Genomic DNA, 72,089 nt, shown 5'->3' with positions numbered 1-72,089 from the left:
GAGATTTTCCAACCCGATCGCGAACATTCTTCTTTGGATTATGCTTCTGCTCAGGAGCCTTCTGTTCCTTAGTGGAGGTTTTATTGTCTCCTTGGCGCGCATCTAAGATCTCCATGACTTCGGCCTGCTTCTGGCATCTCTGTACCAACTCAGCATAAGTTGCAGGCATATCCTGTAGTAATAACTCCAGGAGTTTTTGGTTGGTGAGTCCAGTGAATAGAGCAGTTTTGGCTACTTGCTCATCCAAATTTTCTATCTCCATCGTTACTTTGTTGAATCTTTTCAGAAACTCTCTGATCGATTCGCTCTTTCCTTGTCTGACGGTAAACAAGGTTTCTTCCGTTTTCTTGACCTGTATTCCACTCTGGAATCGCCCTATGAATTTGCGTGCCAGCTCATCAAAGTTTACGATCCTTCTAGATGGGAGGTTCAAAAACCACTTTTGTGCTGCTCCAGTTAAAGATGAACCAAAAACCCTGCATAGAATTTCATCAGAATTACCTGAAATAGCCATGGTCTGTTGGTAATAGCCAATGTGGGCCGTTGGGTCTCCGGAGCCATCGAATGTACAAAAGGTAGGCAAATGGAAGTTGTGGGGAAACTGATATCCCGCAATTGGCTCGGCAAAGGGGGTTCTCTGAATAACTGAGTAAATATCATCCGTTATCCTTCCCTTAGCCAATTGCCCTAATTTCTGATTGATGTTGGCCAATTCCTGACCAATCTGAGTCGGGTGATCTTCAGCAATATGATCACAACCTCGAAAAACACGATCTTCACGAGCTATTCGATCATGAAGAACAACCCGTCCATCACGAACATTCCGCTCATCGCGAACTGCTCGATCATCACGAACGGTTCTTCTGACAGTTGGTGAGTGAGTCCTCACCCCCGTATCCAACCTTGTATTTGAATCGGTTGTACTTTCCTGTGGTCTATCGAACCGATCGTCCTGCCTAGGTTGATCGTCAATTCGCCTAGGCCCTAGGTCACGTTCACGAAAGTTCTGACCGATATTCCGATCTTCAGCCAACCTTTGATCACGTGGCAATGTACGCCTCTCTGAATCGCGATGATCAGGTTCTTGTGGTAATACCACTCGTCTGGTGAGCACGCAGAGTCCTTGACTCACCTCCAAGAGTTGAATCTTCACCTGATTCAATTGATATTGGAGTGTATCTAGAGGATTATGTCCTCCCTGACCACCATCTACTTCAAGAGGATGCTGGCTTCCCTGGGGAATGTCTGGATTATTCACTCAAGGGATTTGAACACCGGAATCGTGTTGTGCAACAGCTGTTGCTGATTTAGTCACCATGGCTTTACAAGTCGATTCCCACAGACGGCGCCAAATGATGCGTCCAAAATCATCTCAGCCCTTAGATCTCCTCGTGATAACCTGCAAAACGAAAGCTTCAGACGTGGCCCTACCGCTGGGGTCGGGAGTCCACCTCCGAAGGCTAAGTCAGTTGATGAACTTAATCACACACGGCTCTGCTAGAAGCATAGAGCTAAGGAATGAAAGACTGGGAAAGGTGATCTAGATCGTAAGCTTCTGATAGTTTACGTCTACCAGTGTGTATGTGAATCTGAGTCCCTCACCTTGTATGGCAGTGAGGTTTATATAGAGTGTACCTTTGAATCTCCTTCGTTGGATATACTCGAGCCTTCTTCGGGTAGTCGTTGGATCTTAACAGTTAGATCCGTTGAGCGATAGACTTCTATTAGTTTGGACTAGTAGAGGACTCCTGAGATAACCTTTAGGTTATGTGATGATTATCCCCGTGATAATGATAAGCAACAGCCGTCAATTTGTGCCTGCCATCATTAGGGCAATTAACCTAATCCATAAGTTGGATTAGGGCATGCTTGTAGCTGAATTAGTTTTCTTCCTCAGCAAGCTATCTTCTGGATCCGGCTTGCTCGGGAGCCAGTCGATTCCTTCCGTCTCAACCGGGGTCGAGGGTCAAACCAAGTATGAACCCGGTTCAATCATATTTTCTCCATATCAGTTATACCCAAGATGTCCCTGTAGGATGGGCTATTACCATTTTACACTGCTAGCAACTGCGCTAGGAATGTTTCTCAATTCCATAATTTGAAGAAACCGACACCTAGAATTGAATAATCCCAAGACCGTTCTATAGAAAAGATAAATCTTTTACCCAAAAAAAATAAAATAAATTAGTGAGGATAATTCTCCTCTCGAGTTTTTGTCGGAGTTTTATTATTGTGAAGGAGTTGCTGACTCAGCAAAACAATAGTTTACAGTCAACAAACATCTAACTATAGTTTACATTAGTCTTTGTAAATCTCTATAAATACCTATACTCTACTGCTTATCAAATACATAAAAATACTTAGTCTAACATGGTATCAAGTATTTTTTTAGTGGGCCACTGCCATGTACCTTTCTTGAAGATTATGGGTTCTTCTGTTTGACGATTTTTTGGTCTCTGTTTCACGGTTCCTAAGTTTCATTTCTGCGTCTCTGTTTTCTGGTTTCAGCTGATTTCCCAATCTAGTTTCAGAAAAGTGGTTTGCAGATCTTAAACCAAAAAGCTTTTCAAGTTCTGGTTTGAGAGGTTTTTAGATTTGGCTTCTTCGTTTCAAGCTCTAGATTCAAGATCTGGTTTCAGAGGTTTCAAGATCTGATTTTTGGTTTCTGCATTTTTGTGTTTCAAGATCGGTTTCATCAAAGAGGTGATGTGGTTTGAAGTTCTTGTGATGAGCTCTTGATTATGGCGACACCATCATCTTCTTCTCTTATTGAGCTTCCAAATCTCGCTGCAGCTCTTCCCGTGAAGCTCAATGGTTCCAATTTTCCTCTTTGGCGGGCTCAGTTTTTGCCGTTCCTTTGTGGCTACAACCTGCTTAGTTACGTAGATGGTTCTTTTCCCTGTCCATCTCTTCCTACTGTTGATGATGTATCGCCTGAAATTGTGGCATCTCTTTCATCTCAGATTTCTCTCTGGCATCGTCAAGATCAACTTTTTTTAGGCTGGTTAATTGCTTCTGATGCGTCCAAAATCTGCTCAGCCCTTAGATCTCCTTGGAATGACCTGCAAAATGAAAGCGTCAGATGTGGCCCGACCGCTGGGGTTGGGAGTCCACCTCCGAAGGCTAAGTCAGTTGATGAACTTAATCACAAATGGCTTTGTTAGACACACAAAGCTAAGGAATGAATAACTGGAATATGATCTAGATCGTAAGCATATGAGTGTTTACGTCCAAAGGTGTGTGTATGGATCTGGTGTCCTCCTTACCTCGTAGGTAAGTAAGGTTTATATAGAGTGCACCTTCGAATCTTCTTCGTTGGATGCATTTGAGCCTTCTTCGGATAGTCGTTGGATTCTAATAGTTAGATCCGTTGAGCGATAGATTTCTACTAGTTTGAACTAATAGAGGACTCCTGAGATAACCTCACGGTTATCCGATGATTATCCCTTCAATAACGATAAGTGACAGCCGCTAAGTTGTGTCTGCCATCACTAAGGTAATTAACCTAATCCATAAGTCGGATTAGGGCGTGCTTGTGGCTGATTTAGTTTTCTTCCTCAGCAAGCTATCTCCTGGACCCGGCTCGCATGGAAGTGAGTCGATTCCCTCTGTCTCGACCGAGGTCGAGGGTCAAACCAAGTATGAACCAGGTTCGATCACATTTCCTCCATATCAGCTTCTTTGTCTGAATCATCTTTACCACTTATAGTTTCTTCGAGAACTTCCTTTGAAGACTAGGAATCACTAACCAAGATTTATGCATCAAGCTCTGCATCGAGAATTCTTGATTTAAAGGATCGTCTCTTTTGTGTGCAACGAGGTACTTCCTCTATTTCAGATTACCTAATTCAGATCGGAGTTCTTGCTGATGCTCTCGCTGCTGCAAATTCTCCTGTACCTGATGTTGTTTTGTTGCTTACAACACTTAGAGGACTCGGTGCATCATTTCAAGATTTCTCAACGTCTGTGAGGCTCAAAGCTGATCCAGTCTCTTTCTCTGATTTTTATGGTTTGTTATCTGACTTGCGAAATGGAATTGGACAATTTCAATCACGATCTTCTGGTGGTCGTAGCAGTGGTCAAGTCAATGATGGGCGGTTTGGTAGAGGTCATAGACCTTGGGTTCGCCGGCCATATGGAAGAGCATTTGGTAGAGAATTTTCTGGTAATAGGATGAATGGAAGGTATGGAACTTCTTCATCTCATAGTTTTAATTCTCCTTTTGGTGAGTCTCGATCTAGGGATTTTGTGCCTCCTTCATTCATGAATGAGGGTAGATCAGTATGCCAATTATGTAGAACTCCAGGGCATTTGTGTGCACAATGTCCTCAACGGTTTAATCATGCTTTTCTAGGTGAGTTTTCTTGTGCATCTGCTGTGTGCTCTTCTCAATTTTTGGATTCTAAGTCATCCTCTTCTCTATGGATCTTGGATTCTGGGTCTAACAGTCACTTGACTGCAGATATTGCTCAGTTAGCCATTCATGAACCATACACAGGATTTGAAAGTGTGTATGTAGGTAATGGTTGCTCTCTTTCCATTACTCACATTGGTAGTTCTACAATTAAGGTTTCTGGTCATCAGTTTCTTCTCTCTCATGTACTCTGTGTGCTAGATGTGAAGTATAATTTGCATTCTGTTGCTCGGTTTGCTTTGGACAATAATGTATGCTTTGAATTTCTTCATGATTCTTTTGTTATCAAGGATCAGAGGACTCGTTCGGTTCTGTTGGAGGGGAAGGCTTTTAATGATTTGTACTGTCTGCGATTTTTAGACTTTGTTCAAATTCATACTAGGAATGTTGTTTCTCCAACTGTTGTTTCACAACATTGTTCTTCTTCTAAACAATGTCTTGCTGATGTTTTTAAATCATCTACGGATTGGTTGTTTCTTGTGTTGATTGGCATCGGAGATTAGGTCATCCAGCCCCTCAGAGAACTAGACATGTTCTTCATCAACTTGGTCATTCTACTTCAGCACTTGCTGCTTGTCATGCTTGCAAAATTTCACAGAGTCATCGCCAACCATTTTTGATATCATAGACTAGTAGTAGACGACCATTAGATATTATACATACAGATTTATGGGAACCTGCCCCTACTGTTTCATTTGATGGATTTCGCTATTATGTTGTTTTCATTGATGAGTTCACTAGGTATACTTGGTTGTATACATTGAAGAATAAATTTGACTTGTTTGATGTATTTTTGCGCTTTAAAGCTTTGGTAGAAAATTATTTTTCTTTGAAGATTTGTTCTCTACAATGTGATGGTGGTACTGAGTTTAAAAGCTTGTCTAAAGAATTGGCTGCTAATGGGGTTGCTCTACGGGTTTCTTGTCCTTATACTCCACCTCAAAATGGTTTAGCTGAGCGTAAGCATCAACATGTGCTTGAATCTGGGTTAGCATTGTTATTTCAAGCTCAAATGCCCAAATTGTTTTGGTCTTTTGCTGTTAAGGCTGCTGTATATTTGATAAATCGTTTGCCATTATCACTGTTGGGAGACAAATCGCCTACAGGGGCTTTATTTGGTGCCCAACCTGATTATTTTTCACTTAGGGTGTTTGGCTGTCTTTGCTATCCTTGGCTAAGACCATATGCTTCTTCCAAACTTGATCCTAGATCTAAAGCTTGTATATTTCTTGGATATCCACAATCTTATAAGGGGTACTTATGTTTTGATCCTTGTGCTAGCAAAATTTATGTCTCATGTCATATGGAGTTTATTGAGCAGCGCTTTCCCTATATGGAGCTTATGTCATCTTCTTCATTACCAGTTGCTTCAGAATGGCTTTCTGTGATGCCTACACTACCTTTGTCATGCAATAGTTCAAGTGATGGGTCTTGTAATAATTCTGGTAGTAATGGGCTTTGTTATGTTTTTAATTCCAATAGCTCACAAGGATGTAATTTGGGTTCTGGGCTAGGATCAAATTTATGTAATCCAATTGTAAACCCAACCCCTTCAAATATTAGTGAAAATACCCAACCCCAAAGAATAGTTACTAGGCTCCAACAGAATATTGGGCTGCCATCTACCCATTATTCTACTGCTATTAATCAGCCCATGCCTAATGATCTGTTAGAAAATGGATCTATTGCTCCTATTACAGAACCATTGATTTTTCGTCATCCTATGACGACAAAAATCTAAAACATGATCTTTAAAGCCTGCTGAGAAACTCAACTTAAGTGCTTCAGTTGAAGATTTAGATGTTCCAACTAGTTATTCACGGGCTGCTCTTTCACCTCATTGGCGCAATGCTATGCAAGAACAGTTTAATGCCCTTGTTCAAAATGGAACATGGATATTGGTTCCTCCACATCTGATCAAAATATAATTGGATGTAAATGGGTGTTTCGCGTCAAAAGGAAAGCTGGTGGGACAATCGATTGCTATAACGCTCGTTTGGTTGCAAAAGGATATCATCAAAGACATGGTTATGAGTTTGGTGATACGTTTAGTCCTATGGTTAAACCTACCACCATTCGCATTATTCTCTCTATTGCTATTCAGCAACATTGGCCCGTTCGCCAATTAGATGTTTCTAACGCATTTTTGCATGGAAATCTTGATGAGATTGTTTTTATGGAACAACCTTCGGGCTTTGTTGATTCAGCTTTTCCTGCACATGTTTGTCACCTCAAGAAATCGTTATATGGACTCAAGCAGGCACCTAGAGCTTGGTATAATAGGTTGACTGCTTTTATTATTTCACATGGGTTTCAAGGGAGTAAAACGGATTCCTCTTTGTTTTTCTACAAAGATGCTTCAGTGACTCTCTACTTTCTCATCTATGTTGATGATATCTTGGTAACTAGTAATAGTTTGCCGGCAATTTCTTCTTTACTAAAGGCTTTGTCAACCGAGTTTGCAATTAAAGACTTGGGTGATCTACATTATTTTCTTGGCATTGAAGTTGTACACTCATCTGTGGGGATCTTCTTATCTCAATGCAAATACATTATTGATCTCTTAGCTCATACAAATATGAGTTCTGCAAAACCGGTTTCCACTCCTTTTGCTTCTGGTACACATTTGTCTCTTCATGATGGCTCTCCTTTATCTGATGGCACTGAGTATAGGCGTACCGTGGGGGCTTTACAATATCTTGCAAATACTAGACCTGATATTGGTTTTGCTGTTAATTGGGTTGCTCAGTTTATGCATGCCCCAACGGATGTTCATTGGAGTGTTGTCAAACGCATCCTTCGTTATTTGAGAGGAACTTATACTGTGGGATTATTCTTCTCTGTATCCTCTTCTATGACTCTGACTGCTTATTCAGATGCTGATTGGGTTGTCCAGAGGATCATCGGTCCACCACTGGTTTTTCTATCTTTCTTGGAAATCATCTTATCTCTTGGACTTCTAAGAAACAACGTACCGTTTCTCGATCTTCTACTGAGGCAAAGTATCGAGCGATTGCTATGTCTATTACTGAGTTAATTTGGATTCGCTCTCTTCGTGGTGAGATTGGCAGTTATTTGTCTTCCGCACCTCATGTTTGGTGTGATAATATTGGGGCAACATATTTGACTGCCAATCGAATCTTTCATGCTCGTACCAAGCATGTTGAGATTGATTTTCACTTTGTACGTGATTTGGTCTTGATATGGAGAGTTTATGATCAGACCGGGTTCATACCTGGTCCAACCCTCGACCCCGGTCGAGACGGAGAAAACCGAATCGCTCCCGAGCGAACCAGATCCGGAAGATGGCTTGCTGAAGAAGAAAGCTTATTCGGCTATAAGCGTGCCCTAATCTTACTTATGGATTAGGGTAATCACCCTGATGACAACAGACTCAAACTGACGGCTGCGGATAATCATCATCAAAGGGATAACTATCCAAACTGACGGCTGCGGATAATCATCATCAAAGGAATAACTATCGCATAACCTAACGGTTATCTCAGGAGTCCTCTACTAGCCCAAACTAGTAGACGTCTATCGCTCAACGGATCTCATTGATAAGATCCAACGACTACCCGAAGAAGGCTCGAGTGCATCCAACGAAGGAGATTCGAAGGTACACTCTATATAAACCTCACTACCTTACAAGGTGAGGGACGGATCAATCGATCAAAAAGAATACTATCTGAGACTCAGGTTCAGATACATACTGATAGATCCAAACTATCAACGTCCTGCTATCTAGATCACCTTTCCCGTTTCTTCAATCATTAGCTCTGTGCTTCTAGAAGAGCCATTTGTGATTAAGTTCATCAACTGACTTAGCCTTCGGAGGTGGACTCCCGACCCCAGCGGTCGGGCCACATCCGACGCTTTCGTTTGCAGGGACATCACGTGGAGATTCAAGGGCTGAGCAGATTTTGGACGCATCATTTGGCGCCGTCTGTGGGAAAGACTTGAAAAAGCCATGGTGACTAGATCAGCAGCCGCAGCTGCACAACGCAATTCCGGTGTTCGGATACCCGGGGTGAATAATCCAGATATTCCCCAGGAAAGCCAAAATCCTATCGAGGTGGATGATGGCCAGGGAGGACGTAATCTTCCTCCCGATACAATCCAAGATCAATTGGATCAAGTAAAGATTCAACTCTTGGAGGTGAGCCAAGCACTCCGCGTGCTCACCAAACGAGTGGTTTTACCACAAGAACCCGATCAACACGATTCAGGGAGATGTGCATTGCCACGTGACCAAAGAATGGCTGAAGACCGGAATGTTGATCAGAATTTCCGTGAAGGAGACCGAGGACTTCGGAGGATTGATGATCCACCAAGGCGAGGCGATCGGTTCGACAGACCGCAAGAGAGTACAACTGATTCAAATGCAAGGTTGGATACGGGGTAAGAACTCACTCACCCATCGTCGAAGAACCGTTCGTGATGATCGAGCGATTCGTGACGAGAGAAACGTTTGTGAAGGACGGGCTGTTCGTGATGATCGAGTAGCACGTGATGATCGTGTTAATCGAGGTCGTGATCGTATTGTTGAAGATCACCCGACCCAGATTGGTCAAGAATTGGCCAACATCAATGAGAAGATAGGGCGATTGGCTAAGGGAAGAATAACCGAGGATATTTACTCGGTCATTCGAGAAGACTCCTTTTGCTTGAGCCAATTGCGGGATATCGGTTTCCCCATAACTTCCGTTTGCCTACCTTCTCAACATTCGATGGCTCCGGAGATCCAACAGCTCACATCGGCTATTACCAACGAGACCATGGCGGTTTCGAGTAATTCGATGAAATTTTATGCGGGGTTTTCGGTTATCTCTAACTGGAGTGGCACAAAAGTGGTTTTCTAACCTCCCCTCGGGAAGGATCGTAAACTTTGATGAATTGGCATGCAAATTCATAGGGCGATTCCAGAGTGGGATACAAGTCAAGAAAACGGAAGAAACCTTGTTTATTGTCAAACAAGGAAAGAACGAATCGATCGGGAGAGTTTCCGAAAAGATTCAACAAAGTGACGATGGATATAGAAAACTTGGATGAACAAGTAGCCGAACCGCTCTATTCACAGGACTCACAAATCGGAAACTCCTGGAGTTATTACTACGGGATATACCCACGACTTATGTTGAGTTGGTACGGAGATGCCGAAAGCGAGGTTGAAGTCATGGAGATTCTAGATGCGCGCCAAGGAGATAATAAAGTCTCCAATAAGGAACAAAAGGCTCTGACGAAAGGTAGAAGCCAAAGAAGAATGTTCGCGATCGGGTTGGAAAATCCCAACCTTGGCGCCAAAGATCCCCCGGTAGAAGTGAGTACACTCCATTGAATGCTCCTCGGGCCGATATTTTGAATATCCTTAAAAGAAAAAATATTCTGAAGTGGCCGCCTAAAATTCTTTTGAAACCCGGAGAGCAGCAGGATCGGGAAAAGTATTGCCGATTCCACAAGGACTATGGTCATTACACTAATGACTGTCGTCATCCGAAGGCGAGATATTGAGAGATTGATATCTCGGGGACATCTGTCCGGTTTTGTTAGCGGGAGAAGGGAGGAGCCACGTGGGCCACGTGCGGCTGCTCCTAAAAGGGATCGTTCGGTTAGTTCAGAACGATCGAGGGAGGCCCCGAAGTCTAAAAAAGGCAAGGAGGTGATTGAAGCTGCTCCTCGGTCACCCATCCTTACCATCTTCGGGGGACCAGAGCTCGAATCATTCCGGAGTTTGAAAACAAAATCCAAATTTGTTGGATTCGGAGAGGCGCAGAAGCGGAAGAAGCTGAATGGTGAAGATTCTATCACCTTTAGCGAAGAAGATGAAAGAGATGTTTGTTTACCTCATGATGATGCTATAGTCATCAAGGTAGAGATTGCACGGCCGGAAGTGCATAGAGTATTGATTGATACAGGGTCTGCAGCTGACCTAATTTCTTACAAAGTGTATCAAAAATTGAAGGTGGATCAGGACTTGATGAAACCTTCATCTACACACCTATATGGCTTTGCAGGGTCATCTGCAGTAGAGGAAGGATCAGTTCAGTTGGATCTTTCCATTGGAGGTTTTCCTAAAGAAACAACTGTCCGAATCAATTTTTTGGTGGTTTGAGAACTACCAGTCTATAATATGTTTCTCAGGCGACCGTCTTTATCCAAGATAGGTGATTTTGTTTCGACAAAGCACCTGAAGATAAAATTCCCGATCGATATGGGAATCGGTCAAGTCTCCTCCGACCCGGAAGATCTCTCGGCGGTGTTATGTTGCCTATTTAAAGGACAAGGAGGGTCCGAGGAAGGTTACTGCCCTCCCCATAGAAGTTTCGAGATGATCGGGAAGAGACAGAGATGCAAAGGCCCGCCGACCAGTGGAGAAACTTGAGCAAATCCAGCTGTGTACCGAGGATGAGAAAAAGATTACTTATATCGGGTCTGAACAACTGGAAGAGTTTAAAGATGAGTTTAAGTTATTTCTTCAACAGAATAAAGATGTATTCGCATGGTCTACTGAGGACATGCCTGGGATCGATCGGGCCATTGCAGAGCACAAACTCGGATAGACCCTAAGGCGAAACCAGTGGATACGAGAAAAAGAAGAAATTTCTTTATTGAAAAGTATGAAGCCGTTTGGAACGAAGTTGAAAAACTCAAGAATTCTGGTTTCATAGAACCAATCGAGTGCCCAACTTGGTTGGCAAACGTGGTGATGGTGAAAAAGGCGAATGGGAAGTGGAGGATGTGTACAGACTACACGGATCTAAACAAAGCTTGCCCAAAAGATTGCTACCCGTTGCCTCGGATTGACCTCTTGATAGATGCTATCACAGGATATGAAACTTTAAGTTTCATGGATGCCTACTCAAGGTATAATCAGATCCTTATGAATAAGGAGGATGAGAAGTATACGGCTTTCATGACTGATCGTGAAAGCTATTATTACAAGGTCATGCCTTTTGGCCTGAAGAATGCAGGAGCAACATATCAGAGGGCCGTCAACAAGATTTTCAAAGAGCTGATAGGAAAGAATGTTGAAGCATATGTTGACGACATGCTAGTGAAAAGCTTTACAAAAGCAAATCACATTGCAGATTTGACTCGAGGTTTTCTCGATTGAGGAAACATCAAATGAAGTTGAACCCCGAAAAATGTGCCTTTGGAGTCTCCTCGGGCAAATTCTTGGGTTTCATGGTATCACAGAGGGGAATTGAGGCTAATCCCGGCAAAATACAAGCTCGATTGATATGGAGGCTCCCAAAACCGTTCGGGATGTACAATGTTTGACAGGGAGAGTTGCTGCCTTAAATCGATTTATCTCCAAGTCTGGAGAAAAATGTTTGCCTTTCTTCAAGGCACTTAAAGACCTGAAGGGCAGTAAACAAGCACTTGGACAACCACCGATCCCGTCCCGGACCGCAGAAGGGGGAAATATTACAGCTATATCTAGCGACATCCCTTTCGGCGGTCGGTGCAAGACTTGTTCGGGAGAAAGATAAGAAACAAGTGGCCGATTTACTATGTAAGCCACATGTTGCTAGATGCGGAGACGAGATATTCGCAGATTGAGAAGCGTGCTCTGCTCTCATGATGGCCGCCAGGAAGCTAAGACCATATTTTCAGGCTCATCCAATTGAGGTATTTACAACTTTTCCTCTTAGTAAAGTTCTTAACAAACCTGATTTGTCCGGAAGGATGGTATCCCGGTCGGTTGAGCTAAGTGAGTTCCAAGTGAGCTTTAAGCCCGAACCGCAATCAAGGCTCGGGCATTAGCCGACTTTGTAGTAGAAACTACTGCACCGGTGGAACCCACCATTGGGGATCCCATTATACCAACCACTTGGGAGGTATATGTGGATGGTTCGAGTAATAAAGATGGAGCAAAGCGCTGGAATTCTATTAAAAAGTCCAGCAGGATTTATTATTCGATATGCTTTGAGATTCGCATTTGATGCAAGTAATAACGAAGCGGAATATGAGGCCCCGATAGCGGGACTACGGTTGTCAAAGGCATTAGCTATTGCAGATGTTACTATTTATAGTGACTCTCGGCTTATAGTCAACCAAGTCCAAGGGGAGTATGGCATTAGAGAACCACGCTTGCAAAAATATCGGGAGATAGTGCAGGCATTTCAGAACTAATTTCGGAATTTGAAGATATCTCAGATTTCGAGGAATGAAAATTCAGTGGTAGATGAGCTATCCCGACTAGCCAATGCCAAGGAAAAGAATCTAGACCCTTCAGTTTACATTGAAGAGGTAACTTTTCCAAGTTATCATGAGAAAGAAATTTCTTATATTGAAGCGAATGTTGCTTGGATGGATCCAATAATCGAATATCTAAGAGATGACAAGTTACCCGAGGATCTAGTAGAGGCAAGGTTGATCAAGATTCGATCAGCTAGATTTGTCATTCAGAATGGAAGACTATACAAAAGATCTTATGCTGGACCCCTTATGAGATGTATAGGCCCCGAAGGAGCAAAATCAGCTTTGGCTGAGGTTCATGAAGGAATTTGTGGCGCTCACATGGGTGGCAGAGCCCTGGCCCACAAAATTCTAAGACTTGGGTTATATTGGCCTAAGATCCAAGAGGCTGCTATGGACTACGTTCGTCGATGTAGTAACTGTCAAATTCATGCTACGATTCGAAGCGCCCGGCGGAAATTATGACTTCAATTCTAAATCCCATTCCCTTTGCAATGTGGGGAATTGATATCATGGGCAAATTCACCAAGGCATCAAAGCGGACGGGAATATCTAATAGTAGCAATTGATTACTTCACAAAATGGGTAGAAGCCGAGTACACGGCGACAATTACCGAGAAAAAAGTGGAGAAATTTGTGCTTGAATCAATCATATATCGCTTTGGGATTCCAAAGATAATTGTCACCGACCATGGTACTCGGTTTGACTCCATCCACAATTTGAGCAATTCTGTGGAACATATATGATCGAGCATCGTATGTCCTCGGTGGCATACCCCCAAAGCAATGGCCAGGTAGAGGTTACTAACCGAACGCTACCGGAAGGAATAAAGAGAAGACTCGAAGTCGACAAAGCTTCTTGGGTCGAAGAACTACATAATGTATTGTGGGCTTATAGAACTACGGTTCGAACACCTACAAGAGAAACTCCATTCAGGTTGGCATATGGATCCGAAGCATTGGCACCTGTGGAGATAATGGCGGGGACGTTACGGGATCGTGAGTTCGAGGAAAAACCAAATGAACAAGGACTGCTTGATAGTCTTGATTTGTTGGACGAAGTTCGGGCAAAGGCAATAGCACGAACTCAACATTATCAAAGAAGGATAGCGTCTCATTATAATACTCGAGTGAAGAATCGTCGGTACTTAGCCGGAGATTTGGTGTTGAGAAACACCCTAGCTTCCGACCCGCGTCACCAAAGAAAGTTGGACCCTTCCTGGGAAGGACCCTATATGGTTGTGAAACCGGTCGGTTTAGGAGCTTATAGGCTGAAGAACATAGATTCCCAGAAAGAGTTGGATCGTTCGTGGAATGCTAGTGATGCGTCCAAAATCTGCTCAGCCCTTGGATCTCCACGTAGTGTCCTGCAAAACAAAAGCGTCAGATGTGGCCCGACCGCTGGGGTCGGGAGTCCACCTCCGAAGGCTAAGTCAGTTGATGAACTTAATCACAAACGGCTCTGTAGAAGCACAAAGCTAATGAATGAAGAAACGGGAAAGGTGATCTAGATAGCAGGGCGCTGATAGTTGAGGTCTATCAGTATGTATCTGAACCTGAGTCTCAGATAGTATTCTCCTTGATCAATTGATCCGTCCCTCACCTTGTATAATAGTGAGGTTTATATAGAGTGTACCTTCGAATCTCCTTCGTTGGATGCACTCGAGCCTTCTTCGGGTAGTCGTTGGATCTTATCAATAAGATCCGTTGAGCGATAGACTTCTACTAGTTTGGGCTAGTAGAGGACTCCTGAGATAACCGTTAGGTTATGCGATAGGTATCCCTTTGATGATGATTATCCGCAGCCGTCAGTTTGAGTCTGTCATCATCGGGGTGATTACCCTAATCCATAAGTAAGATTAGGGCACGCTTGCAGCAGAATAATCTTTCTTCTTCAAAGAAGCCGTCTTCTGATCCGGTTCGCTCGGGAGCGATTCGGTTTTCTCCTTCTCGACCGGGGTCGAGGGTCGGACCAGCTATGAACCCGGTCTGATCATAAACTCTCCATATCACGAGCCCCCCAGACCAAGCGTTCGGTCGATCCCGAGGGCTTTGTTTTTAACTGGGTTCGTCGTCAAGTGATGATCTCTGCGTGCTTCATTAAATGTCATATCACATTTAATGCGGTGGTCACTTTTCCTCGAGCGTTGTGAGTGTAAGGCCACATGTCTCCGTTGCAGTTGATCTGTCGTGGCTCACGTCATCCAAGCGACGGTTTCCGAACGCCTATTTCGGATTCGTGAGTTCAAACTTTCAAAACGTCTTTGAATCTTGATCATCAATTTTGCATCAATCTCGATCGTTCAGATTCCCGAACACTCGTGCGGGAGTTTTAAAAGCGGTTCGTTGTCTTCGTAGGTTTCATTCTTCCTGTCTAGAATTTGAACCTTTGTCGTCTACTTCGCGCCTTCCTGCTCTCAAGCTTTCGTCTCACTGAATCAGTAAGTTTACTGGTCTTTTCTTTTTGTAGTTTACTGAAACGAGTAATGGCGGACGATAGGGCTTCTTTAGTACCCCATTTTGGTGATAGCAGTGATGCTTTTGCTTCTCCCCGCCCCGAACAATCGGATAGTGATAACAAAACCCTAACCGTCCTCTGCGGGAGTTCGCTGAAGTTTCTCAAAAAGGTTTTGAAAGAAAAACCGAAACTTCTCCCCGTCCTTGTCGAGTCCGGATCTTCCAAGATCGTTGATTCCTCTAGGCAACCTCAAACCTCCGGGTCCAATAGTGGGCCCGGCTCGTTCCCTCCATTTATAATGGTGAAACTCTTCTTTCCGCTGTCCAAGATTTTGACCTTCCTTCCTCCTATCAGGTTAGGGCTCCCCACCCTGATGAGAGGGTTGATTCATCCCTTTCGGGTGAATTTTCTCTCGTACATAGATACACCGGAAAGCGGGGTTCGCTTCCCCTTTTTTAATCCTTTATTTTCCGCAGCTTTGAATCACTGGAACATTTGTCCCGGAATGCTCCTCCCCAATAGCCGGCGTCTCATCGTCGGCTTCTGGGTTTGTGTTTTGAGCTTGGCATCACACCATCTCTTTCTCTTTTTGTACATTTTCATGTTCTTTCTATCTCCCATCCTCCCGGATGGGTTTTTCTTTCCAAACGCAATAGGGCTGAACTTGATTGGAGGGGCAGCATCCTCGCCAAAGGAACTTGCCCTTCTAACCACAAAAGATGGCGCGAACGATATTTTTTCTGTCGAGCGCCTCCATCAGATCTTAACTTCCCGACCACCTGGAGGAGGTTTACTTCTTCGTCCGAAAGTAACCGGGGCCTTCCCTTATCCAAAGAAGACGAGGCGGCCATCTCGAAGATCAAATCCATTCCGTGGTATCAAGAGATACATGGATATGAAATGGAGTATAACTCCATCCTTCAGTACTGGGGCTTGGCTCATTGTGAGCTTCTAACCATCATCCTTTGATTTGACTCAAGTGAAATGTCTTGAATTCCGATTCTTGTCCTTCTTCTTTGCAAGTGCCTCCCCGAACGAACCCCGAAAGCCTGCGGGTAAAGGCCGCTAAAGCCGTTGTGACAGCCGAACAACGATCGCCCGTGGTCTTGATCGCAGATCAAGAGGCTTCTCTTCCCTCTCCCGACCCCTCTTACAGGGGTATCAGGAATATCAGGCCTGTAGCTGATGCTTCGGGTAAAGGGAAGAAACCAATGGTGGAGAGGGCTACCGTCTCCTCCTCCGTCCGAACCAAGAGGAGGCATGACACAATTGATGCTCCCTCCAACAAAAAATCCAAAGCTTCAACGGATGGTGAGGAAGTCTTCCTTCCCCAGTGGACCCTGAAGATGACCGACAGAGTCACTCGGGATCCCGAGAAAGCTGCAGAGTGGAGCTCTCTCGCCTTGCTCCTTCCGATCGCCAGGAGTTTGAAACCCCGGGATGACACCTCCCTTGTGAGTCAATCTACAAGGTAACGGTCTTCTTGCTTATTTATGTTTTCATAATTTCTTATGACTTCTTCTGATATCTTCTGTCTTCCCAAGAATGCTGTGTTGAGCTTTTATCAACACATGGAAGCATTGAGCCGTGTTGGTCTCACCAGCTCCTTGCTGCAAACTTGTGAAGAGAAATTGGCCAAGGCCAATTCTGAAATAGACCAGCTGACTGCAGCTACTGTAGAGCTGCAGAAAAAGCATGAGGAAGAAGTGACCTCCCTCAAGGAAGCCCTTGAAGCTTCAAGAATTCGTGTCTCTGCTGCCGAGCGCGAGGCCAGGAAGCAAAAGGCAGCTGCCACGTTGTTTGGTGACCGCCTTGAAATTAAGAGTAGGGATCTCGAAGAACATCCGAAGTTGGCAATCCCTAGCAAGCCCGAGCATATCAAGCCAAACCTTCGGAAGGAGTGCATCCGGAAATACCCGGACAGCGTACCTTTCTCCGAATTGCTAGGTTTCTACAACATTCAAGCTTACCGCATGGGGGCGTAACGACGTTTGGGAGCAGATCCTTGGAACGATCCCCGACTTCGACACTGCTCCTTTTCGTGAGGTATGCCACCCGCAGGTCTTCGGGAAAGTTGGTATGGATCTCCCAGACTGGGCCCAAGGAGTAGATGATCCTTTTCCAGCTGACCCTCAATATGAGGCATATCTAGATGACGAGCCGGCACTTCCAGAGGAGAAATCACAAGCCGAGTCTCAAGTTGTTGCTGTAGAGGATTCAGCCGATGATATTCTTGAGGAAGGCTCTTCTCAGATCCCGAGAAAAGTCATCCCGACCAGGGTCCCTCGGGCAACAATGAAGAAAAGGCTTAGGGTGTTGTTCTTTTGTAAAGATGTACCCTCATTTTAATGAATAGACATTTCTTTACTCATGTTGGTCTCAAAATTTCCCCATCTCTTGCCAAGTATTGCCTTGAATATCAAAGTATTAATGATAAAACTTATCACTTAACTCTTCATTCCTCGCCAAATAATGATCTTGTAGAAATATTGTGAAGATGCGTTTCGGGAAGATGCGTTAATCTTCCCCACTACTTCATTTATTGCAAAGTCCGCACGTTTCCCTTCTCGCGAAGTTCAAACGTCTTCCCGCTTTTGTGTACCATTCATCGTTTCCAATGAATCGGAAATACCTCCATTATTTTAATGGCAAGTGCGACGATTGGAGGTTTCTCTCGCACCGGTGCTCGCTTCCACATGTTCCCGTGTGGCATCCCTTCGACCGTCGATCTTGCTTTTTACGGATTTCGAAGCGTCATTTCGATCCGGGTAGTCGGTTGTCCTTAGCCTTCAACCGTCGTCTTATACCCGAGGCTATTTAAAGCCTTCGTGGGTACTCTCCATCTATCCCGACTTCGCAAGATAGATTTGCTAAAGTGCCAAAGCAACCTTTCGTCCTTCGGCCGCCTCCGTATTCCTCGTACTTCGACGACAGCTCTATCCATTTCTGAACAAGTGAGTTTTAGATTTCTCATCTCCTTCCCCTTTTCCCCCCAATAGTAAACTGCACAGTAGTTATACTTGGGGTTTAGTTTTTTGGTCTGTCAGATGCTTTAGAAAACTCTAGGGTTTCCCCATTGTTGCTTGTCGTTTTATTTCTCCGTACCGATACGGCTGTTTGTTTTTTTTTGTATAGTGGCTCCCAAGATCAACCCGACTTTATCGTAGCAAAATCTCGCAAGAATCCAGCGTTCCGTCGGTGGTGATTGGGGCCGGTGCGGTGGTTTCAGCTAGTGAATCCTCCAAGCGTAAGGCGATCGCTGGCGGTGAATCTTCAAGTCGATTCCCGCAGCTTCGTTGATGCCGTCCTTGCGCCTCCTTTGCCCGAAGTGACCGCTCGTCTTTCCCAGGAAGATCTTGATCACTCCGTTGCCGATGGTGATGGCGGCAATCCTGCTGGTGAGCTCAGTTGGTGAGCCTGTCGGTGCACCCCCGAAGGAGACTCTTCGGGCATCCGAGGCAACTATGTTGGCGTCCGATGAAGGTGTGGCCCCAGCAGGTGCTGCTCCTATTTCTAACTCTAGTGCTTGTTTGGCATCCTCCTCCTCTCCTTCTGAGTTGGAGGACTTTGCCACCAGGAAGCGCCGTCGGATGACAAGTGATGCAGCTCATCCTTCTCTTGGTGTAGTTCGTCGTTCTGTTGATGTAGCTCATCCTTCTCATCCTTCGCTCGAATTAGTGTCAAACGAGTTTGACAAAGCGTTGGAATGGTGTACCGCTGCTCGAATGACTTTTGAGAGCGCAGTTCTTTCCAAACTTCCAGATGAAGTCTTTACGAAGTCACTGGTGATGTAAGTCTTTCTTCATTATCCTATGATTTTGAAAAAATACTTCTCTCGCTCCTCGCTAACTCAAAAGTTGTTTGCAGGAGTCTTGTCGGTAACTTCCACAACCAAGTGGAAGCAAGCACTAGACTCAGAGGTTGAGCAATGAAGTTTCTAGGTTTCGGGAAATCTCTCGAAGCTAAAGATGTTGAGATTGCTCGCTTTCGAATCTAGCTTGGGAGGTGGCAGGAGAAAAGAATTCGATGATTGGTCGTCTTCGGTCAGATTTGGATGATGCCGTGGAGAAGATCCGGCGATCGGAACGGACAGTTGGAAAGTCGGAGCTAAAGGATCTGAAACATTACCCGAAAGGCAAGCCGTCGTTCCTTTGCCCGAATCCCTTCCAACCGATGTTCGCAGAGCCTCGTGTCTTCAAGTATTTACACAAGAAGCCTTTTGTTGATATGTTGAATGCTTACAACTTGCAAAGCGTATCGGGATGGTGAGAACGAAGTATGGGAATCAATACTAAGGAAAGATCCTCAATTTGATACGACTCCCTACAAGTGTTGTTTGCCATCCCGAAGTATTTTCCAACCCGGGTATTCCTCCTCCCGACCGGACCAAGGATAAGATTGATCCTCCACCTTCCGATCCAGATATTATGCAATATCTGGAAGATTCTCCTGTTTATTCTCCGCTGGAAGAAGTCAATTATGACGAGCTTGTGCCGAATGCGAGTTTGGTCGAGGACCATTCTTCTCCCGGACAAGTCCGGGCAAAGAGTATGAAATTGCAGAGGATTTTCCGAATATTGGAATATTTTTGTAATCCTCATTTCTTCTCTTCTTTTCCTTGACTCCTCTCAATGGTTGACTCATATGTTTGTTCTAGCAAAGTCGCATCAATCTTGTATAACTTGTTAACAACACTGTAATGACCTTCTTCTTTGATCGAGAGATTGTCTCCAGCTCTTGTAATTGTTTTGATACTTGGCCTCTTTGGATCTTCTCAAGAAATAAGAAATTACTTTATCTTAAACTTTGCTAGCCACTTGAATCGTCGTTGTATTAGGTCTTAGTTGTCTGAAACAATGCCTACACTTAAGGATTTCCGGAGAAATACAATAAGTCTGAGAAGGAACTCACTCGGGTTTTAAACCGATGCCTTATACTTAAGGATTTCCGGAGAAATACAATAAGTCTGAGAAGGAACTCACTCGGGTTTTAAACCGATGCCTTATACTTAAGGATAATTCCGGAGAAATACAATAAGTCTCGAAGGAACTCACTCGGGTTTTAAACCGATGCCTTGTACTAAGGATAACTCAAAAATTCAATAAGTCTCGGAAGGCTCACTCGGGTATTAAACCGACGCCTTGTAAGGAACGCACTCCGGATTTTCATCCGATGCCCCGACTTAAGAAAGTTCGAAAGATTTTCCATAAGTGTTGAAGTGTTGAAGGACCCACACGAATTTTCATCCGATGCCTTATAGTTGGATCTTGTTCTTGAATGTGGTGTATGATGCCCCCCAATCAAAAGATAGTTTGTTGAAAACCAAAAATTGCATTGATTGAGTTGAAAATGATTACATCGCGAACAAAATTGAAATCATCTTCAAGGATAAAACTTTTTGAGATGCCTAGCATTCCACGAACGATCCAATTCTTTATGGGAATCAATGTTCTTCAGCTTGTAAGCTCCTCGAACCGACCGGTTTCACAACCATATAAGGTCCTTCCCGTGAAGGGTCCAACTTTCTTTGGTGACGCGGGTCGGAAGCTAGGGTGTTTCTCAACACCAAATCTCCGGCTAAGTACCGACGATTCTTCACTCGAGTATTATAATGAGATGCTATCCTTCTTTGATAATGTTGAGTTCGTGCTATTGCCTTTGCCCGAACTTCATCCAACAAATCAAGACTATCAAGCAGTCCTTGTTCATTTGCTTTTTCCTCGAACTCACGATCCCTTAACGTCCCCGCCATTATCTCCACCGGTGCCAATGCTTCGGATCCATATGCCAACCCGAATGGAGTTTCTTCGTAGGTGTTCGAACCGTAGTTCTATAAGCCCACAAGACATTATATAGTTCTTCGACCCAAGAAGTTTTGTCAGCTTCGAGTCTTCTCTTTATTCCTTCCAGTAGCGTTCGGTTAGTAACCTCTACCTGGCCATTGCTTTGGGGGTATGCCACTGAGGACATACGATGCTCGATCATATATGTTCCACAGAATTGCTCAAATTGTGGACAATGAACCGAGTACCATGGTCAGTGACAATTATCTTTGGAATCCCAAAGCGATATATGATTGATTCAAGCACAAATTTCTCCACTTTTTTCTCAAGAATTGTCGCCAGGCAACCGGCTTCTACCCATTTTGTGAAGTAATCAATTGCTACTATCGGATATTCTCGTCCGCCCGATGCCTTGGTGAATTTGCCCATGATATCAATTCCCCACATTGCAAAGGGAATGGGATTTAGAATTGAAGTCATAATCTCCGCCGGGCGCTTCGATATCGTAGCATGAATTTGACAATTACTACATCGACGAACGTAGTCCATAGCAGCTTCTTGGATCTTAGGCCAATATAACCCCAATCTTAGAATTTTGTGGGCCAGGGCTCGCCACCCATGTGAGCGCCACAAATTCCTTCATGAACCTCAGCCAAAGCTGAGTTTGCTCCTTCGGGGCCTATACATCTCATAAGGGGTCCAAGCATAAGATCTTTTATATAGTCTCCCATTCCGAATGACAAATCTAGCTGATCGAATCTTGATCAACCTTGCTTCTACTGGATCCTTAGGTAACTTGTCATCTCTTAGATATTCAATTATTGGATCCATCCAAAGAACGTTCGCTTCAATATAAGAAATTTTTTTCTCATGATAACTTGGAAAAGTTACCTCTTCAATATAGACCGAAGGGTCTAGATTCTTTTCCTTGGCATTGGCTAGTCAGGTTAGCTCATCTGCCACTGAATTTTCATTCCTCGAAATCTGAGATATCTTCAAATTCCGAAATTGGTTCTGAAATGCCCGCACTATCTCCCGATATTTTTGCAAGCGTGGTTCTTTAATGCCATACTCCCCCTGGACTTGGTTGACTATAAGCTGAGAGTCACTATAAATAGTAACATCTATAATAGCTAATGCCTTTGACAACCGAAGTCCTGCTATTAGGGCCTCGTACTCCGCTTCGTTATTACTCGCATCAAATGCGAATCTCAAAGCATATCGAATAATGAATCCTGCCGGACTTTTTAATAGAATTCCAGCGCCTGCTCCATCTTTATTACTCGAACCATCGACATATACCTCCCAAGTGGTTGGTATAATGGGATCTTCAATGGTGGGTTCCACTGGTGCAGTAGTGTCTACTACAAAGTCGGCAAATGCTTGAGCCTTGATTGCAGTCCTGGGCTTAAAGCTCACTTGGAACTCACTTAGCTCAACCGACCAGGATACCATCCTTCCGCACAAATCAGGTTTGTTAAGAACTTTACTAAGAGGAAAAGTTGTAAATACCTCAATTGGATGAGCCCGAAAATATGGCCTTAGCTTCCTGGCGGCCATCATGAGAGCCGAGCCTCTTCTCAATCTGCGAATATCTCGTCTCCGCATCCAAAGCAACACGTGGCTTACATAGTAAATCGGCCATCAGTTTCTTATCTTTCTCCCGAACAAGTACCGCACCGACCGCGGAAAGGGATGTCGCTAGATATAGCTGTAATATTTCCCCCTTCTCCGTCCGGACAGGATCGGTGGTTGTCCAAGTGCATCTTTTAATTCCTCAAAAGCTTTCTCGGCACTCTTCAGTCCACTTTGCTTCCTTACTGCCCTTCAGGTCTTTAAGTGCCTTGAAGAAAGGCAAACATTTTTCTCCGGACTTGGAGATAAATCGATTTAAGGCAAAGCAACTCTCCCCGTCAAACATTGTACATCCCGAACGGTTTTGGGAGCCTCCATATCAATCGAGCTTGTATTTTGGCAGGATTTGCCTCAATTCCCCTCTGTGATACCATGAAACCCAAGAATTTACCCGAGGAGACTCCAAAGGCGCATTTTTCTGGGTTCAACTTCATTTGATGTTTCCTCAGTACTAAGAAAACCTCAGTCAAATCTGCAATGTGATTTGCTTTTGTAAAGCTTTTCACCAGCATGTCGTCAACATATGCTTCAACGTTCTTTCCTATCAGCTCTTTGAAAATCTTGTTGACGGCCCTCTGATATGTTGCTCCTGCATTTTTCAGGCCAAAAGGCATGACCTTGTAATAATAGCTTTCACGATCAGTCATAAAAGCCGTATATTTCTCATCTTCCTTATTCATAAGGATCTGATTATACCCCGAGTAGGCATCCATGAAACTTAAAGTTTCATACCCTGCAGTAGCATCTATCAAGAGGTCAATCCGAGGCAACGGGTAACAATCTTTTGGGCAAGCTTTGTTTAGATCCGTGTAGTCTGTACACATCCTCCACTTCCCATTCGCCTTTTTCACCATTACCACGTTGGCCAACCAAGTTGGGCACTCGATTGGTTCTATGAAACCAGATTTTTTAAGTTTTTCAACTTCATTCCGAACGGCTTCATACTTTTCAATAGAGAAATTTCTTCTTTTCTCGTATCACCGGTTTCGCCTTAGGGTCTATCCGAGTTTGTGCTCTCGCAATGGCCCGATCGATCCCGGCATGTCCTCAGCAGACCACGCGAATACATCTTTATTCTGTTCAAGAAATAACTTCAATTCATCTTTAAACTCTTCCACTGCTCGCACCCGACATAAGTAATTTTTTTCGCATCCTCGGTACACGCCTGGATTTGCTCTAGCTTCTCCACTGGTTCGGGCCTTTGCATCTCTGTCTCTTCCCGATCATCTTGAACTTCTATGGGGAGGGCAGTAACCTTCTTCGGACCCTCCTTGTCTTTTAAATAGGCAACATAACACCGCCGAGAGATCTTCCGGTCGAGGAGACCCGACCGATTCCCATATCAGTCGGGAATTTTATCTTCAGGTGTTTTGTCGAAACAATAGCACCTATCTTGGATAAAGATGGTCGCCCTAGAATCATATTATAGGCTGGTAGTTCTCGAACTACCAAAAAATTGATTCGGACAGTTTTTTCCTTAGGAAAACTTCCAATGGATAAATCCAACCGAACCGATCCTTCCGCCACCGCAGATGACCCCGCAAAGCCATATAGGTGTGTTGATGAAGGTTTCATCAAATCTTGATCCACCTTTAATTTTTGATACACTTCGTAAGAAATTAGGTCAGCTGCAGACCCTGTATCAATCAATACTCTATGCACTTCCCGCCGTGCAATCTCTACCTTGATGACTATAGCATCATCATGAGGTAAACAAACATCTCTCTCGTCTTCTTCGCTAAAGGTGATAGAATCTTCACCATTCAGCTTCTTCCGCTTCTCGCGCCTCTCCGGCTCCAACAAATTTGGATTTGGTTTTTAAACTCCGGAATGATTCGAGGCTCTGGACCCCGAAGATGGTAAGGATCGGTGACCGAGTAGCAGCTTCAATCACCTCCTTGCCTTTTTTGGACTTCGGGCCTCCCTTGATCGTTCCGAACCGACCGAACGATTCCTTTTAGGGGCAGCCGCACGTGGCCCGCGTGGGCTCCTCCCTTCTCCTCGCTAACAAAACTGGACAGATGTCCCCGAGATATCAATCTCTCAATATCCGCCTTCGATGACGACAATCATTAGTGTAATGACCATAGTCCTTGTGGAATCGGCAATACTTTTCCCGATCCTGCTCGCTCTCCGGGTTTCAAAAGAATTTTAGGCGGCCACTTCAAAATATTTTTTCTTTTGAGGATATTCGGAATATCGGCCCGAGGAGCATTCAATGGAGTGTACTCACTTCTGCCGGGGGATCTTTGACGCCAAGGTTGGGATCTTCCAACCCGATCACGAACATTCTTCTTTGGCTTCGCGCTTCGCTCAGGAGCCTTTTGTTCCTTATTGGAGACTTTATTATCTCCTTGGCGCGCATCTAGAATCTCCATGACTTCAGCCTCGCTTCGGCATCTCTCGTACCAATTCAGCATAAGTCGTGGGTATATCATGTAGTAATAACTCTAGGAGTTTCCGATTTGTGAGTCCCGTGAATAGAGCGGTTCGGCCACCTGTTCATCCAAGTTTTCTATCTCCATCGTCACTTTGTTGAATCTTTTCGAAACTCTCCGATCGATTCGTTCTTTCCCCGTTTGACGGGAAACAAGGTTTCTTCCGTTTTCTTGACTCGTATCCCGCTCTAGAATCGCCCTATGAATTGGCGTGCCAATTCGTCAAAGTTTACGATCCTTCCCGAGGGAAGGTTAGAAAACCACTTTTGTGCCGCTCCCAGCTTAGAGATGATCCGAAAACCCCGCATAAAATTTCATCGAATTACCCGAAACTGCCATGGTCTCGTTGGTAATAGCCAATGTGAGCTGTTGGATCTCCGGAGCCATCGAATGTTGAGAAGGTAGGCAAACGGAAGTTATGGGGAAACCGATATCCCGCGATTGGCTCAAAGAAAAGGAGTTTTCCGAATGATTGAGTAAATATCCTCAGTTATTCTTCCCTTAGCCAATTGCCCTAACTTCTCATTGATGTTGGCCAATTCTTAACCAATCTGGGTCGGGTGATCTTCAGCAATACGATCACGACCCCGATTAACACGATCATCACGTGCTACTCGATCATCATGAACAACCCGTCCTTCACGAACGTTTCTCTCGTCACGAATCGCTCGATCATCACGAACGGTTCTTCACGATAAGGGTGAGTGAGTTCTTACCCTAGAATCCAACCTTGTATTTGAATCGGTTGTACTCTCTTGCGGTCTATCAAACCGATCGCCTCGCCTTGGTTGATCATCAATCCTCCGAAGTCCTCGATCTCCACGAAAATTCTGATCAACATTCCGGTCTTCAGCCATTCTTTGGTCACGTGGCAATGCACGTCTCCCCAAATCGTGTTGATCAGGTTCTTGTGGTAAAACCACTCGTCTGGTGAGCAAGCGGAGTGCTTGGCTCACCTCCAAGAGTTGAATCTTTACCTTATCCAATTGATCTTGGATTGTATCAGGAGGATTACGTCCTCCTTGGCCCTTATCCACTTCGATAGGATTTTGGCTTTCCGGGGAGTATCTGGATTATTCACCCCGGTATCCGAACACCGGAATTGCGTTGTGCAGCGGCTGCTGCGGCTGCTGATCTAGTCACCATGGCTTTTTCAAGTCTTTCCCACAGACGGCACCAAATGATGCGTCCAAAATCTGCTCAACCCTTGGATCTCCACATAGTGTCCTGCAAAACAAAAGCGTCAGATGTGGCCCGACCGACCGCGGGGTCGGGAGTCCACCTCCGAAGGCTAAGTCGGTTGATGAACTTAATCACAAACGACTTTGTAGAAGCACAGAGCTAATGAATGAAGAAACGGGAAAGGTGATCTAGATAGCAGGGCGCTGATAGTTGAGGTCTATCAGTATGTATCTGAACCTGAGTCTCAGATAGTATTCTCCTTGATCAATTGATCCGTCCCTCACCTTGTATAATAGTGAGGTTTATATAGAGTGTACCTTCGAATCTCCTTCGTTGGATGCACTCGAGCCTTCTTCGGGTAGTCGTTGGATCTTATCAATAAGATCCGTTGAGCGATAGACTTCTACTAGTTTGGGCTAGTAGAGGACTCCTGAGATAACCGTTAGGTTATGCGATAGTTATCCCTTTGATGATGATTATCTGCAGCCGTCAGTTTGAGTCTGCTGTCATCAGGGTGATTACCCTAATCCATAAGTAAGATTAGGGCACGCTTGCAGCAGAATAATCTTTCTTCTTCAGCAAGCCGTCTTCTGGATCCGGTTCGTTCAGGAGCGATTCGGTTTTCTCCTTCTCGACCGGGGTCAAGGGTCGGACAAGGTATGAATCCGATATGATCATAAACTCTCCATATCAGCTAGGCATCTCAAAAAGTTTTATCCTTGAGGATGATTTTAATTTTGTTCGTGATGTAATCATTTTCAACTCAATCAATGCAATTTTTGGTTTTCAACAAACTATCTTTTGATTGGGGGGCATCATACACCACATTCAAGAACAAGATCCAACTATAAGGCATCGGATGAAAATTCGTGTGGGTCCTTCAACACTTCAGCGCTTATGGAAAATTTTTTGAACTTTCTTAAGTCGGGGCATCGGATGAAAATCCGAGTGAGTTCCTTTTGCAAGGCGTCGGTTTGAAACCCGAGTGAGTTCCTTCGAGACTTATTGAATTTTTGAATTATCCTTAAGTATAAGGCATCGGTTTAAAACCCGAGTGAGTTCCTTCTCAGACTTATTGTATTTCTCCGAAAATCCTTAAGTATAAGGCATCGGTTTAAAACCCGAGTGAGTTCCTTCTCAGACTTATTGTATTTCTCCGGAAATCCTTAAGTATAAGGCATCGGTTTAAAACCCGAGTGAGTTCCTTCTCAGACTTATTGTATTTCTCCGGAAATCCTTAAGTAAAGGCATTGTTTCAGATAAAGTAATTTCTTATTTCTTCAGAAGATCCAAAGAGGCCAGTATCAAAACAATTACAAGAGCTGGATACAATCTCTGATCAAAGAAGAAAGTCATTACAGGTGACTGTTAACAAATCATACAAGATCGACGCGACTTTGCTAGAACAAACATATGAGTCAACCATTGGTGGGGAGTCAAGGAAAAGAAGAGAAGAAATGAGGATTACAAAAATATTTCGATATTCAGAAAATCCTCCGCAATTTCATACTCTTTGTCCAGACTTGTCCAGGAGAAGAATGGTCCTCGACCAAACTCGCATTCGGTACAAGCTCGTCATAATTGACTTCTTCCAGCGGAGAATAAACAGGAGAATCTTCCAGGATATTGCATAATATCCGGATCGGAAGGTGGAGGATCAATCTTATCCTTGGTCCAATCGGGAGGAGGAATACCCGTGTCGGTAAATACTTCAGGATGGCAAACAGCACCTTTGTAGGGAGTCGTATCAAAATGAGGATCTTTCCTTAATATTGATTCACATACTTCGTTCTCACCATCCCGGTACGCCCGCAAGTTATAAGCATTCAGCATATCAACAAAAGGCTTACCGTGTAAATACTTGAAGACGCAGCTCTGCGAACATCGGTTGGAAGGGATTCGGGCAAAGGAACGACAACTTGCCTTTCCGGGTAATGTTTCAGATTTTTTAGCTCCCGACTTTCCAACTGTTCGCTCCAGTCGTTGGATCTTCTCCCTGGCATCATCCAAGTCCTACCGAAGACGACCAATCATCGAATTCTTTTCTCCTGCCACCTCCCAAGCTAGCTTCCGAAGGCGAGCAATCTCAACATCTTTAGCTTCGAGAGATTTCCCGAAGCCTAGAAACTTCATTGCTCAACCTATCGAGTCTAGTAACTGCTTCTTCCACTTGGTTGTGGAAGTTACCAAGAAAGACTCCCGCAAACAACTTTCGAGTTAGCGAGGAGCGAGAAAAGTAATTTTTCAAAATCGAGAGGATAATGAAGAAAGACTTACATCACCAAGTGACTTCGTAAAGACTTCATCCGGAAGTTTGGAAAGAACTGCGCTCTCGTAAGTCATTCGAGCAGCGGTACACCATTCCAACGCTCTGTCAAACTCGTTTGACACTAATTCAGGCGAAGGATGAGAAGGATGAACTACATCAAGCAAAGGCTGAGCTTCATCACTTGTCACCCGATGGCGCTCCCTTGTGGCAAAATCCTCCAACTCAGAAGGAGAGGAGGAGGATGCCAAACAAGCACTGGAGTTAGAAATAGGAGCAGCACTTGCTGGGACCACACCTTCATCGGACGTCAACATAGTTGCCTCGGATGCCCGAAGAGTCTTCTTCGGGGGTGCACCAACAAGCTCACCAGGCAGGAGTGCCGGCAGCACCATCGGCAATGGAGTGATCAAGATCTTCCCGGGAAAGACGAGAGATCACTTCGGGCAAAGGAGGCGTAGGGACGGCATCAACGTAAGGTGCGGGAATCGACTTGAAGATTCACCGCCAGCGATCGCCTTACACTTGGAGGATTCACTAGCTGAAACCACCACACCGGCCCCAACCACCACCGACGCAACCCTTTTCTTGCAAGATTTTGCTCGATAAAGTTCGGGTTGATCTTGGGAGCCACTATGCAAAACAACAAAAAAAAACCAGCCGTATCGATCTGAGAAATAAACGACAAGAACAATGGGGAAACCCTAGTTTTCTAAAGCTTCCGACAGACCAACAAACTAAACCCCAAGTATAACTACTGTGCGGTTTACTTCGGGGGAAGTGGGGAAAGAGATGAGAAATAAAAAAACTCACTTGTTCGAAATGGATAGAGCTGTCGTTGGAGTACGAGGAATACGGAAGCGGCCGAAGGACGAAAGGTTGCTTTGGCACTTTAGCAAATCTATCTTGCGAAGTCGGGATAGATGGAGAGTACCCACGAAGGCTTTAAATAGCCTAAGGTATAAGACGACGGTTGAAGGCTAAGGACAACCGACGACCCAGATCGAAACGATGCTTCGAAATCCGCAAAAAGCAAGATCAACGGTCGAAGGGATGCCCCATGGAAACATGTGGAAGCGAGCACCTGATGCGAGAGAAACCTCCAATCGTCGCACCGCCATTAAAATAATGGATGTATTTCCGATTCATTGGAAACAAGTGAATGGTATACAAAAGCGAAAACGTTTGAACTTCGCAGAAGGGAAACGTGCGGACTTTGCAATAAATGAAGTAGTGGGGAAGATTAACGCATCTTCCCGAAATGCATCTTCACATCATTTCTATAAGATCATTATTCGGCGAGGAATGAAAAGTTAAGTGATAACTTTTATCATTAATACTTTGATATTCAAGGCAAGACTTCGGCAGGAGACGGGGAAATTTTGAGGCCAACATGAATAAATAAATGTCTATTCATTAAATTGAGGGTACATCTTTACAAAAGAACAACTCCCTAAGCCTTTTCTTCATTGTTGCCCGAGGGACCCCGGGTCGGGAGGACTTTTCTCAGGACCATGAGAAGAGCCTTCCTCAAGAGTGGCATCGGCTGAATCCTCTACAAGCAACAACTTGAGACTCGGCTTGTGATTTCTCCTCCGGAAGTGCCGGCTCGTCATCTAGATATGCCTCATATTGAGGGTCAGCTGGAAAAGGATCATCTTCTCCTTGGGCCCGGTCTGGGAAGATCCATACCAACTTTCCCGAAGACCTCCGGGTGGCATACCTCACGAAAAGGAGCAAGTGTCGAAGTCGGGGATCGTTCCAAGGATCTGCTCCCAAACGTCGTTCCGCCCCATGCGATAAGCCCGAATGTTGTAGAAACCTAGCAATTCGGAGAAAGGTACGCTGTTCGGGTATTTCCGAATGCACTCCTTCCGAAGGTCTGGCTTTATATGCTCAAGCTTGCTAGGGATTGCCAACTTCAGATGTTCTTCGAGCTCCCTACTTTTGATTTCAAGGCTGTCACCAAACAATGTGGCAGCTGCCTTTTGCTTCCTGGCCTCGCGCTCGGCAGCAGAGACACGAATTTTCGAAGCTTCAAGAGCTTCCTTGTGGGAGATCACTTCTTCCTCATGCTTTTTCTGCAGCTCCACGGTAGGCTGTAGTCACTGGTCTATTTCGGAATTGGCCTTGGCCAATTTCTCTTCACAAGTTTGCAGCAAGGAGCTGGTGCGACCAACCCGGCTCAATGCTTCCATGTGTTGATAAAAGCTCAACACAACATTCCTAGGAAGATGGAAGATATCAGAAGAAGTCATAAGAAATTATGAAAACATAAGTAAGCAAGAAGACCGGTACCTTGTAGATTGACTAACAAGGGAGGTGTAATCCGGGGCTTCAAACTCCTAGCGATCGAAGGAGCAAGACCGAGGGAGCTCCACTCGTGAGCTTTCTTAGGATCTCGAGTGACCTGTCGGTCATCTTCGGGGTCCACTGGGGATGAAGACCTCCTCACCATCCGTCGAAGCTTTGGATTTTTTGTTGGAGGGAGCATCAATTGTGTCATGCCTCCTCTTGGTTCGGACGGAGGAAGAGACGTTAGCCCTCTCCACCATTGGTTTCTTTCCTTTACCCGAAGCATCAGCTACGGCCCTGATATTCCCGATACCCCCTGTAAGAGGGGTCGGGAGAGGGAAGAGAAGCCTCTTGATCTGCAGTCAAGACCCTGGGCGATCGTTGTTCGGCTGTCACAACAGCCGTAGCGGCCTTTACCCGCAGGCTTTCAGGGTTCGTTCTGGGAGGCACTGCAAAGAAGAAGGACAAGAATCAGAATTCAAGACATATCACTTCAGTCAAATCAAAGGATGATGGTTAGAAGCTCACAATGAGCCAAGCCCCAAGATCTTGAAGGATGGAGTTATACTCCACTTCATATCCATGTATCTCTTGATACCACGGAATGGATTTGATCTTCCTGATGGCCGCCTCGTCTTCTTTGGATAAGGGAAGGCCCCGGTTACTTTTGGACGAAGAAGTAAACCTCCTCCAGGTGGTCGGGAAGTTAAGATCTGATGGAGGCGCTCGACGAAAAAGTATCGTTCGCGCCATCTTTTGTGATTAGAAGGGCAAGTTCCTTTGACAAGGATGCTGCCCCTCCAATCAAGTTCAGCCTTATTGCGTTTGGAAAGAAAGACCCATCCGGGAGGATGGGAGATAGAAAGAACATGAAAATGTACAAAAAGAGAAAGAGATGGTGTAATGCCAAGCTCAAAACACAAACCCAAGAAGCCGACGATGAGACGCCAGCTATTGGGGAGGAGCATTCCGGGACAAATGTTCCAGTGATTCAAAACTGCGGAGAATAAAGGATTAAAAAAGGGAAAGCGAACCCCGCTTTCCGGTGCATCTATGTACGAGAGAAAATTCACCCGAAAGGGATGAATCAACCCTCTCATCGGGGCGGGCAGCCCTAACCTGATAAGAGGAAGGAAGGTCAAAATCTTGGACAGTTGAAAGAAGGGTTTCTCCATTATAAATGGAAGGAACAGAGCCAGGCCCACCATTGGACCCGGAGGTTTGAGGCTGCCTAGAAGACTCGACAATCTTGGAAGATCCAGACTCGAGAAGGACAGGAGAAGTTTCGGTTTTTCTTTCAAAACCTTTTTGAGAAACTTCAGCGAACTCCTGGCGAGGGACGGTTAGGGTTTTGTTATCACTATCCGACTGTTCGGGAGCAAGAGAAGCAAAAGCATCATCGCTATCACCAACATGGGATACTAAAGAAGCCCTATCGTCCGCCATTACTCGTTTCGATAAACTACAAAAAGAAAAGACCAAGAAACTTACTGATTCGGTGAGACGGAAGCTTTAGAGCGGGAAGGCGCGAAGGCATAACAATAAAGGTTCAAATTCCGAAAGGAAGATTGAAACCTACGAAGACAACGAACCGCTTTTAAAACTCCCGCACAAGTGTTCGGGAATCTGAACGATCGAGATTGATTCAAAATCAACGATCAAGATTGAAAGACGTTTTGAAAGTTTGAACTCACGAATCCGAAATAGGCGTTCGGAAACCGTCGCTTGGATGACGTGAGCCACGACGATCAATCGCAACGAAGATACGTGGCCTTACACTCACAACTCTCGAGGAAAAGTGACCACCGCATTAAATGTGATATGACATTTAATGAAGCACGCAGAGATCATCATCGACGACGAACCCAGTTAAAAACCAAGCCCTCGGGATCGACCGAACGCTTGGTCTGGGGGGCTCGTGATATGGAGAGTTTATGATCAGACCGGGTTCATACCTGGTCCGACCCTCGACCCCGGTCGAGACAGAGAAAACCGAATCGCTCCCGAGCGAACCGGATCCGAAAGATGGCTTGCTGAAGAAGAAAGCTTATTCGGCTGCAAGCGTGCCCTAATCTTACTTATGGATTAGGGTAATCACCCTGATGACAGCAGACTCAAACTGAAGGCTGCGGATAATCATCATCAAAGGGATAACTATCGCATAACCTAACGGTTATCTCAGGAGTCCTCTACTAGCCCAAACTAGTAGAAGTCTATCGCTCAACGGATCTCATTGATAAGATCCAACGACTACCCGAAGAAGGCTCGAGTGCATCCAAAGAAGGAGATTTGAAGGTACACTCTATATAAACCTCACTACCTTACAAGGTGAGGGACGGATCAATTGATCAAAAAGAATACTATCTGAGACTCAGGTTCAGATACATACCGATAGATCCAAACTATCAGTGTCCTGCTATCTATATCACCTTTCCCGTTTCTTCATTCATTAGCTCTGTGCTTCTAGCAGAGCCGTTTGTGATTAAGTTCATCAACTGACTTAGCCTTCGGAGGTGGACTCCCGACCCCAGTGGTCGGGCCACATCTGACGCTTTCGTTTTGCAGGACATCACGTGGAGATCCAAGGGCTGAGCAGATTTTGGACGCATCAGGTGTCTTCTCGACAACTTATGGTACGATATGTCTCCACTTTGGATCAGTTAGCTGACTTACTCACCAAAGGGCTTCCACGCTCTCATTTTCTTCAGCTTCTTGACAAGCTCACGGTTCTCGACCCGTTACGCTTGAGGGGGTGTGTTAAGGAGTTGCTGACTCAGCAAAACAATAGTTTACAGTCAGCAAACAACTAACTATAGTTTACATTAGTCTTTGCAAATCTCTATAAATACCTGTACTCTACTGCTTATCAAATACATAAAAATACTTAGTCTAACAATTATTCTGTGAATAATTAATCTATTCGTAATTTCTATTCTCTGGTTGGTTTTGGTTTCCTCTACCTTGCCATTCAATACTCTGCAATTGATGGAATTCTCTGTATTCCTAACACCAACCTCTGTATTCTTTGTTTATGTTTGCTTAATTTTCCTCTGAAGTGCAACTTAGATGGCTCCGTCACCAGGAACCATTGTTGCCAATGGGGTATCTACTTGCAGCACTAAATTTAGTCTGGCCAAAGAAATCTATGGGAGGAATTGTTTGCTTCCTTCAACTGGGTTGTCCTCGTTGGCCAAGGGATCCAAATTGATCTTGGTAAAAGCGTCTTTGAATCAAAGACAGGTTGAAGGGAGAAGAGGTATTCTAAAAGTTTTGCTAGGAAATGCGGGACTTTTACCTGCTTTGTTGGGTACTGGGAATGCTTATGCTGATGACCAAAGTGTATCATCTTCATGGATGTCTTACTCAATGTTTTTAGAGTATTTGGATAAAGATAGGGTGATGAAAGTAGATGTTTATGAGAATGGTACCATTGCCATTGTCGAAGCCATTTCGCCTGAGTTGGGAAACCGTTTGCAGCGATTGCGGGTGCGGCTTCTCCGGACTCGACCAGGAGCTCCTTCAGAAATTCGACAGAAGAATATTGATTTTGCGAGCACACGGTGCTCGGGAAGATTCTGGTTCTCTTTTGTTTAACTTGATTGGAAATTTGGCATTCCCTCTTATACTTATTGGGGGTTTGTTCCTTCTGTCAAGGCATTCATCTGGAGGAATGGGCGGGCCTGGAGGTCCTGGTGGCTTCCCTTTTGCCTTTGGGCAATCCAAAGCCAAGTTCCAAATGGAATCGAACATTGGTGTCACATTCGATGATGTTGCTGGGGTAGATGAAGCAAAACAGGATTTTATGGAAGTTGTGGAGTTCCGGAAGAAACCAGAGAGATTCACAGCAATTGGTGCACTTATTCCTAAAGGTGTTCTTTTAATTGGTGTTGGAATTTATAAATATAATTAATAAATTAAATGCCCAAGGGCAAATTTGGAAACTCACTATTAGGGCGGTTACAAAATAGGGTTATATATTTTGGTAACCACCGCATAAGTGAGTGTGTTTACATTACTTAAGTTTTCCCAAAAAAGGAGGCGGCTCCCATCTCTCTCTCCCTCTCTCCAAGAAATGCAGGAAGGGAAACCTAGTGGAGGTTTCCTTCCTTTGCCTTAGATCATTCTTCCATCTTCTTTCCACATGGCATTTGGGTTGTGGAATACTTCCCTTTCCTTGTAATTGTGGAATCATCCCAGTAGAGATTTGATGGTGGAACGAGAACGTGGATCTAGACTTACTTCCGCTGCGAATACTTCACAAAAGGGGAAGTGAATCCAGGTAAAGAATCTTTCCCTTTATCAATTAATTGAATTGAACTAATTGGAGTATTACCAACATTGACATCAGAGCCATTGGTTCCCACGGTTCTTTGTTCCTCTCCATTGTTTAATTTCATTGTATGGATCCAATGGGAGGATCAGGGGTTTATGGAAACCACGGAGAATCAGGGTTTAATAGGAAACCCATGGAAGAATTGATAGGGTTTTTGGAAACCCTTATGTTTTGGAGAATTCAGGGTTTAATATGAAACGCATGGGAGAATTGATAGGATTTTTTGGAAACCCTTATGTTTTGGGTTCGGATCCGAATGGGAGGATCCTTGAGAATTTCCCTTGTAAATTTTTGCATGAATTGATTATCCATGATAATTGATTTTGTTTAAAATTTATTGTTGGATTTTTTTTTGTGTTTTTGGATGATTTTTTTTTTTGTGAAAAAACGTGTTTTTACCGTTTCTTGAAAAAAAATTTCGTTCATGAAAAAATAAAAAATAAAATTGTTTTTTTTCTCATTGTGGACCAGATGGACAGTACACAGTGGCCGTGTGTTTCTATTTACTGGACATCAATGGCTCACAATCTATGTGATGTTTGAGCATTGAAGGCCTAATGGGGCCTAGTGGGAGCTAATGAGGTAGAAGTGTTCTGTGTGAACCACCTCATAGCATTAACATGATTGCATGTTTTATTTTAATAAAATTGTTTTTTATTTATGGGTCTATCAATCATGTTTCTTGCACAGAATGAATTTAGTGTATAAGTCAATATGGGTTTGCATGAGAATTTGATTGAATGTTTGTTAGCATCTCTTTTGGTTTAAATGCTTATCCCGTACATTGACTATGCTAGTATGATTTATTATTGCATGAGTTGTGTTTTATGCTAGATTAATTGAACTCATTCTTGTATGTAATATCTCTAGAATAAATGGCTGCTACCAAGAGCATTGTTGCTAACTTCGCGAAAGGAGATAAACTGAATGAGAGGTATTATGACCTTTGGCACCGAAAGGTGCAGTACCTCCTAGAAGAATAGAACATGCTGGAAACTGTAAACTAGACCATGTCCCCACCTGAGGAAGGTACCACTGCACAGTATAGCAGGAACCTTGAGCTTTACAATGCCTGGAAGAGGAAAGACTAGGTAGCTAGGATTAGTATCCTAAGCTCCATGAGGGATGACCTGATGCTTCGGTTAGAGAAGCATAGGACTGCAAAGTCTTTGTGGGAGGCTGTGAAGTTCCAGTATGGAGGGACTTCCACCACAAGAGGCCGCCAGCTCAGACTCACATTTGATGGTTATAAGATGCGTCAGGGTCACACCATGAGGCAGCATATAACCATCATGTCCAACATGATTAGTGAGTTGAGCACATGTCGGCGCCAAAAGACTGATGAGGAGAGAGTCTCTGCAGTCATCAGGTCATTGCCTAAATCTTGGGAGCATATGAAGATCTTCTTGACTCATGTTGATGAGGCCAAGACATTTGATCAAGCTGCCAAGCACCTTGAGCTAGAGGAGGATCGGATGTTGGCTGATGTCCCTCACACTGAAGTAGTTGCTGATGAAGCAAGCACTAGTAAGGGTGCAGGCTTCAAGTGCAAGAAGGAGATAGCTCAACCTCAGTGGTCTAGGCAAAGTAACAGAGGTAGGAGCAGAAACAAGAGTGGTTCATGAGACATGGTTTTAGAGTTGTATTTGAAAACAATTCTTTGGTTTTGTATATAGGTGATACAGTTTATGGTTATGGTTTTCTTAAGAATGGTTTCATTGTATTGGATACAATTGATTATTCATTTAATTCTAGTAGTGCTTTTGTTTGCCAAAATACTATGTGTATTGATTCTAATTTGTGGCATGCTAGACTAGGACATATTGGCTTAGATAGGATGAACAGGTTGGCAAGAGAAGGTCTCTTAGGCCAACGTTCACTATCTGATTTGCCAACCTGTGAGTCATGTCTAGAAAACCATTTAAAAAGGCAACTAGAAAACCATTTAAAAAGGCTTTGAGAGCCTCTCTTCCTTTAGAACTTATCCATTCAGATGTATGTGGACCCATGAATGTGCATACTAGAAAAGAACAGGCTTATTTCATCACATTCATAGATGACTATACACGATATGGTCACATTTATCTAATTTCTCATAAGTCAAAAGCTCTAGAATGTTGTAAGAAATTCATGAGCTTAGTTGAGAATCAGTTAGATAAAATGATTAAAACTCTTATAACGGATAGAGGTAGAGAGTATCTCTCCGATATGTTCAAAGGGTTGTGTGATGAAAAGGGGATATCTAGACAACTTACTATTCCAGGGACTCCACAACAAAATGGGGTTGCTGAGAGGAGGAATAGAACCTTGCTAGACATGGTGAGATCCATGATGGCGCAGGCAAATCTACCCATCCCTTATTGGGGAGATGCTTTGCTGGATGCGGCCTATATCCTTAACAGAGTTCCAACCAAATCAGTTCCTTCCACACGATATGAGTTGTGGACCGGAAGGAAGCCAGATTTGAGTTACTTGTGCGCATGGGGATGTGTAGCATATGTTCACTCTACTTCTCACCAGTATGGAAAGCTTGGACCCAGAGGAAGAAAGTGTATCTTTGTGAGATACCTTGAACCCTCAAAGGGCAATGTTTTCATTGGACTAGATGAGAGTGAGAGGAGAACGGAACTTGAGTCTAGGGATGCAACATTCTTGGAGAATGATTTTCCATCTCTTTCAGGAGTTAACAAAGAATCATCGGAATTCTTTGAAATACAAGATAGTGGTCTTGACACTCCAGGGATTCAGATTCTGGATAATGAACCTGGGGTTCATCCAGAAGATCCTAGTGGGAGTGGGAGTGCAGATGTGATAGCTACCTTAGAGGATGAGCAATCTGACATGCACTTGCGCCATAGTGGGCGCGGGCAAGTTCCTCGTTGACGTTTCGACATAGAGGATGAAGCCTACATGATAACTCCTGAAGTGATCGACTATGAGATGACTTCAGTCGATGAGCATGAACCGAAGAGTGTGAAGGAAGCTCTTGCGGGGTCAAGCTCAAAGGAATGGTTGAAAGCAATAGAGGAAGAGTTGGAGTCGATGAAAGTTAATCATGTCTGGGACTTGGTTGACTTGCCGCCGGGCCGAAAAGCAATTGGCAACAAGTGGGTTCTCAAAATCAAGAGAAAGGCGAATGCATCTATTTAGAGATTCAAGGCTCGTTTAGTGGCTAAGGGCTACACCCAACGAGAGGGCGTTGATTATGAGGAAACTTTTCCCCCGTGGTTAGGTTTGCCTTAATCCGCCTCATACTAGCCATTGTTGCTCATTTGAACTTGGAGCTTTATCAGATGGATGTAAGAACTACTTTTCTCAATGGAGAACTTGAGGAAGAGATCTATATGAATCAACCTCAAGGCTTTGAAGCTAATGGACTTGAGCGCAAATTGTGCAAGCATGGGTTTTCCATGCTTGAGGAAGACCATTGTGTTTACACTAAGAGATCTGATGGTAATTATGTCATTCTGACACTGTATGTAGATGACATACTTATGGCTAGCAATAGCAAGGAGCTATTGGAAACCATTAAGAAATGGTTGTCCTCCATATTTGATATGAAGGACATGGGTGAAGTAAGTTATGTGCTTGGTGTCAAGATTGTCAGAAATAGGCAAAAGAGATTACTAGGTTTATCTCATGAGACCTATATTGACAAAGTCTTGACGAGATACCAGATGCACACACTGCAAACCAATTGATACTCCAGTGGAGAAGGGTTTGCATTTGAGCCTTGATATGGGTCCTAAGACTCTAGAGGAGAAAACCAAGATGGAAAGAGTTCCATATTCCAGTGTAGTAGGTAGCCTTATGTACGCTATAATGTGTACTAGACCGGTATTTGTTATGCAGTGGGTTTGGTTAGTCGATACCAATCAAACCTAAGCATAGAGCACTGGAAAGTAGTCAAGAAGATATGGTAATATCTCTGAGGAACGAGTAACTACATGTTGTGTTACCAAGGATCGGATTTGCGCTTAGTTGGCTATAGCGATGCCAACTGGGCTGGAGACATTGATGAGTGCAAATCAACCTCTGGATATGCTTTCTTGCTGTATGTCGGGGCCATTTTGTGGTGTAGCAAGAAGCAGGCTTGTATAAACCTCTCTACCATGGAAGCAGAGTATGTGGCATGCTCAGTTGCGATTCAAGAGGCTGTTTGGTTGAGGAGATTCCTTCGACATACTGGGATTGTGTTGACATCCAAAGAGGTTGCCCTTGTCTACTATGATAGTATGGCAGCTTTTAGCTATGTCAAGGACCCCAAGTATCATGGGAAGACCAAATATATACAGTTGAGATATCACTTTGTTAGAGACATTACATCAAGGAAGAAAGTTGTACTTAAGCACATATCTACTAGTCAGATGATAGCTGACCCTCTAACCAAACCTATAGCCAATGATGTTTTTATTTCTCATGAAAAATCCTTGGGCTTGCGTAGATTGTGACTTACTTTTGTACTGAGACTTTCTTATTAATGAGTAATATGAGTTCATTCCAGCATTTCATTTATTCACTTTCGGTGTGATTGTGTTTTTCTAGCATAAAACAAGATATGTCAATAGGCAAGAGAATGGCTCACTCACACAAGCATTCGCCTCTGGCACCTTGGAGGCGAGCAGAGATGAGACGGATTGTGAATGACTTTGTGTAGGTCAGTTCATAATCATAATGTCGCCTTGATTTGGAATCAAGATGAGTTTTTCTATTGTGAAGAGAATCGACATGAATGTTCCCACTATTCATGTTGCCTATAGGAGCCAGGTGCGAGTACTTTATGTGGCGCTAGGGTGGTGACAATAAAGAAACTCGGGTTTGGCGCAAGAGGTTGCAACTAGACTAAGACCTGTATGGTGTTGAGATGGACATACGTTCTATTTTGTATAGAATGCTCCACCATAGCACGTATATCATACTATGTGTGCTTAGCGATCATTGGAAATGAGAGGATGGATCCCTACTCCTCTCATTGTGTGAGTCCTAGACCTTATGGTCCATTAGTGTTCTTAGTGACTTTCGACGACATCATAAAACGAAGGGTTGATGTGCCTACTTTGGGGTGTTACCTATGGTCATGATAGATTCGACCTAAAGGGGCACTACCGGGAAAGGAGTCAATCCTAAGTGTAGTGATGGTCTGGGGCGAAAGGAAAGGTTTGATTCAACTGCACCCCAAAAGTGTTTGCTGGCGCCGACTGTATATGTTATAGTAGTGAACAATTTTAAGGACAAGAAGGTGATCTCTCAAAGGGATCGAGATACCTTCAGTTTAGTGAGTATGAATAAACCTAGGACACTGTGTTATACTAATGCTTATTTGATATTTTCTTTGAGTGATGTGCCATTTTGGCCTTCTGGGAAGGTTTCTAGTTTGGGGCTCACCCGTGCAGGTATATCACCAGTCGCACAACCCATTTTGCCAGTATGACTTGTGGATATTAGTGTCTGGGACACAGGTGGTCTATGTGTCTGGGATACATAGCAAAGAGATCAATATATATGTATATCTGGGATATACATGTGTGTCTGGGACACAAGAGGTCTATGTGTCTGGGATACATAGTAGAGAGATTGAATATGTATATTTGGGATATACATGTGTGTCTGGGACACAAGAGGTCTATGTATCTGGGATACATAGCAGAGAGATTGAATGTGTATATCTGAGATATACATGTGTGTCTGTGACACATTGAAAGATTAACACTTGCCCTTGTGCAAGTGCAAGTGGGAGCTGTTGGTGCCCAAGGGCAAATTTGGAAACTCACTATTAAGGCGGTTACAAAATAGGGTTATATATTTTGATAACCACCGCATAAGTGAGTGTGTTTACATTACTTAAGTTTTCCCAGAAAAGGAGGCGGCTCCCATCTCTCTCTCCCTCTCTCCAAGAAACGCAGGAAGGGAATCCTAGTGGAGGTTTCCTTCTTTTGCCTTAGATCATTCTTCCATCTTCTTTCCACACGGTATTTGGGTTGTGGAAATACATCCCTTTCCTTGTGATTGTGGAATCATCCCGGTAGAAATTTGGTGGTGGAACGAGAACGTGGATCCAGACTTACTTCTGTTGCGAATACTTCACAAAAGGGACAGCGAATCCAGGTAAAGAATCTTTCCCTTTATCAATTAATTGAATTGAACTAATTGGAGTATTACCAACAATTGGTCCTCCAGGAACTATAAAGACTTTTCTTGCCAAAGCTATTGCTGGTGAGGCAGGTGTCCCATTTTTCTCTATTTCGGGTTCTGAATTCGTTGAGATGTTTGTTGGTGTTGGTGCTTCCCGTGTTCGTGATCTCTTCAAAAAGGAAAAGGAGAATGCTCCTTGCATTGTGTTTGTGGATGAAATTGATGCAGTTGGTCGGCAAAGAGGAACTGGAATTGGAGGAGGTAATGATGAAAGGGAGCAGACCCTCAATCAGCTTTTGACTGAAATGGATGGTTTTGAGTGCAACACTAGTATCATTGTGATTGCAGCAACCAACCGTGCTGATATCCTTGACTCTGCCTTACTGAGGCCTGGGCGCTTTGATAGACAGGTAGGTAGCCAGCATGTTTATTTCCCCTGTCCGTCAATGCATTGTTGGAGCTGCTTTTAACTTCTGGGAAACATTGGATATCTGCTTTCTTCTCCATATCAGGTGTCTGTTGATGTTCCAGATGTTTGTGGACGAACTGAAATCTTAAAGGTTCATGCGAGCAATAAGAAGTTTGACGAGGATGTTTCCCTCGAGGTGATAGCCATGAGAACACCTAGTTTTAGTGGAGCAGATCTTGTAAACCTCTTAAATAAGGCTGCTATATTGGCTGGTCGTCGTGGAAAGACTGCGGTATCATCCAAGGAGATTGATGACTATAGGATTGTGGCTGGAATGGAGGGAACAGTAAAGACAGATGGGAAGTGTCACATCCACCCAGCCGGTACCCTATCTGGCATACCCGAGTGTGTGATCCACAGTCCACAAGATCCAGTAGTTAGAGAAATCAACCTCCCACATTCACAACAATATAATCAAGAACAAGACTAAATCAATGTTAACAATATTATTCAGTGAATCAAGGTAGAGTAACGAGATATTCATCAGAGTGCGGAAAAGATACCAATAGATATATAATTCAAAAGTAGAGTGAGGCGGAATCTCACTCCACGAGTACAGCGGAATGTAGTTCGAAAATCAAATGGAATTACAACTGATTCTAAAGACAAGAAAGAAAGATGTAATCTAAACTAGAGTCTTTTCTACTTTATAAAGGATGTCCTCATAGACATAGACTTCATCGATGATGCTCAAACGCTCCCACTCCACAGTAGGGCTAATCCTGGTAACCAAAGAGACCACTCGAGGGATCCTCACAATAATCTTCGTAGTCGCCAGCACTTTGCGTATGGTACGCTTCTTCATCTTGCGCTTCATAGCCATCAAAACCTGTAGAATATTCTAACAAAGGATATTGTACAAAAAGGAGTGAGTTTCAAAGAAACTCAGCAAGGCAAGTTATTCCATAATAGCATAAATAACATAGTTATACAACAAAGCATAAGATGATATGATATGAGGCAACAATGCATGTATGAGTCTAACTCTATGTATGCTGGTCTCTATAGGCAGACATGCTTTAAGTCATAGCACCATACTTCTTTGGGTAGGTCTCATCACACAACGCTGGTTGGTAGTGGGTCCTTCATCCATCTTGGACAATCCATGGTTAGGGGTTAAGTCACCTCTCTCTCACATCACCGTTTGGTCTAAGTATTGGCGCATGTCAAGGTAAAGCTTAGCCCAATGCAAGTCTTCTACTTAGTCATATCAACTCAGATCCAGATACGTCCATTCCTCCCCTCTCGGGATCATTTCCAGTATCCTTCACACTAGAGTCAGCGTATCCCACTCTCTCAAATACGGACTCATCAACCCTATAAAATACGGACTCAAATAGGTCATCCAAATATAGTAAACGGGAATCTCTCATGTCCTCTCATGGGTTGGTTACCGGTCTTGAATGCCCATGAGCCCAAGTCTATCCATATGCAACTCTACCCACAAATGGTCCCCGCAATGTGATTCATATCCCCTCACAGATATAACTCACCGGTCTTGAGCACCCATGAATCCCCATTGCTACCACGGGTCGTTCGGTCTCAGTACCCTTCCGATTCGGGTCTGATATAACAGGGGTATAACCTAGCCAAACACTGCTAGACAAGTCCTAGGTATGAAAACCAATAATCCGGGAAAGCGTCAAAGGGCAACATTAGAAATATCCCATACTACTCCCAATGAGGTCCAAGGACAGAAATGTCAGAAGGACATTCCCCAATCCCAAATCATACCTAAGCAATCACAATCATAATTCAGTCATATCATCCACGACAAATATCACATCATATGAAAGAGTATAATAAGACAAGATTAAATAAATAAGAAAACATACATGAGTAAGTATTCATACATAATCAAGTACATAAAGTAAGTAAGGAAATAAGATCCTAATGTACTTGCAGCATTCATATCAAAATAAAAACTAACATAACAGTAGCAAATCTAAGTAGTTCCCAAATTAGAAACTAAATCTATGCAAATCTATGTTAATATGGTAACAACTTTCCTTACCTTAAATAGATCCGAGAATATTCCAGACGAACAAGAGGATGAATCCAAAGTTAGCAAATAATCCCTAAAATAGCATCACACAATCATTAGGAAGTAGTCCTAAAAGAATAAGCATGATTCGAATCAAATCGGACGAAGAAAACAGATTCTGCTGTTGCGGGTTGATTGGCTGGGTATCATTGGCCAGTCGACCCAGGCAATCTGCCCAAGGGCAAATCCGAAAATAAAAAGGGAATCTTGATTCGAAACCTATGCTACACAAACCGGAATGCGACGAAACTTGGAGGGATTGTCTAACACAGTAGTCTAAGCCTAGAAAGTATAATTTAGACATCAAACCACCATTAAAACATTACTTCCTAGTTTAGAACCATAGTTTCTATTTTGGTAAAAATCATAGTTTTCATTGGAAACATGCTATGAATGAAAGAGATGATTAGATCTCATTCTAGTACAAGAACACAGTAGATCAAAGGTATGAATAATCATAGAGAAGCATCTATAATGCTAGAATGAATCAAAATAGGAAATATTATCATAGTTTAAGAAGAAATCATAAGAATCATGTTAAGAATGAATGAGATGATCATAGTACAAGAGAATGAAAAGAGATTGTAAAGATATGACTACAAGGTTGCAGCATCTTCATCATAATCTCAGTTCAGAGATGAGAGTGATCATAGAAAGAATAAATCATTAACATAAAAGATAGATTACTAACCTTTAATTGAAGAACAAGAGAGAGAGTTTGCAAGATTGCAAGATTAGGTCTTCTTCTTCACTCTTGGAGGCTTGGAGATGGTTTCCCTTCGTTCTCTAGGTGTTATGGAGGCTAGGGATACTAAAATCACGAAGTCATGGGGTATATATAGCAAGATTCTCAAAACAGAAGATTCTGTTCGAGTTCAGCAACTCTGGGTGGATTGGTTGGGTAGCATTGAGCACTCGACCCAAGCACTCGACCCAGGCTGACAGCAAAGCCAAAAATAGGGATTTGAGGGTCTTCCACTACTCAGAATCAAACAAAACTTTAAACACATATTCTATAACATACCTAGCATGGAAAAATGGCTTTAAATCATATCCCACCAAGCTCTAAGGTCATCAACTAATCTTCTCTTCATCAAGGTGCAGTCTCTTCTCTATATCCAACACTGACTTCAAGTATGGGGCATCATCTTCAATCTCCATAGGTTCGGAGTCGAACACTATATCATCTACCAATATGGCCCATAGTTGACTTTCACTTCTACTTCGGGTCTTCGGACCTACAATCAAAGAGTATCCGGGTTAAGGTTATGGCCAGGTTTCACATTTCCCCCTCCTTAAAAGAAATTTCGTCCTCGAAATTGAAAGTATACCTGAACTTCCAAAAAGATGAGGAAACTTCTCCTTCATAGCTTCTTCTTTTTCCCAAAACGCTTCTTCAGGGGTAAGGTTCTTCCACTAAATCTTCACCAAAGGGATAGTTCGATTCCTTAACTGCTTGTCCTTTTTATCCAAGATTTTAACCGGTTCTTCCTTATAAGATAAATCAGCACAAAGTCCTTCAGGTTCTTGCTGTAGTATGTGTAAAACCCAGCTCTAACCTTGACCCGGAAACCTTGTTATTTGTAGGTCCAGTGACCCGAAGTAAAGGAAGAAGTCAGCTTTGGGCCATCCCAGTGGAGGACTTGGTGTCTATCTTTGAATCCATGAGAGTTGATGATGAGGTTCTATTTATGGAAACTGAATCTTGATGAAGATCGGATTAGTTGATGGACTTGGAGTGCTCTCTATCATGGTTTGAAGGCATTTCTACCTATTAGGTAAGTCACTTGGTGTGTGTGCAAAACCCCTTTAGGATTGGATTTGATCTGGGTCTTCAATTCCCTGTTTAGGAGTTGCTGAACTGATTGGTCGACTAGACCAGTCGACCAATCCACTCGACCAATGGGTGCTATCTTTGGCAATTAGGTCTTGCTTGCTCTATTTAAGTCCAATCTCGAGTCTACTTCGTATTTTCTGCCTCCAAACTCTTTGGAACGAACCAAAGACCTCTGCAAGTCATCTCCCTTGCATCCTTGGTGTTTTCTTGACGGATCTTCCAAAACTCTTCCTTTGCATCAAAGGTATGTCTACACTCTCTTCTTCTCCTCCATCTCTGTTTTTCTTTCCTTTTTGAGTTGAGACAGTAGAGGAGATGTTGCATTCTCTGTTGCAAACATCTCTGGACTTGTCTCTCATGATCTTCCTAAGGATTAATGGCTAATGCAATGATCTTAACCATGATCATTGCAAGCTTTTGAAGGAATCATGATCAAATCATGATCTTGTCTTTGTTTATCTTTTGATTTGAATTCTGATCTCCTTAGATCTACTATATTGATCATGTTAGTAGTCAATTGCTGTGTTTTCTTTTCATGATCCATGATCTATCAATCTCTAGTGGTTTCTCTTCTACCATACCATGTTTTCTTCATGAATCATGATAGTTACATATATGGTAGGTTTTGTTTCCTTATTTAGGTTTATGCTCTTAGGTCTATTTTCTTGAAGATCTAAGTATGCCTTTCATGATACCTTTACCTGAATCAACGATTCATTCTCCTATTGTTCTTGTCTTTGATTTCTATCTTGAATTCTTCAAAAACCATGATTGATCTAATTATGGTAACTTTTTGTTTCCTAATTTGTATCTTGATGACTAGATTTGATTAGTGTTTTGAGATCCCCTATATGTTAGGATACTACTAATGTAGTTTACCCCTTGTTTAGTACCCTTTTGAACCACCAAATTCGGATTTTATATCTTAAAACTCTGTTTTTTTTAGGCTACTATCTGCATTGGTCGACTGATTGGTCGACTGAGGCAGTAGACCAATCCAATCGACCAATGAGTACAGCAACTCCAGAATTGGTCTGTTTTGGATGTTTTGGTATCTTTTCTGTTAGGGATCTTTCCTAATATGTTGTATACACTTGTTTAGGACCTTCTTCTCAAGTTTGTCAAGATCTTACTTGATTTCTTAGGATTCCTTTGCAAGTTATAAAAGGTAAGGATGGTTACTTCTTTAACAACATAAATTGCATATCTTAGTTTCTATATATGAATCTTGTTAATTTATTTCTTTAAATAGATTCTTATAATGTTATACTATTGTGGTACTGTCTTGATATCAGTAGCATTACTTATTTATATTGAATTGACTCATGTATGATTTACTTACCAGTTATATACAAATTGATTGTAATTATTGATTTCTCTCCATATATGAAGTTACCATATATGTGATGTTATGAATTGATGCTTGTGTATGCTTAAGTATGGTTTGGAAAGGAGAGGTGTCCTTTTGACACTTCTGTCCTTGGACTACTACGGGAATATTATGGGATGTTTCCGGAGATGCCCTCTGGACACCTTCCTAAACTGTTGGATGACATATTTAGGACTGTCTAGTAGTGTTTGGCTAGGATGTCCCGTTATGTCAGACCCTAATCGGAGGGGTATTGAGACCGAACGACCCGTGGTAGCAATGGGGATTCATGGGCGCTCAAGACCGGTAACCAACCCGTGAGAGGACAGGAATCACATTGTGGGGGCCATTTATTGGTAGGGTTGCATATGGATAGACTTGGGCTCACGGGCGCTCAAGACCGGTAACCAACCCGTGAGGGGACGTGAGAGCTTCCGGTTTACCATATGTGGATAACCAGTAGGGTTGATGAGTCCGTAGTCAGGGACTATGAGGACTCTAGTGTGAAGGATACCGGAAAGGATCGTCAGGGACGAGGAATGGACGTATCTGGATCTGACTTGATGTAACTAAGTAGAAGACTTGCATTTGGCTAGGCTTTACCCTGACATGCGCCGGTACTTAGACCAATGGTGATGTGAGAGAGTGGTGACCAATACCCCCAGCCATGGAATGTCCCGAGGGATGCCGGACCCATTACCAACTGATGATGCTCTATTGAGACCTTCCTAAAGAAGTACGGTGCTATGACTTAAAGCATGTCTGCCAATAGAGACCAGCATATGTAGAGTTAGATTCATACATTCATTGTTTGTCTCATACCATATTGCATTTATGTTTGCTTTGAAATCCTGCCATTTATGTTATTATGGATTTAACTGCCTTACTGAGTTTCTTTGAAACTCATTCCTTTATTATACAATGTTTGTTAGACTATTCTACAGGTTCTGAATATCATGACGGCCCGTATGAAGAAGCGCAAGGAGAAGAGGCATATCTCCAGGAAGGTGATTGCGGTTACAACAATTACACTGAAGATCCCGCGAGTGGTTATGCTCCGTACAATGCTTAGTCCGACCATAGAGTGGAAGCGCCCTTGTGTCGTGTATGAGATTTATACCTATAGGGATATTGTCTATAAGATTGAGAACAATTTAGTTACCTATTGTACCTGCTATTGGGATTAGATTCTATCTTGCTTATTCTCTTTTAGAACTACTTTTCCGCTGGTTGTAGAGTGGGATTTCGCCTCACTTTATTTATCTGATTTAGACACTCTGATTATATCTAGTACTCTGATTTATAAATGATTCATCATTTCCTTATTTGGATCTATGGTTTATCTTCCGCACTTTTATTATTATTGTTCATGATTATGTTATTGTTTATGTGGGAGGTTGATTACTCGATACCTGATCTTTGGGCTGTGGATCACACTCTCGGGTACGCCAGATAGGGTACCAGCTGGGAGGATGTGACAGTATGTGATCTGGGTTCTCAACATACTTCCGAAGCATTGAAACATGAAATACGTTATGAGTCTCAGCGAGTGATGGAGGTAAAGCCAAACGATAAGCAACTGATCCAATTCTTTCAAGAATCTCATAAGGTCCAATATAACGAGGACTAAGCTTTCCTTTCACATTAAACCTCATTACACCCTTCATAGGCGATACCTTTAGAAAAATGTTCTCACCAACTTGAAATTCCAAATATGACCTTCTTCTATCAGCATAAGATTTTTGTCTTGACTGAGCAGTCTTAATCCTTTCTCTTATCATATCTACCATCGCACTGGTAGCTTCAATCATTTCTGGTCCTAACACTTTCCTTTCTCCAGTTTCGGTCCAATACAGAGGTGTTCTACAAGTGTTTCCATATAAAGCTTTAAAATGAGCCATGCCTATTGTAGACTGATAACTATTATTATAAGCAAACTCAACCAAAGCTAAATGTTCATCCCAATTACCACTCATATCAACAACACACGATCTAAACATATCTTCCAAAATCTGAATTGTCCACTCAGACTGTCCATCAGACTGAGGGTGGTGAGCAATACTCAAATTCAACTGGGTTCCCAAAGCTTTCTGCAAACTATTCCAAAATCTTTAAGTAAATCTAGGGTCACGATCAGACACAATACTCACAGGCAATCCATGCAGACGAACAACATTGTCCACATAAAGCCTAGCTAACTTATCCATAGTGTGAGTGATCTTCATAGGAATAAAATGGGCTGATTTGGTCAATCTATCAACAATTACCCACACAGTATCATTACCTTTACTTGTTCGGGGCAAACTAGTCACGATGTCCATAGTAATGTTCTCCCATTTCCAACCAGGCAAGGGTAAGGGCTGCAATAATCCAAACGGAGGTTGTCGAACAGCTTTAACACATTGACAAGTCTCACACTTAGCTACAAAATCTTCCACATCAGACTTCAATCCAATCCACCAAAAATGTTCTTTCAAATCCTTATACATTTTTGTACCTCCTGGATGTATGATAAAGATTGACTGGTGTGCTTCCTTCAAAATTTCCTTTTTAACTTCTTCAACTGCTGGCACACAAAGTCTTCCTCTAAACAATAACGCACCATCCATAGATATACTAAAATCAGGGTCCAAATCAGAATTTAAAGAAATCTTCTCTATCTTCTCTTTCAATTCAGGATTCCGATTCTTGCAAGGCAACAATTCGATCCCTAAGGGTGGATCTTGCTGTCATGGCTGAAAGCATAACATCTGAACTTTGCAAAACAATTTCCAATTCAAAATCTGAAATTGACTTCAACAACAACTTGCTCATAGCATTCAAATCTAAATCCTTCTTGTTACTTTTCCTACTAAGAGCGTCCGCAACGCAATTTGCTTTACCAGGATGATACTGGATACCACAATCATAGTCAGAGACTAATTCCAACCATCTTCTTTGTCTCATATTTAACTCCTTTTGGGTAAAGAAATACTTTAAGCACTTATGATTTGTGAAAATCGCAATCTTCTCACCATACAAGTAATGTCTCCAAATCTTTAGGGCAAAAACAACGGCTGCAAGTTCCAAATCATGAGTGGGATAATTCCGCTCATATACCTTCAATTGCCTTGAAGCATAAGCTATCACCTTCCCATGTTGCATTAAAACACAACCCAAACCAATCTTAGACGCATCAGGATAGATCGTCGCACCACCGGAATTATCGGGTATAGTCAAAACCGGGGCACTTGTCAATCTATCCTTCAATTCTTGAAAATTCTTCTCAGATGCGTCAGACCAAACAAACTTCTCTTCTTTCCTAGTTAGCTTAGTCATAGGAGCAGCCAACTTAGAAAAGTTCTCAATAAATCTCCTATAATAACCAGCCAAACCTAATAAACTTCTTATTTCAGACACCGTCTTCGGTCTTTCCCACTCGGCAACTGTCTTAACCTTGTCAAGATCGACACGAATACCTTCGGCTGAAACAACATGACCAAGAAATACCACTCTTGGAAGCCAGAAATCACACTTACTAAACTTGGCATACAACTTCTTATCTCTTAGTCTTTGCAAAGTAATACCAAGATGCTTCCGATGCTCTTCTTCGCTCTTTGAGTAAATCAAAATGTCATCGATAAAGACAATAACGAACTTATCTAACACATCATGAAATACTTGATTCATCAAGTCCATAAACACAGCAGGAGCATTAGTCAAACCGAAAGGCATGACTCTAAACTCAAAATGACCATATCTTGTCCTAAAAGCTGTCTTACAAATGTCACTAGCTTTTACCTTCAACTGATGACATCCGGATCTCAAATCAATCTTTGAGAACACTGCTGCACCTCTTAACTGGTCAAAAAGATCATCAATCCGAGGCAGCGGATACCTATTCTTAATGGTCAATTTGTTCAACTCATGGTAATCAATGCACATACGCATACTACCATCCTTCTTCTTAACAAACAAAACTAGGGCTCCCCAAGGCGATACACTAGGCTGTATATAACCTTTATCTGAGAGTTCATTCAGCTGGTCTTGTAGTTCTTTCAACTCGGTAGGCACCATTCTATATGGAGCTTTAGATACCAGAGCGGCTCTTGGAATTAATTCAATCGAAAATTCCAACTCTCTATCCGGAGGTAATCCTGATAAATCATCCGGAAAGACATCCTTGAAATCACAAACAACTTCAACTTCTTCAAGCTTCTTTTTCACTTCCTTGACTTCACTTTCAGCTGCAGCACTTTCCACTAATGCACAGACTTGCATCAACGCAGACAAAGTCTTCTTACTAACTCTTCCTTTATCACATTGAAATTCAAAGGCTGAATTTCTACTAATCTGAAATTGAATTTTCCTCGAAGCAAACAATTACAGCCTTATGGGCTGTCAACCAATCAATTCCAAGAATCACATCAAAATCTTTCATGTCAAGAATCACTAAATCGGCTTTCAATTTCTTCTCACAAATCATAACGAGACAATCTTCTATCACTTTATCTAGTTTCACAACTGATCTAGTAGGAGTACTAATCATTAAACAACTAGACAAATTCTTAGGTATCAAGTCAGTCTTCATAATCAATGCAGACGAAATGAACGAATAAGATGCACCCGTATCAAACAATACAAATGCAGGAATAGAAGCGATTAACAAAGTACCTGTCACAACTTCATGACTTGTATCTTGTTCAGTACTAGATATACTAAACACTTTTCCAGGCACAGGGGCAGATACACTCTTTGCTACAGGAACAAAGGGCTGATTAGGCTTCTTGGGAAAAGTACGAGCAAAATGACCGGGCTGCTTACAAAAGAAACAAACCGGCGGTCCAACTGAAGGTACTACTACTGGAGATTTCAGACCCATAGGTCGAGGATTCACACTCACTGACTTAGCACTTGGAACATTCGCAATTTGTCTGTTCCCACTGAATTGACGCTGTTGTCCAGCTAGTGAAATACTAGCATTTTGGCTCACACTTCTAGGCTGAAAACTAGGAGTAGGATACGGTGTAGGCCTAATGAATCTTCTTTCCGAACGGTCAACCAAACCATTATTCCTTGGCTGCCAAGTCCTTTGCACACGTGCACTTTCTTTTTCAGTTTCTTCAATCTTCTTTGAAACTTGAACTACTTGAGCGTAGCTCTCAATCGGAATCACAGTCAAATAAGCCTTGATTGTAGGACGCAATCCCTTGAAAACTTCTTTGCCTTGGCACGATCAGGTCTTACAGATTCAGGGGCAAAGTAAAATAATTCCTCAAACTTCTGTTGATATTCCAAAACAGACAAAAGTCCTTGAGTAAGGGCCATGAACTCAGCTTCCTTTGCATCAGTCACTGCTTCAGGGAAATAGTTCTTACAAAATGCATCCCTGAAAATTTCCCAAGTTATTCCACCAACATGCAAGGTTTCCAAAATAGGACGAGTGGAGGTCCACCAAGCATCTGCTTCTTGCTGAAGCTTTTGTTCGGCAAACAAGATCTTCTGTGCTTCAGAACACTGCAAGTGACGGAATGCTTTCTCTAATTCCCTCAGCCACTTGTTAGGAAACAAAGTGTCCTTAGTAACACCAGTGAAAGAAGACACTTGCATCTTCCGAAAACTTTCCATCAGCCGAGTATGAGGAGTTCCAGCTAACCTTTCCGCATTAGGAACTGCGGTATGAGGAGTCCCATCCACACCAGTACGAGTCTCAGTATGAAGAGTCATGAAACCCGTCATCATCTAGTTGAACTGATTCGACTGCTGCTGCATGATGTTGCCCATGATGTTGGCAATATCACGAAAACCGTTCACTTCCGGAGCATTAGGTATACCGGTTGTATTGTCACCATTCACATTAGTGTGCTGACCAGTACTACCATTAGGAGTATCTCCATGAAGTACTTCTTCCTCATTTCCAGTACTATTAGAACCAATATTGCGATTCCTTAGCACAATCATTCTGCAAAATCAAAGTCAAAAACATAAAAAATTTTGCAACATACCATCAATAACCACTTAACCTTAGTCTTAGCATATCCAAATAAGACTAAAAATCATCATTTTAATCATTAAAAAGTCACCCAAGAATTATATATCAAAATCCCAAAATTATCCCAAATTTCCAAAAAATTTCACCTTGGGTCGAGTGGCTGGGTCGAGTCTTCAATCCGACCCAAGCGAATGACCCCACGCAAAACAAAGGCGCGAAAAACACCTTAAAAATCACATTTTTCATTTCATTCTCACTTCAAAACACCAAGCTTCGTGGGAGAGCTCTAGGGCAAGGTTCTCTAAAGTCTTCAAGAGTCATTCTAGGCCATCTAACTTCAAGAACAAGTCTTCAACATTCTTGCAACACCATCTAAGGTAAAATCTCTCATTTCCTTGCTTTACAACTTCTAAACTGAGATGCATTCTTTCAAATATCATGATTTACTTGCTAGGATTGCTGGGAAACATGTCTAGGAATGTATAGGAATGTGTTCTAGGTGATCTTAATACAATGCCATGTCTTTACAACGCTTGCTATCGATCTCATGGTTTCTTGCTAACGATTTCTCAACCGAAAACCCTCTTTTGAAAATCTTCTCTCATTTTCAAACCACAAAGAGTTTCGCCTTCAAATAAATTCCTACATTCTTGCAATGATATGAAGAACTTGCGTATCTAAATCGATTAAGCCAATTCCAAACTTCAAAAATCGCATTTTGACCTAATTTGAAAATTTTCCCCCTTTCTATGCTTGATGAATTTTGTCCTTTAGATCATCAAATTGATAAGTTTTTTCTCAATAAAACATGCTAACCTACTATTCTAAGTATCATGCACATGCTAGTATGCTTAAACTGAAATTTTGCCAAAATCGAAAATTTCCGAAAAATTACGAAAATACCCTTCATGCTGAAATTTTGAAATTCTACTAATGTCAATTCTCTTCTTGTCTTCTTTACAGCTATATTGACATCATGCCTCCTCGCGGACGACAGGGTGGGAGGATAGGCAGAGCTAGAGGTCCGGTTCCACTTTTGGAGCCGAGAGACGAAGTTAACCGCAGAGATCTATTCAGTACACCCCGAGTGGAGTACTTATATGAGGCCTTCTTCGAGCGGTGCCGCATTGAGTATGGCAGATTACTCAGGCTACGACAGCTTACCACATTTCGGATCCGTCAGAGATTCGATATGATGGAGTGGACGCATCTTTTCACTGAGGATCTTCCAGTTTACCCAGATTTAGTGAAGTTGTTCTATAGCAACCTTACATCAGTTGAGGAGGGTCGGAGACGAGGTCCATTCGAGTTGATCTTAGAGAGTCGAGTTCGAGAGACACGGATTCGATTTTCTACTATCACATTGGCCGAGATCTTCAGAGTACCACACTATCCTCATGAGTGTGTATGGATACCGGCAGTGACAGAGATAGATGCTTTCTTACTACCACATGAGCTTCATGAGATTTGCATCACACTCTGGAGAGATGACAGATGCTATATGCCACGGACCAGTGCACAGATGACAGATTCGGCTAGAATCATCGGTCGCATTGTAGGCCGCAACATCATCCCAAAGGCAGGGCATCACGAGAGAGTATCAGTGATGGATGCTCTACTGATTTACCGCATATATCAGGGTTTCGAGATTGATCTTTCCTTCATCATCCAGAACGTCATGCTAGAGGTCATGACGTCACCGGGCGTAAGGAACCTTTGCTTCGGTCGTCTACTCACACTTGTCTTCCGGCATTTCGGTGTGAGGCTGGAGGATACACCGATGCAGAGACGATTGCTTGGCTATGCCGTCGGAACCAGGACTATTCAGCAGATGCAGATTACTCAGACCGAGAGGTCAGATGATGATGATGGTCTTGAGACTGATGAGGATGATGATGAGTCAGATGATGGTGATCAGGATACAGGTCCAGATACAGATGACCAGGCAGGAAATGACATTGAGATGAGTGAGGCAGATAAGGGTCATCAGAATATTCCCACATCATCACACTTTGAGACTGGAGGCCCTTCGCTAGCAGTTCCAGAGACTGCGGGGCGATGTGCACAGATGCGCTCTATGACTTCCATGTTAGGGAGGACAGAGGCGAGACAGGAGAGGATGGAGTCACAGTTGACTCAGGTTGTAGAGGATGTTAGAGCACTGAGAGAGCAGAGACAGTAGTCTTAGATAGATTGTACTAGGATTTCCTTTTATGTTTCTCAAATGTAACTTGTTGTAGCACTTTCCTAAAATTAATGAGGTTCACTTTTGTTTCACCATCTTATTGTACACTATGCATTTCCTTTGTTGTATTAAGTGATGTTTGTTAAATCAGAATTATTGTGTATTATTCAGAGTATATTATTCTTCACTTTTAAGTTTTTAATTCAAGTGTTCTATTATTCACTTCTAAGAATACTTGAGTCACTTTTAGATTTATGACTCAGGAATGTTCTATCATTGTTTCTGTGGTTAGGATTTCACTTGGAACTGTGGGCTCTGATACCACTCTGTCACATCCACCTAGCCGGTACCCTATCTGGCATACCCGAGTGTGTGATCCATAGTCCACAAGATCCAGTAGTTAGAGAAATCAACCTCCCACATTCACAACAATATAATCAAGAACAAGACTAAATCAATGTTAACAATATTATTCAATGAATCAAGGTAAAGTAATGAGATATTCATCAGAGTGCGGAAAAGATACCAATGAATATATAAATCAAAAGTAGAGTGAGGCAGAATCTCACTCCACGAGTATAGCGGAATGTAGTTCGAAAATCAAATGGGATTACAACTGATTCTAAAAACAAGAAAGAAAGATATAATCTAAACTAGAGTCTTTTCTACTTTATAAAGGATGTCCTCATAGACATAGACTTCATCGATGATGCTCAAACGCTCCCACTCCACAGTAGGGCTAATCCTGGTAACCAGAGAGACCACTCGAGGGATCCTCACAGTAATCTTCGTAGTCGCCAGCACTTTGCGTATGGTACGCTTCTTCATCTTGCGCTTCCTCATATTGCGCTTCATAGCCATCAAAACCTGTAGAATATTCTAACAAAGGATATTGTATAAAAAGGAGTGAGTTTCAAAGAAACTCAGCAAGGCAAGTTATTCCATAATAGCATAAATAACATAGTATCACAACAAAGCATAAGATGATATGATATGAGGCAACAATGCATGTATGAGTCTAACTCTATGTATGCTGGTCTCTATAGGCAGACATGCTTTAAGTCATAGCACCATACTTCTTTGGGTAGGTTTCATCACACAACGCCGGTTGGTAGTGGGTCCTTCATCCATCTTGGACAATCCATGGTTAGGGGTTAAGTCACCTCTCTCTCACATCACCGTTTGGTCTAAGTATTGGCGCATGTCAAGGTAAAGCCTAGCCCAATACAAGTCTTCTACTTAGTCATATCAACTCAGATCCAGATACGTCCATTCCTCCCCTCTTGGGATCCTTTCCGGTATCCTTCACACTAGAGTCAGCGTATCCCACTCTCTCAAATATGGACTCATCAACCCTATAGGTCATCCACATATAGTAAACAGGAAGCTCTCATGTCCTCTCATGGGTTGGTTACCGGTCTTGAACTCCCATGAGCCCAAGTCTATCCATATGCAACTCTACCCACAAATGGTCCCCACAATGTGATTCATGTCCCCTCACGGATATAACTCACCGGTCTTGAGCACCCATGAATCCCCATTGCTACCACGGGTCGTTCGGTCTTAATACCCTTCCGATTCGGTTCTGATATAACAGGGGTATAACCTAGCCAAACACTGCTAGACAAGTCCTGGGTATGAAAACCAATAATCAGGGAAAGCGTCAAAGGCAACATTGGAAATATCCCATACTACTCCCAATGAGGTCCAAGGACATAAATGTCAAAAGGACATTCCCCAATCCCAAATCATACCTAAGCAATCACAATCATAATTCAGTCATATCATCCACGACAAATATCACATCATATGAAAGAGTATAATAAGACAAGATTAAATAAATAAGAAAACATACATGAGTAAGTATTCATACATAATCAAGTACATAAAGTAAGTAAGGAAATAAGATCCTAATGTACTTGCAGCATTCATATCAAAATAAAAACTAACATAACAGTAGCAAATCTAAGTAGTTCCCAAATTAGAAACTAAATCTATGCAAATCTATGTTAATATGGTAACAACTTTCCTTACCTTAAATAGATCCGAGAATATTCCAGACGAACAAGAGGATGAATCCAAAGTTAGCAAATAATCCCTAAAATAGCATCACACAATCATTAGGAAGTAGTCCTAAAAGAATAAGCATGATTCGAATCAAATCGGACGAAGAAAACAGATTCTGCTGTTGCGGGTTGATTGGCTGGGTAGCATTGGCCAGTCGACTCAGGCGATCTACCAAGGGCAAATCCGAAAATAAAAAGGGAATCTTGATTCGAAACCTATGCTACACAAACCGGAATGCGACGAAACTTGGAGGGATTGTCTAACACAGTAGTCTAAGCCTAGAAAGTATAATTTAGACATCAAACCACCATTAAAACATTACTTCCTAATTTAGAACCATAGTTTCTATTTTGGTAAAAATCATAGTTTTCATTGGAAACATGCTATGAATGAAAGAGATGATTAGATCTCATTCTAGTACAAGAACACAGTAGATCAAAGGTATGAATAATCATAGAGAAGCATCTATAATGCTAGAATGAATCAAAATAGGAAATATTATCATAGTTTAAGAAGAAATCATAAGAATCATGTTAAGAATGAATGAGATGATCATAGTACAAGAGAATGAAAAGAGATTGTAAAGATATGACTACAAGGTTGCAGCATCTTCATCATAATCTCAGTTCAAAGATGAGAGTGATCATAGAAAGAATAAATCATTAACATAAAAGATAGATTACTAACCTTTAATTGAAGAACAAGAGAGAGAGTTTGCAAGATTGCAAGATTTGGTCTTCTTCTTCACTCTTGGAGGCTTGGAGATGGTTTCCCTTCGTTCTCTAGGTGTTATGGAGGCTAGGGATACTAAAATCACGGAGTCATTGGGTATATATAGCAAGATTCTCAAAACAGAAGATTCTGTTCGAGTTCAGCAACTCTGGGTCGATTGGCTGGGTAGCATTGAGCACTCGACCCAAGCACTCGACCCAAGCTGACAGCAAAGCCAAAAATAGGGATTTGAGGGTCTTCCACTACTCAGAATCAAACAAAACTTTAAACACATATTCTATAACATACCTAGCATGGAAAAATGGCTTTAAATCATATCCCACCAAGCTCTAAGGTCATCAACTAATCTTCTCTTCATCAAGGTGCAATCTCTTTTCTATATCCAACACTGACTTCAAGTATGGGGCATCATCTTCAATCTCCATAGGTTCGGAGTCGAACACTATATCATCTACCAATATGGCCCATAGTTGACTTTCACTTCTACTTCGGGTCTTCAGACCTACAATCAAAGAGTATCCGGGTTAAGGTTAGGGTCGGGTTTCACAGGAAGAGCAAAAGCTTGGTGGCATACCATGAAGTTGGCCATGCTATTTGTGGGTAATTTTCTCATTTATTGAATCATGATTTCTACTACCACTTGCTGGAATTATTTCATGTCAGAGAAACGGTGAGAAAGGATATGTGCATAACTTAGGCCTTGTATTTAGCATGCCTCAAATAGAGCTGATTGGAAGGCAAGGATCAATATAGCCGGCCCCATTTTGTTGGTAATAGGCTTCTTGTTGTTGTTGTTGTTGTTGTGTTCATTGGCTACTCAAACTGGGGATCTCGTAGTACCAATAACTTGTGAGCAACTAAGATTGCCTTTGGTTTCATGCTAGTTCCATTACTTTATTGATTAAACAATATCAGCACCTGGCATCATCTGGTGAAGTGATAGTTCCTTCCTGCGATAGATTTTTGAATTTCCTGCATCAAAACTAGTAAATCAAACATTTGTTATCCATTACTGTAGAGACAGCAAAATAGAATAATTTGTCTTAGACATCTAGAGTCCATTGTGCATTTGAATAGGCTTCCTGGTCAAGTGTTAATATATCATGGCGATTCTAAAAATCCTTTGTTACACAGAGATGTAGATAAATTGGTAAAACATTTTAGGTACTTGATATATTTGCTTGAATTGCTATTATGAGTAGCAAATAACTTTATAGGTAAATAGAGATAGTCTTGAGTTTTAAGAATAGGAATTGTTGGTTTAGAAAAGATGTCGTTTTTAGCAAATTGATTTATGTGGTTGATCCAATGCACGGATTTCCATAATTTGTGTTGGGAAAATCAATTGTGGTAGAATGGCTTAAACTAATCAATGTGATCCCAAGCCCTTTATTTATCCGGAGTGAAAAGACCACTATTATATATAAGTACCCTTAACTTGGGCAATAATAAATAGAAATATGCATGAACCAAAACTCCTAATAGAATTGAACTCCTAATGGAACTCAACCAACACTCACCCTCAAGTTAAGGCATAGATGTTAGTAATGCCATCGCCTACAATAGTAAGTAAATCTCCTTCCTTCAAACCCTTAGTGAAAATATCAGCCATTTGGTTTTGAGACCTTACAAAAGACATGTAGATCAGCTCTTATTCCGGTTTTCCTTTGAAAAAAATCTATTAATTTCAATGTGCTTAGTTCGATAATGTTGTATAGGATTATTGGTAATATTAATGACAACCTTGTTGTCATAATACAACATCATAACGTTTGGAACTTGAACTCTAGTATATTTTAGTAGACCTCTCAACCATAGTAGCTCACAAACTCCATGAACTATAACTCTATATTCAGCTTTTGTGCTGGATAAACTACCACATTCTATTTCTTATTTCTCTAAGTAACTAGATTACCTCCAACAAAGATATAAGAACTTAAAATTGACTTCCTATTAGGAGACCCAGCTGAATCTGCATCAATGTATATGCTTCTACCCTCAGATTATCAGTGGGTGACAAATGTATTTTTCTTTTAGAAGTTTCCTTCAAATGCTGCAATATTCTGGTAATAGCCTTCATATGAGATGAATATGGATAATGCATGAGCTGGATCACTATCCTTACGGTATAAGCAATATTTAGCCTTGTGTGGGACAAGTAAATAAGCTTCCCTACTAGCCTTTGATATCTTCCTTTGTCCACTAGTTCTCCTTCCTCCTTAAGTTTAGCTCCAACCTCAATAGGGGTATCAACTATTTCACACCCCAACATTCCTACTTCTGATAATAAATTTAGAACACATTTCCTCTGGGATAGGTATATACCCTTCTTTGATCGAGCCACCTTAATTCTTAGGAAATACTATAACTTCCCTAGATCTTTAAAGTTTAATTTCAATCTTTTGCCAAAAAAAACCTTCAACATTTATGTTTCCTCACCATTATTCCCAATATGACAATATCATCCACATAAACAACGAGTAGTGCAATATTGGCGTATGACTTCTTGATTGGCAGTGTATGATCAATGTTGCTTTGCTTGTATCTAATAGATGTCACTGACAACTTTTCTTGCAATATTGTCATCAGAGAAACCAAACTAGCATCTAAGAGATTGTTCCAACCCATAAATTGATCTTTTCGAGTGACAAACTTTTCTTGCAATATTGTCATCAGAGAAACCATATGGGATCTCCATATAGACTTCCTCCTCCAACTCCCCATACAAGAAAACATTTTTTTACATCTAGTTGGTGCTAGTTCTAGTCGTAATTCACAACTATAGACACAGAGCTAACAATGTTCAGTTATGCAACTGAGGCAAAAGTCTCTTAATTATCAGTCCTATAGGCTTAGGTAAACCCCTTTACTACTAGTTTAGACTTCAGCCTGTTGATTGATCTATCCATATTCTATTGAACAACTAACACCCATTTATAGCTTATAATTTTTTTTTTTCTAGCGGAAGTGTAACCAGCTCTTAAGTATCATTTTTCTTCATTGTTTGCATTTCCTTTACCATAGCTAACTTCCATCTCTTATTAGCATAGGCTTCCTGCCAACTTTTAGGAACAAAAATAGATGATAGAGAAGATATAAAATCATTTTAAGAGTTAAACAAAGAGTCGTAAGAAACATGTTTAGCTCAGGGATGCTAAGTACAAGATCTAACTCATTTTCTAACTCTAATAGGAAAATCAGAAGAAGATGCTTCTGGGGAACAATATAGTCTGATTTTGGAGCAAGGGACTGATTTCACCTTATCCATCCACCTACTTTGTTCGATTGTAATTCTTCCTTTAATAAGTCTGCATCACCTTATTATGGTAAATCTTGTTTTGAAAGACCTTAATAGTGCGCCTCACAAAAATGGTCCCCCCTGACCAGGTTCTTCACATGGCTCAAGAAAACGAGGGGGATAATTAGAGTCCTCAAATATACTGGCCAAGTCTCCCCCGATTAGGAAACTCTTGTTGAACTCCTAAGTTATGTTGTGGTGGTGTGTGGGGGTCTGTGGGGGTCTATGTGTGTGGTAGGAAGGTCTAGAGTTATAAAATAACACCTCTGCTTTTGGACTTTCCCCTTGGAGAGGTGTATAGTATGAACGAAACTCATTAAAAATTACATCCATGGACACAATGTTTTTCCTAAAAGGAGGGTGATAACATTGGTACCTCTTCTAAGTAAAAAAATACCCCAAAAATATGCAGCGTAGGCTATGGAGGGCCAACTTTCTCTGGTGGATTGTGATTCTGACAACATATACATTTAAATTTTTTTTGAGGGAATAACAAATTAAGATTTTCCCTTAAGAATCTCATTAGGATATTTAAAACCAAGTATTCTACTGGGCATCCTATTCATAAGGTAAGACACAATGAGTATTGCATCTCTCCAGTATTGGTCAAGGACATTCATAGTAATCAGAAGAGAATGGGCTATCTTTAATAGATGTCGGTTCTTCCTTTCGGCAACCCCATTTTGGGCAGTTATACCAACACAACTAGCTAGTGTATCATCCGAGAGTCAGAGAGAGAGTCAGAGAGATATCTCTGAAATTTACCATCGATCTATTTTGTATCATTATCACTATGAAGGATCATTATAGTGGCATTGATTGAGTTTTAATCATACTACAAAAATCATGAAAACATTAGAAAACTTCACCTTTTTTTTTTGTTTTAAAAGATAAATTCACGTAGAACGAGAGTGACATTCAACAAAAGTAACAAAATATCCATAGCTAGTAATACACACACATCGGCAATGGCCTCACACATTAGTATGAATTAACACAAAAGAATATACTTTTTTTTTTTGGTTGCCAACCCCGGTTTCCAAGGCTTTGCCTTGACTAATCCGGTGTTCGACCCGAGTCGCACACCTAGCTGTGGTGGGTGAGTCTCCCAACGGGGATTTTTTGCATCCACAAGGTTTCAATACCGGAACCTTGCTTAAGCGGACCAAGCTGCTTACCACTTGGACCAACCCCCGTTGGTAAAGAATATAGTTTTTCTTATGAAGAGAAGTTAAATTAGTAGAACGAGTCTACTTCACAAAATTGCAAGCTTCACAAAAAAATTCGTCCTTCTTACAAGAAGAAACTAAATTAGGAAATATTTTTTTCAAAGTTCCTAGAGTTGGTGACCTAGCCTACGATGCCATTGATGAATGTCTGACATACCGAATGGACCTAATGAGATGATGCAACCAAAGAAGAAGTGGATCCTCCAGTCAGTTCCAGTAGATAAAGTCCATCATCTATTTGTCACTTCCAATCTCTTTCCTTGCTACCAAATCCTAAAAGACATAGTAAGATGGAAAAAATGTTCACTTTACAATTCAAGTCTTGTGTAAGACTACTAATAGAGAGCAAGCTAGAGAAAGTAGGGACATGTAAAACCTTAGACAAATCAAGTGATGGAGAATGCTGAACAGTCCCTTTTCCAGCAACGGAAAAATAAGAGTCATCAGGAATTTGAATTGTATCCTTCCTGGAAGCTGGGAGGATAATGTAAATAAAAGAGAGGATGAACTTGTCATATGATTTGTGGCTTTTGTATCAACGATCGAAGGAGTAGAAACCGAAGAAACATAAAACCCTGTAAAAGTGTTACTTGAATTAGCAAGGCATGTTTTGGTATGGGTGGTGAGGGAAGCGGTAGTAGAGGCTGCTCCAGTAGTAGAAGAATGTAGAATACGTCGTATAGTAGCTAATTCCTCATATGAAAAACCAATGTTTGCTGAGAGGGTGTTGTGAGAACACTCTCATAAATATTACCCTTTGGTTTTTCCCTTATTTGTGCCCTTTTCTGCTCAAAATCAATAGGCTTCCCATGGAGCTTCCAACAGTTACCCTTGTTATGATATGGTTTGTGACAATGCTCACACTGGACAATTTTCTTGATCGAACCAGATTTGGTGCTAACAAATTGTAAGGCTGATTTCTCCATAATAGGAACATGAAGCATGGCTAATCAACGGCTTTCCTCACACTGAACAAAGGCATAAAACTGTATTAGTGGAGGAAAGGGAGAACGACTCAATACTCGTACCCTAATCTGATCATAGTCCAAATTCAAAGCATCCAAGAAGTCATATAACCAAATCTTATCAACATGCTTCCTTTAGGGCCTATTTGGTTACATGAGTCTGGAGATTTCAAATATCTAGAGATTTCAAATCTATAGGTTTTAAATCTATGGCGTCATAATTTATAAAATTAATTGTTTAGTTAACCGAATATGTGGAATGAAATCTATGATTTTTGTGAATGCGCTAATGTTTAGCATTTTTATAGTAGGGATGAAATCTCTAGATTTCACCCCATACCCATAAATCTACAAATTCACGTTTTTAGTGTAAAAGGATGAATCTCTAGATTTCATAAATCTAGAGATTTTCACAACCAAACGGGTATAAATCTCGCATTCATGAATCCAGAGATTTCAAATCTCTGGATTCATGTAACCAAACAGGCCCTTAAGTAGTCACATCATCTGGATTAGTGGGTGAATAATCCCCAAAATGGTCCAACTTCCGCCTCAAGATCGCAACTTAGCATAATATTGGGGCACAGCAGTTTGTTTTGGGTAGTCTCATGAAGTTTCTTTTGTAACTTGTAAACCTATGCATCATTCCCTAATTGTCCATATGTTTGTGTAGTAGCCTTCCAGATCTGAGCTACAGTATCAAGTAAAAGGTATCCACCAGGAATATTTGGATTCATGGAATTCAAAAGGAACGATATAATAAGAGTAGTTATTTAAGATCCATTTATCATGAGAAACACCTGTGGTGGTATGCTTGATAGTAGTGTCTGTAATGTGTCCAACAAGTCCTCTTTCAACAATAGTTAGGTGTGTAGATCGAGACCAGATCAAATAATTTGTTCCATCATTTTTACCGAAAGAATAGGAAGAGGGGGATTATTTTCGGAGCCAGTGAAAGCAGTAGTAGCATCGATGGTTGCCAAATTTTCAAAAACATTTTGTTGTTCTTTAACTTTCACCCTTTCGAAACAATTGAAATATCGCAGAATTAAATAGCATGACCACTCAAATAAATCTAGGGATTTATAGGATAAGGAACATCATCAAATTATTATTATTATTATTATTATTATTATTATTATTATTATTATTATTATTATTATTATTATTATTATTATTATTATTATTATTATTATTATTATTATTATTATTATTATTATTATTATTATTATTATTATTATTATTATTATTATTATTATTATTATTATTATTATTATTATTATTATTATTATTATTATTATTATTATTATTTTGGTAGAACTGTAGGTTAGGAGGGATTGAGACCATGGTTTGGTTAGGATCTTGATCTCATTGGCTAAGTATTCCTCCCCTCCCCCCACGCGATGGATTTAAAGGTTGTAGCAGAAAATGATAGAGAAAGAAAAGGAAAATGAGAGGTTCAATAGCGGAAGAGGAGGGTTTTCTAGTTTGATGGTGGAGAAAGTTTAATGACTCTATGGTTAGGCTGCAGAAAACGATAGAGAGAAAAAAAAGAAGGGGAGATTCAGAGGGTTATTGTAGTATCCAGCCCTATTCTAACCTTGACCCTGATCCGGATCCACTGTTGTATTCAGGTCCAAGGACCCGAAGCTGTGGAAGAAGAGATTTATGGACCATTCTGATTGATGATCATGATTCGGAGACCGAGCCCATGGACATTGACAATGATACCCCTTGCTTAAATGCATTGTCAGTGTTTAAGGAAAGTCTGCGCATCGGAGAAGATTAATATGGTTGATGTACCAAATGACCTCCTGTGCACAATCCGAAGGTATTCCCCAAAACTAGACTTCTTGATTGAGTTGTGGAAGAAAACCTCACTCAATTTGACCTTGTATAGCCTTTCAAATCCCTACTTGAAGTTGCTATTCTAAACCTGAGTTTTCTGCTGAAAACATTTTGGTCGATACCATCGACCAAGGACCATCGACCAAAATGTCCCAGTCTGCCAAGTTAATGATTCAATGGAATATTCCTTTTCTATTTAATATGACCTCGAGCCTTGAGCCTTTTGCAATCATTTTTCTCACTTGGGAACTTGGGGAGAGCTTCCCAAAGCAACTCCTTGGTTAGTGTGAAGGGTATCTCATCAAAGACACTTAGTTTATCATTGATTCTTGTCTTCATCTTCCACACTAAGGTATGACTCTTCATTCCACTCTCTACCCTACCATTTTCTACTCTTTTCTTTTGGCATCTTGCTGATGGGACATTTGGAATGGTGCTGCAACCTTGCAACCACCACTCCAAGTGCCTACTCATGCTCAATCCATGATCCCCTTAGCCATTCATTGATGCTAATGCTTATATCTCATGCTTAGCATATGTATTCCATGATTTACCTATTAACATCATACCATTTGATATCAATCTGAGCTATAGAGTGTATTATGTTCATGTTTAACATTGCCATATGATTCCAATCGAATTTCTATTAGTTCCTCTAGCTATTGCATGCTATTCCTCATCAATGCAATCAATTCCAACTCATGCCATGATGTTTATCACTTGAACTTGATAGCTCAAATTGGGTCTTTTTAATTAGACCATTGGATTGGGTTAATTCCTTGATTTATAGTGTCCTACTACTGTTGTTAAGTATGCCTCCAAGTTTCAGATTGATCCGAACACCGGAAGACTCATTTCGGACCAAAACCCCCAAAATCCACTATTCTGCCCGAGGACTATTTTGGTCGATCATTTTGGTCGATACCATCGACCAAGACCATCGACCAAAGTTGTTGCTGACAACAACAACCTTGGTCGATTTTGACTCAAATGACATCCGATCTTCTCGACTTCTTTTCTAACTTATTATTGATGTTTGTTTAGGGCCTTAACAATTCTATTGGACTATTCTTGGTATTCTCAATTCATCATCAACCTATCCAAGGTAAGGATGGTTATATCCATAAACATATAAGTCATCAAGTATTGAACAGTGCTTTATTCAAAGAATGCTAGATTTCTTTCAATCATTATGATACTGTTACATATGTGTTAGAACAGTAACATTTAAATCTTTATACATTGGTTGTGTTACTTTATCATTTTGATTTGCTTATGTTTATAATGATTCGTTTCAATATCATGATTTGATTACTATTATGAATATGCATTGGATGCATGAGAATGATGAGATTTGATGTGTGATTGCTTACGTATGACTTGGGATTGGAGGGTGTCCTACTGACACTTCTGTCCTTGGGCATCGGAGGGAATAGTATGGGATGTTCTCCGATGGTGCCTATCGACACTCTCCCGAGTTATTGGATGACATACATAGGATTGTCTAGTTGTGTGGCTAGGTTCATCCTTGTCGTGTCAGACCCGAATCGAAAGGGCATTGAGACCGAACAACCCGTGGTAGTGTATGGTTGGATGGGCGCTCTAGGCCGGTAGCCAATCCGGTAGGGGACATAAACCATGCTACGGATACCTGAAAGGGGCCATTTATTGGTAGAGTTGCATATGGATAGACTTGGGCTCACGGGCGCTCAAGACCGGTAACCAATCCGTGAGAGGACGTGAGAGCTTCCCGTTTACTATATGTGGATGACCAATAGGGTTGATGAGTCCGAAATCCGGGACTTCGCTGACTCTAGTGTGAAGGATACCGGAAAGGATCGCCGGGGGCGAGGAATGGACGTATCTGAATCTGACTTGACCGACTGAGTAGACGACTTGCATTGGGCTAGGCTTTACTGTGACATGCGCCATTACTTGACCAAATGGAGATGTGAGAGAGCGGTGACCGATCCCTTACCATGGTTTTTGATGACTTTACCGATCTTCCCCGGGCATTCCCAAGATATGGAAATGGGAGAGTGACTGACGACCCAGAGAAGTACGGTGCTATGACTTAAAGCATGTCTACCTTAGAGACCAAAGCATTCATAGAGTTAGGCTCATATCCGCATCATATGTTCCATATCACATTGCATTATTATATGTTCGAATGTGTATGATTTCTAATTATGGAATAACTTCCTTGCTGAGTTCTTCGAACTCATTCCTTTTGTGCAAATGTTTTAGATTACATTCCAGGTACTGAAGATTACGATGGCACCTCCTATGAGGCGGACTATGATTCCACATACTACCCTCCGGGTAGTGGCGTCGGTGAGGACTCGTATATTGGAGCCGAGGAGGATTATTATTCGCACCAGGGTTAGCCCCACAGTTGTGCGGGAGTGGCAACGCTGGGTTTACTTCATCTGTACTGTTGAGGAGACTACCATTAGTATAGAAGAAACCCTAGCATAGTGCCCCATTCCTCTGGTGTATTTGTGGAACCTTGGATTTTGTAATTAACGTGTCTTTGAATTATTCCGGTGATACTTGGATATGTAACTAACTTGATTTAATACTTTTCCGCTGCTCTGAGAGGGTGACTACCACACCTTCTCACCCTTTATGATTTTGATCATACCTTATTTATTATCTATATTCCGCACTCTAATTTAGTTAATCTTGTCTTATTCATGTTACTTGATATTAACTGTTTTTACCATTGATTATTACTGTTCATGATTGTGTTACCGTGTATGTGGGAGGCATGGACCTCAGATCATTGATCCTTGGACTGTGGATCACATCCCGGGTATTCCAAATGGGGTACCGGCTGGGTGGATGTGACAGTTATATTCTGGTATTTTACGTTCAGGTTGCAGGTAATAGAGAAAAAAGGATAGCAGTGATGAGGTTCAGGCGATGTACGGTTGTAGACGACGGTCTTCTGCAGTGGTTTTATGATGGTGATAGTTGCAGGGGAAGAGGTGAGAGAGATTGACGAGCTTCTTGTTGCTTCATTTCTGAGAATCAAACTTCTTTTTTTCTTAATTTTTTTTTCTTTTTTCTTCTTCCCTAATCGATTTTTGGCTCTGATACCATGTTGAAAAATCAATTGTAGTAGATTGGCTTGGATTGATCAATGTGATCCCAAGCCCTTTATTTATAATTTAGTGAAAAGAGCACTATTACATAAATACTCTTACTTGGCAACACAAAATAGAAAATTACATGAACCAAAACTACTAACGGAATTGAACTCCTAATGGAACTCAACCAACAATTTGTGATTCTCTCGGAGGCTTTCAAAAGGGATGCTACGACAGTAAACATGTTTGGGTGTTGGTCTTGAGTGAAAATCCTGTTCAGTCTCATTGTTAATATGCAGCTGGAATTGATATTAGTATTAATAAATAACAGTATAACAGAGTAAAAGATGTAAGCATAATATATGTAGGCATCACCGTTACTGAGCTCCGGTTGAATGAATTTTTGAGTAAGCAAGTCATGGGTTGTATCATTCTTCTTGTTTCGTGTGAAATCTCATGCTAATGAAATAATTTGTACCTGATCTCTGTCTCTATATTCTATTTATCCTTTATCCTGGTTCTGCACATCCGTTCCGTCTCCCTTAACAGCATCCTTTTTTTCAAGGTAATTTCGACTATGTAGTGATTCAATTGCACCCGATTTTTATCATAACCTTTGAAGTTAACTGCCTATCATCACTTCTTGGTAGACATTAAAGTAGATACTTGATTTTTTGCCTGACAAAGGTTTCTACATGATTCAAACAGATGTGGCACATTTTTGTGCACAAAAATCATATACTTAATGAAGGAAAATAATTGTGTTTTTAGTAGCATTTAAATCTCATGCATTCCCCGTGTTTTTCCTTTGTAATGGTTTCAGCTTTTGATCAATAAATAGTGTTCCATTGTCTGCTGAAAGTGATAGTAATGTCTCATCTGATTATGTTCTATTGGACTTGAAGAAACTTCTTGTGTCAATTCTGCCGGTCCCTTGGGCAGGCTGAACGAATAATAGCAGAATTGTATCAGTAGTTGGCCACCTTTGAGTTGCTGTCATATTAATATTTTGCCATGAACGTGGAAACCTACTCACCTCCTCACACGGATAACAAATTTGCTTTTAAGCTCAATTGCTCTGAATGAACTCTGTGGATGTTGAGCTGTTTATTGCCTTGCGTTGTTATGAGAGTGATGTTTCTGTTCATTGGTTGAAAGTTAAATTTTACAGCTACTCCTTCAATTTTGTAGGAAACTTCAAACTATTTGTGCTTGTGACTAGGTTTCTGTTCGGATATAGATGTGTACTTTCACACTACTAATATCATGATTCATTTTGTCTGTTATTTCTATAGAAGTTTGACTCCTGGACATGATCCTGTTCAAAAGGTCACATTAGTTCCACGTGGCCAAGCACGGGGCCTGACATGGTTCATCCCTGCAGATGACCCAACCCTGATCTCTAAGCAGCAATTGTTTGCAAGAATTGTTGGTGGACTTGGTGGGAGAGCTGCTGAGGAAGTGATCTTTGGTGAACCTGAGGTGACCACGGGTGCAGCTGGAGATTTGTAGCAGATCACCGGTTTGGCCAAGCAGGTAAGTGAAATACTTGTACCATGTGTTAACATTGTCTTCTTGTTGAAAAGCACGTATACAGAGTCAATTTCTAGTTATCAAGGCAGTGGAAATTTGTTCTTAGTACTGCTAATTGCTTTGATCTCCTTTACTTGAAATGGACTGTCTTTCTTGCAGATGGTAACCGCATTTGTATGTCAGAAATTGGACCCTGGTCACTCATGGACTCGTCAAGACAAAATGGAGATGTTATAATGAGAATGATGGCGAGGAATTTCAATGTCAGAAAAACTTGCTGAAGACATTGATGCTGCCATCTAGCAAATCTCTGACAGTGCATATGAGATTACTTTGACTCATATACGAAACAACCGTGAGGCTATGGATAAGACTGTGGAGGTCCTCCTTGAGAAAGAAACAATGAGTGGGGATGAATTCCGAGCAATTCTGTCTGAGTTTGTGTAACTTCCTGCTGAAAATAGGGTCACTCCTTCAGCACCGACTCCTGTCGCTGTGTAAATAACACACTCGTTAGTATATGTGATTACACCCTTCTATATTTTCAGAGACTGGAAACTCAATTGGCCAGTCCACCTTAATGTATGTTTAGATGCACTAATCTTTATAATATGCACCCGTTAAGTTCAGCCTTGGATTTGTGTTTCTTCTGCTTGCAGCTTGCACCTTTATAGATATATTGTCCTGCATTTCTTTTTTTTTTTTTTGGTCAAATTGTCCTGCATCTTCGTTATGCCGAGTTACATGTTGGTCAACTTTTCAGACAGAAGCTTCATACTTGGGAAATTTGCTAGCTTGTGTTAGAGTAGCTTACAGCCATTCTTGTACTATATAGTGGATGTGCAATCTAGCAAATGGGATCAATTATCTACACACTGCTAGTACATGTCATGTCTCCTTCAAAGCTTCTCTTCCCTTATTAATAATTTGATTTCCTTTATATATGCCTATGCTCTGACAGGCTTGATTATTACTGTTGGTAATACTCAAAATATATCAATTCTGTTTAATTGACGGGGAAAGATTCCTTAACTGCATTCGCTTTCCCTTTTTGTGAAGTATTCGCAGCGAAAGTAAATCTGGATCCACGTTCTTGTTCCACCACCAAATCTCTACCGGGATGATTCCACAATCACAAGAAAAGGGAAGTATTTCCACAACCCAAATGCATGTGGAATAAAAGATGGAAGAAGATCAAAAGCAAAGGAAGGAAACCTACGATGAGTTTCTCCTTCTTGCGTTTCTTGAAGAGAGTGAGAGAGAGATGGGAAACGCCGTTTCTGGAAAACTTACGTAATGCAATTACACTCAATTATGCGGTGGTTACCAAAATATATAACCTTATTTTGTAACAGCCCTAATAGTGAGTTTCCAGATTTGCCTTTGGGCATTTAATTTATTAATTATATTAATAAATTCAAACAGCTCCCACTTGCACAAGGGCAAGTGTTAATTTTTCAATGTGTCCTAAACACACATGTATATCCTAGATATAAACATTCAATCTCTCTGCTATGTATCCCAGATACATAGACCTCTAGTGTCCCAGACACACATGTATATCCTAGATATACATATTCAATCTCTTTGCTATGTATCCCAGATACATAGACCTCTTGTGTTCTAGACACACATGTATATCCCAGATATACATATATACTGATCTCTTCACTATGTATCCCAGATACATAGACCACCTGTGTCCAAGACACTAATATCCACAAGTCATACTAGCAAAATGGATTGTGCGACCGGTGATATACCTGCACGCATGAGCCCCAAACTAGAAACCTTCCTAGAAGGCGAGAATGGCACATCGCTCATAGAAACAAATCAAATAAGCATTAGTATAACACAGTGTCCTAGGTTTATTCAAACTCACCAGACTAAAGGTATCTCAATCCCTCTGAGAGATCGCCTCTTGTCCTTAAGATGTTCACTACTGTAACACATACAGTTGGCGCCAACAAACACTTTTAGGGTGCAGTTGAATCAAACCTTTCCTTTCGCCCCAGACCATCAGTACACTTAGGATTGACTCCTTTCCCGGTAGTGCCCCTTTAGGTCGAATCTATCATGACCATAGGTAACACCCCAAAGTAGACACATCAATCCTTCGTTTCATGATGTTGTCGAAAGTCACTAAGAACACTAATGGACCATAAGGTCCAGGACTCACACAATGAGAGGAGCAGGGATCCATCCTCTCATTTCCAATGATCGCTAAGCACACATAGTATGATATATGTGCTATGGTGGAGCATTATATATACAATAGAACGTATGTCCATCTCAACACCATACAGGTCTTA

The 72,089-nt window shown here is 41.8% G+C and overlaps 1 pseudogene; it reads left to right on the top strand.

The window, feature by feature from the left end:
* The first annotated feature begins 33,593 nt into the window (after positions 1–33,593).
* Positions 33,594–70,278, top strand: LOC149005105 (ATP-dependent zinc metalloprotease FTSH 2, chloroplastic-like; annotated as a pseudogene).
* The last annotated feature ends 1,811 nt before the right edge of the window (positions 70,279–72,089 follow it).

Source organism: Hakea prostrata, chromosome 9, assembly GCF_041222555.1.
Source record: "Hakea prostrata isolate BN-2017 chromosome 9, UWA_Hpros_2, whole genome shotgun sequence".
Lineage (NCBI taxonomy): Eukaryota > Viridiplantae > Streptophyta > Magnoliopsida > Proteales > Proteaceae > Hakea > Hakea prostrata.
The sequence above is the reverse complement of the archived record's forward strand: the minus strand, read 5'-3'. Positions and strand labels throughout refer to the sequence as shown.